This window comes from Copidosoma floridanum, unplaced genomic scaffold, assembly GCF_036245765.1.
Source record: "Copidosoma floridanum isolate Cflo_tuat_1 unplaced genomic scaffold, Cflo_Japanese_pri ptg000009l, whole genome shotgun sequence".
NCBI lineage: Eukaryota > Metazoa > Arthropoda > Insecta > Hymenoptera > Encyrtidae > Copidosoma > Copidosoma floridanum.
In genome coordinates, this window is record NW_028321886.1 from 289861 (window position 1) to 360063 (window position 70203).

General features: G+C 34.8%; 8 protein-coding genes and 1 non-coding gene across 13 annotated transcripts in view; 5 read left to right on the top strand and 4 right to left on the bottom strand.

Annotated features, from left to right (window-relative positions):
- The first annotated feature begins 25683 nt into the window (after positions 1-25683).
- Positions 25684-25765, top strand: TRNAL-AAG (transfer RNA leucine (anticodon AAG)). Its single transcript has one exon. It is a non-coding gene; the product is annotated as a tRNA-Leu (tRNA).
- Positions 25766-27351: 1586 nt separating this feature from the next.
- Positions 27352-31175, top strand: LOC106643330 (epoxide hydrolase 4). 3 transcript variants are annotated; one of them, XM_089589442.1, is made up of 6 exons: positions 27352-27998; positions 29651-29775; positions 29875-30150; positions 30228-30385; positions 30456-30710; positions 30760-31175. In XM_089589442.1, the coding sequence occupies exons 1-6, from the start codon at positions 27753-27755 to the stop codon at positions 30945-30947; spliced, it is 1248 nt and encodes a 415-aa protein (XP_089445568.1). In that variant the 5' UTR covers positions 27352-27752; the 3' UTR covers positions 30948-31175. The 3 variants fall into 3 exon arrangements, with proteins under 3 accessions (XP_089445568.1, XP_089445570.1, XP_089445569.1); XM_089589444.1 differs by having other exon boundaries at positions 30781-31175; XM_089589443.1 differs by having other exon boundaries at positions 30243-30385.
- Positions 31176-31307: 132 nt separating this feature from the next.
- LOC106643329 (organic cation transporter protein-like) lies at positions 31308-39376 on the bottom strand. Its single transcript, XM_014358418.2, has 9 exons — positions 39239-39376; positions 35981-36264; positions 35298-35401; positions 35049-35203; positions 34761-34929; positions 33033-33361; positions 32379-32683; positions 32136-32272; positions 31308-32060 (listed from the first exon to the last, which is right to left on the bottom strand). Exons 1-9 carry the CDS (start codon positions 39291-39293, stop codon positions 32033-32035), a joined length of 1566 nt encoding a protein of 521 aa, XP_014213904.1. The 5' UTR covers positions 39294-39376; the 3' UTR covers positions 31308-32032.
- Positions 39377-40188: 812 nt separating this feature from the next.
- On the bottom strand, positions 40189-44674 carry LOC106643343 (Chromosome transmission fidelity 4). 2 transcript variants are annotated; one of them, XM_014358437.2, is made up of 13 exons: positions 44252-44674; positions 44062-44176; positions 43821-43972; positions 43641-43749; positions 43314-43556; positions 43027-43242; positions 42662-42952; positions 42364-42580; positions 42036-42260; positions 41693-41913; positions 41364-41606; positions 40737-41085; positions 40189-40665 (listed from the first exon to the last, which is right to left on the bottom strand). In XM_014358437.2, exons 1-13 carry the CDS (start codon positions 44326-44328, stop codon positions 40304-40306), a joined length of 2820 nt encoding a protein of 939 aa, XP_014213923.2. In that variant the 5' UTR covers positions 44329-44674; the 3' UTR covers positions 40189-40303. The 2 variants fall into 2 exon arrangements, with proteins under 2 accessions (XP_014213923.2, XP_089445487.1); XM_089589361.1 differs by having other exon boundaries at positions 42662-42948; positions 43023-43242.
- A 651-nt stretch (positions 44675-45325) lies between these two features.
- On the top strand, positions 45326-52889 carry CPSF1 (cleavage and polyadenylation specificity factor subunit 1). The gene is made up of 19 exons (XM_014358422.2): positions 45326-45589; positions 45720-45934; positions 46341-46642; positions 46726-46976; positions 47061-47242; positions 47332-47613; positions 47695-47868; positions 47937-48074; positions 48149-48304; positions 48388-48549; positions 48644-48870; positions 48932-49142; positions 49203-49369; positions 49439-49682; positions 49754-49939; positions 50007-50408; positions 50479-50655; positions 50738-51011; positions 51095-52889. The coding sequence occupies exons 1-19, from the start codon at positions 45421-45423 to the stop codon at positions 51409-51411; spliced, it is 4236 nt and encodes a 1411-aa protein (XP_014213908.2). The 5' UTR covers positions 45326-45420; the 3' UTR covers positions 51412-52889.
- A 7569-nt stretch (positions 52890-60458) lies between these two features.
- LOC111643312 (dynein regulatory complex protein 8) lies at positions 60459-62603 on the top strand. Its single transcript, XM_089589710.1, has 4 exons — positions 60459-60513; positions 61899-62009; positions 62082-62202; positions 62273-62603. The coding sequence occupies exons 1-4, from the start codon at positions 60459-60461 to the stop codon at positions 62601-62603; spliced, it is 618 nt and encodes a 205-aa protein (XP_089445836.1).
- A 97-nt stretch (positions 62604-62700) lies between these two features.
- LOC106643340 (delta(3,5)-Delta(2,4)-dienoyl-CoA isomerase, mitochondrial) lies at positions 62701-64515 on the bottom strand. Its single transcript, XM_089589353.1, has 7 exons — positions 64273-64515; positions 63944-64112; positions 63780-63868; positions 63595-63722; positions 63223-63503; positions 63009-63135; positions 62701-62896 (listed from the first exon to the last, which is right to left on the bottom strand). Exons 1-7 carry the CDS (start codon positions 64313-64315, stop codon positions 62798-62800), a joined length of 936 nt encoding a protein of 311 aa, XP_089445479.1. The 5' UTR covers positions 64316-64515; the 3' UTR covers positions 62701-62797.
- Positions 64516-67534: 3019 nt separating this feature from the next.
- Positions 67535-70203, top strand: part of LOC106643325 (retinol dehydrogenase 11) — a 2670-nt gene continuing 1 nt past the window's right edge. The window contains exons 1-8 of one of the 2 annotated variants that reach the window (XM_014358413.2): positions 67535-67629; positions 67707-67882; positions 67953-68039; positions 68174-68454; positions 68554-68783; positions 68860-69157; positions 69239-69434; positions 69526-70203. The exon at positions 69526-70203 is cut by the window's right edge and continues 1 nt beyond it. In XM_014358413.2, the coding sequence (XP_014213899.2) occupies positions 68182-68454; positions 68554-68783; positions 68860-69157; positions 69239-69409 (972 nt within the window). In that variant the 5' untranslated portion in view covers positions 67535-67629; positions 67707-67882; positions 67953-68039; positions 68174-68181 and the 3' untranslated portion in view covers positions 69410-69434; positions 69526-70203. Of the gene's footprint in view, positions 67883-67952; positions 68040-68173; positions 68455-68553; positions 68784-68859; positions 69158-69238; positions 69435-69525 lie in introns of both variants that reach the window. The other variant, XM_089589797.1, reaches the window with a different exon arrangement.
- The window catches only part of Uvrag (UV-resistance associated gene), a 4469-nt gene continuing 4341 nt past the window's right edge, over positions 70076-70203 (bottom strand). The window contains exon 9 of the transcript XR_001339094.2: positions 70076-70203. This exon is cut by the window's right edge and continues 257 nt beyond it. The gene's annotated coding sequence lies outside the window, so the exon portion shown is untranslated.

Here is a 70203-nt window from a genome sequence, read left to right on the forward strand (position 1 = left end):
AATGTATGTGTGCTTGTTCGGTACTCATATAGTTGCAGTACGCATGTAGGGAGGAAAACGTGATGTCTCGTGGAATGGAGCGTCGGGTGCGTCTGGTTGGACTACGTACGTGACGATATTCACGCGATGGTCGCTGATTGTATGAATGCTAGGTGCCTATGCACATCTGTATTAATATTTGTCACTATTGGTCCTTTAGATTATAAGTATAGGAAGGTAGGCTTTATTTTTCGTTGAAATTGAGCAATTTTATTTAATTTCATTTAATACTTGTTAATGGTTTTAAAAAATGTGTTATTAATACTGTGTATTCCCATATAAATATACGGAACTCACGGTCACACACAATAACTGGTAATTAAATTTTTATTCAATACTCATCGATTCAAGACATAATGGAGATATGTAAACAAATTCTTTTTGAGAATAAATTTTTTAGTCGTAAATTCAGGAAAGCTGTAGAAAGCAATTACATATGTTCGTGAGGATAAAACGTTAGTATTAACATGAAGTTTTCAGAAAATATTCGTGTTCCGTTCATAAATCAAATATTTATAGTAAATTAAAAATACTGATTTTAAAATATTCTTTAGCAAATGCTTGCGATTAGTAATTTTCTTCTAATGTCTAGCAATTAAAAAAAGTTTTATGTATTAAAAATACAATAAACACCCAATCACAGAATACAAAATAAGTACAACTTTTAGGTATATCAGATAATTGTATTCTACATTATCTTTAACACTTTTCTAAATTGGGACTAATGCTGTTTTTGAGCTTAGAGAGAGATGTGCTTTGTATGATTCTTATTTACAATAAATATTTGATACATTCATCTAGTATGGCTGGAGTATGTCTTTTACTAGATAATCCATCACTTACAATTAGTAATTCTTTTAAATTTCGTACTCAAACACGTTTCATCAGTCGTGTCGACAAAATTTCAACATCCCCGTAGTATACGATGAAAGGTCATCAATTAAATTCTGTACAGATATATCATGAGTTCGTTATATTACGTCTATTCGCTATGAAACAAGGATACACTTTACGCATCAAGAGACAACCCAGCGTGTATAATATATGCGTGTGACGTCCACTAAAAGAAGGACCGTGACGACAATAACAACGCTGGTATATTAAGCAACCGCAGGACGTGACGGGACAATATTTTATTTCATTCGTCTCGTTCGGAATAGGGAAAAAGGTGTATGCCCACCGAAAAAGAGTGCTGACGACTCGAAGAGCCCTACATAGGTAGAAGACACTTGCTTGATCGCAGCACACTTCACTCCCGATGGCTCCTGACTCCCATGTACATATAATACAAGTGTATACGTATGCGCCTTCCTACTGCATACCGTAAAACGTATAATATAATATACCATTGAAAACGAGGATGAGGATGACACGGGGCGGCCAATCGACTTTTCGAAAATTACAGGTCCCCGACGAGTGGCACATAAGAAGGGACGGGAATGGAGAGGGACCGATTATCCGTACCAAAAAAAAGGAGCGAGCGAGTATAGTAGCAGATGATAAAACAAACAAACGCAGGCGACGACCGACCACCGTCCTTTCGTTTCTCTTAATTTTCAGCTCTCCTGACGTAGGCACCTACATCATCACTTATTTTCCGAAAGCGGTATAGCTCTACTCCTCTTAATACGCATACATATATATATATATACGAAGGAAGAAAATCAAGTGGACGCGGCGCAACGTCCTTCGTTGTGGTAATTTAACGGCAATTTTCGGAAGAGCTTCTAAGAGACAAGGACCTATGCATGTTATACTATTATAGATGGTACCTGACGATAGACGTCCGCTATGTATACATTAGACGACAGATGAGAGACCCCAGCTGGTAATATAATGCTTAGTCAAGGCCCTGGATTTTCCAACTTCGACGCTAATATGTATATGTGTGCAGACGAGGCCATTATTCAAGGGCTTCCGAGGCCGCAGATCAATTTCGCGATAGCAGGTCTCTGTATAGGGTAAGTGCAGCCCAGGCAGGACTGGTGTCTCTTCTGTCTTTCTTTCTATTTCTTTGTATGGAATTTTCATTATTACAACTTTACAAGAGAATTTTTTGTACTTTCTAGTATGCAGTATTTGTCATAATTTGTTTATTCATTGAACATGCGAAACATGTTAATGACACTTTGAGACTGTAAAAATAATGGATATAAAGAATTTTATTAACTATACGCGTTCGTAATGTAACATTGCGTAATATTGTGTTGAATGTGTATTTATTTGTGTATAATCGTGTATGTCTTTCAAAGACACATAAAAAGTCAAGCTTAACAATTTTAGCACTTTTTTGATACACATATGCCCCACATAGAGACGAAATCCGATTAAATCCCACAAATTCGAGTATCGAAATCAAAGTTAAATTCGATGTCAATCGCGCGACAAACATAATATAATACGTAGAGTAACAGATGAGCACCAAGTGTATATAGCTCCATCGATTGTATGTGTCATCTATTTAATCCAGTCTGCGTCTCGACTACATTTATCAGGTATACCTACATACGTGCTGCTCAGGTCTGCGAGATCCGATCCCCGTCTCTGGGATTACGTTTTGAATATCATTGACAACCAATAAGCTTAAGCAAAATCACTTTTTGTGTAAATTCTATAATCCTTCTCTTACCACGTGTATGTGTATAATGCTACATATACCTACGCAAAAAATATTGATGCTACTATCACAGTCACGCGTCTAAATATGGGTTTATTATTACCTTTGTTGGTTTTAGAAAAGTTTTAGTTTGATTTTCTGTAATTTTTTTAACCAATTGATATAAATATAGTGGAGTTTTTCGCAACCTCTTTTAAAATTTAACGCTTAACATTAACTGTCAATTTTTGTGATAATCTAAGATTGCCATAAAAATGCAGATTAATAATTTTTTTATGTAAAAATCTTCAAAAGAAAATAAGGTTTTTTTGTTAATCGAGAAGAGATGATTCACAGAATTTTGATAATTTAATTTTTACTTGATACAATGGGAGCGAAAACTTAAAAAAAATCTGCAACCATAACAAAAAAATAAAGCCGTCTATCGAAATTGAAAAAATAAAGAAGCAAAAAATTAGATGATTTGTTAAGGTGGCTCCAGCGCCTAGTGCCGTATCAAAATGGGGAGACTAAAAGTTAATCATTATTTTTTTTAAAATATGGTATAAAATTATCGTAGAGACTGTTGTAAGCCACCTGTTGTTTACACGTTACGGGTTATTTATATAAGTGCAGCAGTAGGTTGTATATCGCGTAAGCTTGCATTTCCTATCTAACCCGTCTTAAAACTACGATTTTGTAAGCATGATTTCTTACAATTTTCATCGTCAACCTTAATTTTTTTTATACGAATAGAAAGATAGGAATTCAAAGAATATAATTCAATTTTATTAACCTCGGTTGGGTTATTTATAATTTTAACATTGAGGCCACTGGAGCCACCTTAAAACAGAGAATGACCTACACTGGTATCATTGTAAACTTCAAATTATTCCTCACTTCATTCTACAACACAGGGTGTATCCAATCGCAATAATAAAAGTATCTACATGTGAAACGTATCAAGGACCCATCAGCCATTAAGTCAGTCAGCATCAGCTGCATCCATTCGAATCATTTCGAAATGGAACATCCAGCGCGCAGCTGACACCACTTTACGTTACGCGGTAGGTACATGTATGTACCACTCGTAGTTTCACGCATACATAGACACCTACACGCCCTTATTTACCACTGCTTGAGCTTCATTTGCGTGATCGCAAGCGACACGTTGCAATAAGAGAGATGGAAAATTAATTCGACCTCAATCGTAGCCTCTTCCTTCCCGTCTCGACTCTCGTGTCTACCTTATTATAAATTTATGCACACATTTATTATCTGCTTGACTATAAGATACTTGCGATGCAGTAAATCAATTAACTCTATTATTAATTTTTTTATCCCATGCGAAAATTTTTCAAATAGTGTCCTATATTACGCGTTGCAAGGGGAAAAAAAAACCACGATTAATGAGTTTCCGTCAATTAATAAAATTGAGAAGAATGGCCTACAATTTATGTTGTCTTGAAATGTCAGTTATTTGTAAATGTAAATGTGGAAATCCTTAGCAGAAAATATCAAAATAAAACTTGTTTCATCCTTGATCAAACTCTAAGGATAAAACTGTCTACTGTTCTGATTAAATGTTATAACTTTTTCTGCACATACAAAGTATATGAATGACCGATTTGAACGTAATTATTAATGATGATAAATGATTATACTGTTTCAGATTATTTAGTTAACAAAATCGGACTAGAGCATCATGTAAGAGAAACCGAGGAGAAACAGCCTTTTCCACGCACTGAAATTTCAAACAAACTAAAAAAAGCCAAAAAATTATACATCCATCCAAAAACTCTACTTCACCTTGCAGAAAGAAAAAGCTAAAGTTTTTTTCCCCTAAAAGCTAAACGAGCATACAAAACACAAAGGCCGGCTATTCAGAGAAGCCCTTTTTAAATTCCTTACTCGCGCGGTACTGGCTTCTCGTGCTTTTCTCTTCCCTGCCAGGTAAAAAATAAAAGGAAAAGAAAATTTGCGCGCGTACTGGAAAAGAATGCCCCGGCAAAAAGAGTCCAAAAATTGAGCTCGCGCGCAATTCCCGCCCCGTCCACGTTCACATATTCGGCCCTTTTTTTCTCTCTGTCGCATCCCAGCAGCAACAGCAGCGGCGAGCAAGTGACTTTCTTCCTCGTTATTTTTCATTTTCCAGCGCCATACCGTATTCTCGAGTCCTGCAGCCTCACGAACATACATTTTCACATGTACATATACATACTCTCGTTGGAATGGGGATGCCCTACCGGACGAGTGTGTATATAGCAGAGGTGGGGACAAAGAATTGAAATCGCTCGTTAGACGAGAAAGAGAGAGAGAGAGAGAGAGAGAGCCAGCGAGTGCGTTCTGTACGAGTACATATATATGTAGGTATACGTGGAGGAGGCGGACAAGTAAAGCAAGGGCGTGCTCTATCGCCGGTAGATACACACGTACTGCGAGGGACGTGGCATTAGTTTTATGGGTATATGTAGGTATACATAGATACATATGTTGTATGGAGGGACGCACATAGACGAGGAGCGGGTACAGAGCTCTCTGGCTGGCTCTGTAGAAATCAATTTGATAGAGCTGGGCTCGAAGTGTGGGAGGCGAGAAAGCGTGACGAATTACCTCTACGTGACGTCCGTCTGTTTCGCCATTTTCCCATTATTAAACGGGCGTTAGGGGTGGGTATACATGTTGTATGGAGCAAGCGTACCGGCTACACTGCCACCCCGTACGTACGTGTACGCTAAATGAGGATATGTGCTGTGCCGTATGGGCCAAAAGCGCGTACCACCTCTTGCACTGCATCCGTACATGTACCTACGTAGGTGTACCTTTGTTGGGTGGGTGCGTGGGTTCGCCCTGACTAACGGATGAGTAAAATGGAATGGCGAGAACGACGAAAGACGTTATGTATATCTGATGCCAGGTACACCCATACGTCGGGATCTTTGAAAAATCGAGAGTTGAGTAATTTTAATTTGTGCACTGAAAAAAAAAAATTCGCTAGAAAGACTGCTGGTTCTAAAAGAGCCAAAATTAATATCTCGAACATATTATGATGAATCAGTCTGAAAAAAGTTAAAACATGGCGGGGGGCTACGCACTTATATGCAGTTATATGTAAATGAAAATTTTTAATTCTTTTACAAAAATGTATTTGAAATCATCAAAAGTTGTAACTTGTAAAAGTTGTATGCTTTACAACTGCAAAACATTTCAAACTTTTCAAATGGACTTTCAAAGTTTTTAAAAGTTCATTTTGCTAAGGTTAGATCATTAGACGGCTTCAATAGACTTAAAAGCTTTTTTTTATTACAAATTAACATTCAAGTCTTAAGGTAAGACTTACAGTGACTCTAAAAGAATTTAAAAGTCTCTTTTCACTGCTTTTGAAAATATGTTAAAAATTTAAATAAAAATCTTTTGAAGTCTTTTAAAGATTTAAAGAGACAACGAAAGGCTTTATCAAAAGTTTTTAATATTTCTAGAATACTTCGAGGTCTTTTCAATACATTGTTTTACTTTGAATCACTTCAAAAGACTTTAAAATCTTTGCATGACAACTTGTTGAGTATACAACCATTAAAAATTTACCCATAGCTTTTGTTATTTTTATGTTACTACTTTTTTTCAGTTTAAAAATCTAGGGTAGATGCAGTATAAGAAAGATAAGCAAGATAAGCTAACAAAAATGAGCGCCTTCAGAACGAATATTTATTTATCTAGAGATTGATAATCGTAAATTACATAATTCAAAATTTTTTTCGCACCCAACTCATGATTTTTCGAAGATTCTGGCGTGTGCATGTATACAAATGCATGGATATAAATATACACGTACATGGGATTCATAGCAGAATGAGAGAAAGAGAGATAGGACAGGGGGGAGTTGGCGATGATATCGTTGCGATCCCAGGCACGTAGCAATCGCGAGCGGACAATTTGAAGAGGCTATTCGTCACAATTAAACCCAACGAGAGGACGAGCAAGAGAGCTAGCAGCTACTCGTGTGTCGTGTCCTCTGTTCCTTTCTATCATGTGTGCTGTGGTATACATAGATAGCCGTTAATATGCAACTGTTGAAGCTCTACCATGATATGCCATAAATTAAAAGGTGCATTGGAAAAAATACGTGTGTATGATATGGTATACATATGATACATGATATACCTGTTCTGCGTGCGTTGACAATTGGAAAGAGATTTCGAAATAAGCATGCAATGATGTGTTGTATAAAAAATGGGCTTCTAGATATGTTGTTAAAGGCTAGAAAGGTGCACGATTTATTATACTTGCTATTTAGTTTATTTTTACCTTAAACTCACAATCAGGTACAAGAAGATATCAATTACAAATCAAGTTTATAAAGGTGACAACTAAGAAACGGATGTATGAAATAATTCTAAATTTAACATGTAACAAGTTGTTATTGTATTTAAGACAGATTACCTTGATTGAATCTATTTGAAAAAGATCTACTCCCAAATTGACATCTTCATGAACCAAATTCTGAATTGTCATCTCCTTATGCTAAAAAAGCAATAAAGTAAATACAACATGATGTACGTATTAACTTTCATACACACTTTATAACGGCACAACATGCGATGACGCGTACGATGCATACTGTAAACTAAACTTATACATACATCTCACATACGACGATCTCATCATCGTCGCCCCGATGTACCGTCGATCCGCGTTACCACAATGAGCGACTTCATTAAAAGTTTTCTCGCGCAGCAGCTAAAACTGACATGCGCACACATTTACCTACGAATATACCAACGTATCCAACTCAGCCTCCTATATACGCAAAATTTGTTGGCTACAGTGCTAGGTATATACGGCTGGTAAAACAAAAAAAAACGAAATAGTGCGAGGGAGGCCGCAGGGGTGTGGGTCGAGTCGCGCGATTAATACTTCGCGCTCGATATAATCCTCGACGTAACAAGCCCCCTTAATCCGGACACAAATCCTCAACAAGGCCCAGCGTCCGTATATATATACACCAGGGAGATTACAACTCGTAGGTATGCCACGCCAGCATCAACCAAATTAACCTTTATCCCCGTGCGTGTCACCGAGACACGAAATATTAAATTGTATGTGAGTGTGGGTGCTCGTACACGCGGGGACAGAGACGCGTCGCGTCAGACCAAGTTTAACACGAAAATCCACTTGGACCTGAAACACTGCGAAACTATAATACCCTGCCTGCATAACAAGTATAACAACAGTAACAGCTGACTAGCTCTCGTCCTCGCGTTTAGATCCTTGAGCCTTGAGCTGCTGTCTGTCGATGGTCGATGCACTGCATGTGTATTCATACTAGGGTATATGCGCATTCGGTTGACACATCAGGTGTTTTCAGCTACGCATCGTCGATTTATCATTGAGATGTGTTGCATGGATGAGAGATTTTGTGAATTCCTTAGTAGTTAATGAACTATTAAATCGGGAGATTGATTTTAGACTTTGATTTTATTTATTAAGTAAATAAGACACATTATTTCAGTAGAAAATAATCCACATGATATAAAGAAAAAACATTTAATAATATTGCGTAAGAATACTCAGGTAATATTTGTGACTGAACTTAATCAACCAGATTGTGAAACAGAAAATTTGACCATAATATTTACACAGACAATCTACAGAGCCTCTTCTTTTTATTTTCACAAGGTATAAGTAGCTACAACTCTCTACTCATTCGGTAAACAGAAAATTTTGCCTTCTGTACACTTGGATGTAAAAAGTATGTAACGTAATAAGAGCACGATCACGTGATTTTCATTTTAACGCGCAAGCTGCAAAATACATTTTTCAACAGTCAGTAAACCATAATTTTGACCTCTCGTGCTCACACAGAATGTGACAAGTGTCCAATAATAGCACAGTGTGCAAAATAGTACTTTGTTAACAAGAACATGAATATGTACTCAGAAGTCATCTGATTTGGGCACTTGTGAAATTTATTGTTTGATGACTGATTAACAAAGATTTTAATTACAAACGTTTGTTTTGGCATGGATGTGTAAACTCCGCACACAGAATGTGAGAAAAAATATTTTTCAGATAACTTTAATTAAAATGATGTATTTATTATCTACCAAAATATTAAAACATAAGCACATTAGTATAAAAAGTGACCACTCTCCAGAGTATATCGTCACGGGGGAAAAACCAAACTTGCAAAATCTTCATTGAAAAACATGTTGCAAAGAAATGGAATAAAACGCTAAGCTCACCGTATCATCAAATTTATACGACTGTAAGTACAACTAGCTCGCACGAAGCGTGCGGGCGCCATTTCCACCGTTGGATCCATCTCATCAGCCTATCTCAATGCTAAGAAGAGTAGATGCGATGTAGACACAAAGTATGGATACCGGGTGACACGAAAGTTACCCCTGCATATGTATGTATATATACACCCACCATCTTCCATGCTGGCTCAGATCTCCTTCCTTATACGCATAATACATCGGAGTACGCCCGACGCACACAAAATGGCAGGCGCCTCCCTTTCCTCCATATCCTACCTTCCCTTCATTTATCCATCGAGTGGAGGGTTCGCACGAAAGTCGCATAACCCCCTCCTTCTCCCTATTCCCGACTGAATAACTGCATGCATACCCCCTTTCCCTCTCTTTTCGGTCGCCAGGGCTAGTGTAACATAGGAGCGCGTTATGTAATCGCGACGCTCGTAGCAATCGCCATGGGGCTCAGCAGCAGTGTGCGCTTTGTCGACCAGCCATGTGTCGCTAATGCGACAATCCCGTTGGGGGGTCGTCATCGTCGTCGTTTCTATTCTATTTCTCTTTACAGCGACTGACTCTCCGTGTACTATGTGTATACGTGTCAGCTTTCGGGGATGGAGTAAAGTATACATCGTACAAGGGAGGGGGTAAAAGGGGGAGGAGGCATACACCAGCCCCCATAGCCAAAGGGTCTCAACTCGGGTGTAAACGCGTCATGGAGAGCCCGGCTCGTGTGACGCTTATACATGTATATGTACTCGCGCTCGTTCCCTTGCATCGGGGGCAGATTGACGTAAAATCAATGAACGAAGTCAATGGGTTGCCCCCGCCCCTCTCCCTACCCTCTCGAGTGTTTTATACGCACGAAGCGTTGTTCGAGCTTATACCCTTATATCCCCTCTCTGTGGATGGTAGCATGGCCACTGCGTGACTGTTGCGTATCTGCGTATAGCTGATCCGCTCCTGTAGGGTGGTGTTCTTCTTTCCTCCCTCCGGAAAGAAGAGACCAAAAGAGAGAGAAAGAGAGGGAGTAAGCCAAGTCCTTGACACGAGTACCCACTGTTGGAGATCCCGTGTACTTGTATATTATGTGTGCGAAAGTTTTAGGATAATACGCGACTTTTACTTTGTGTGCATGAGTTTCGAGTTGCTTTTGAGATTTGGACTTTTAGGTATGTGATTTTTCTTTTCAACGAGCCGGAGCTCTCTCGTTGATTGGTTTCGTGGCAACTTATTTTCTGCTACAACAAAGGATGTACCCTCCAACTTGATGGAAGTTGATGTGAGTGTAGTTACTATACGTTTTGGGAACCCACGAACGTAATGTTTCGCAATTGGTGTTAAGCAAGGATGAAGAAACAGCCCTTGAATTCGATCGCCCGAGTAACCATCGCTAGAAAGTGTGGTTTGGATAACTTCTCGCAGCCGAAGTAAAACTTATATCATCGACATCGTAAAACTTCTAAAATTGCACCGTGAGATGAAAAGTTATGTAGTATAAGGCAAGCGCCAGGCACGAGGGACTTGCAAAGCATGCAAGTGCTAAGTCAATTTTTTCTACACAGTAAAAAAAAAAATAAAAATCAAGATAGAACAAAAAATTTCATACGAGTAGCACACGTAAAAAAGAAATTGGTAAAAAGCCATGCGTATCATTATCGTTAAAAACAAATATCTCCACCAGCCATTCAATCGTCGGGAGTAAAAAACAAGATGTATCCCTCATTTGAATACGCAGACGCGGAGGATGAAAATCATCGAGGATGAAGAAAAAAAAAGAAAAAACAAGAACAACACGCATTAATTCAACGATGACGCGATGGAACGATCATTATCAGCTGCTCACGAGGAGGAGAAGAAGCTAATGACGATTCCGGAGCGGCGTCCATTCGGCCTGTAACCGACACTTGGCTACTGTATGGAGCCTCGCTCTCGGAAAAAAAGACCCGAGTCACGCTCGCTAACGAGGCGCATTAGCAGAGCGCTCTGCAATTACGCGGGAGAGGTATTTTTAAGAGCTCGAGACCCTTTTTTTCATGCCTCCGCGATGATTGTATCTCTGTGACGCCGGGCGAGAGTATCTTTTGTCTCGAAGGATTATTATTCGGATTCGCGATGAATTTAATACCACTACCGTGCAATCGAGAAGTCTTACAGAGAGATGAGAGATCTTAATTGAAAAAATTTTGATTATCTCGAGTTGTCGCAATAAATTGCAAAACAACTCATCAGCAAGCCGCATTAATGAGGGTAGGGAGAAAATGGGGGAAAAAATAGAGAGAAGATATATTATATGAACCATAGAAAAAAAATGAAAGAGTACGAGTAAATCCTAAAGCCGCTAACGGTTTAAAAAAAATGAGGGGCGCATTGTTTGACAAGGCAGTGTGCTCTGGGAGGACGAATTCTTTTTTTTTCGCGTGTGGGCGTCACATCACTCCGGAAAAGTCGAACGTCGATAGCGTCTCGGTGCTCTGTTATATCGCCATGGCGACGGGAGAGGATTGGAAGAGAAGAGAAGAGTATGGAGGTATATACTACAGGGTGGAAGAAGCGTACAGCGAGAACGGCGAGCCAGGCAAAAGCGACTCTTTCTCTCATTTGTTTGTCATTTCCTCGGCGAGTCGCACAGGAGCGGGAAACAAAAGAAGCTGGCCCCCCTGCGCTAAACAAAAAGCAATCGCGCAAACCTCGCCACACCACCACCCCCCACCTCCTTGTGTCCTTTGTATATGTATATTCTATCTCGTGTACTATACAGGCATACAGCGGTGTATAAAGGAAAAAAAAGTGGAAAAATAGGAGGGAAGTCGCTTGATGGGATGTCGACGTTCGTTCGGTTGTTGGCTGTTGTTTGCCATTTTGTTGTGTGCAGGTACGTGCATAGCTGTTACTCGCTCGCAAGGAAATCCCAGATGGGCGGGAAAAAAAAAACCATGAAATCCTTCGAATTACCTGTTCGGAAAAAGGTATTCTGTGCTAGCGTGCTTGCCATTTTCCATGTCATTTCCTTCGCGAGACAACGCCGTTGTGCTCCTTGCTGTTTCTCTTATTTTTTTACCTTTTCTTTCTGATGATGGGAAAAAAAAGTAAATCAGAGGAATTGTAGTGGCAAAGTTACAGGAACGACGAATTGGACTGTTTAGTCTTCTCTGGATGATACAAAAAATGCATTTCGTTACATGAAATGAGGGAAAAGACCGATGGCAATTGCACCTGCATTTGTAAATGCTTAGACACAAATAATCATGTTCTCGCGCGTAATTAGTACTTTTAACTATCCTAATAAGTTATTAACATATACCACAAGAATTTTAATACTCAATAAATGCATAAAATAGAAAAAATATTTTTATGATTTAAATCTATGTAGTGAGATTGTACACAAAATAAGTGTGTATGTATACAAACTAATGATCTAAGGGATATTGAAGTATTGTTGTACTATTGGGCGGGTGCAAATGTTGTTTTAGTTTGTATTTTCAGGATGTTATGTGGTTACTGAATAAAACATTGAAAACTGAGTATTTTCGTACAGTAAAACGTACTCTATAGAACCAAACCAGACCACCCCATACTGTTGTACACACTAAATAATTAATTTTTTGCACTAGGAAAAGTATCTTCTACTTGTATGGAGCATTCATGCCTAAATATTAACATTATCATACTACAATTTGATTAGCTACTAATTTGAAGTAACAACGTGGCTAAGAAGCTAGAGTATAAAGTTTTAAAACCTGTGTTATAATTTTAAATTAATCTTTGAAACAAATTTTAAACAGGAAAACTATTAATAAAAGAAATATTCTGAAAATAAACTGAACTTTTATATAAAATTTTACTTAATCATCAAAAAATATTTAATGAAATAAATTATAATATCGTAATGTACGCACGCTCTCTCTTTCTCTCTAGCGTCGTTAGAGAGAAACAAGTCAAAAGCACATTTCCGAACCGAGCAATCTTTTGACGTATGAATTGCAGCTGCTATAATGGATATACGCGTAATAAAGTTACGTGCTCGAGGTGCGTTACGAGAGGCGTTATAAAGAAAGAGAAAGCTCTGGCTGACTGGCTGGTTGGTTGGTTTTAGTATCTATACGAGAACTCAGAAAAGAAAAAGGAGGAAGAGGAGATGACAGCAAGGGTGAGTAACAAGGAGGGGGAGCATAAAGTCCCGACGAGAACGACGAGACCCTAAAGTGCTCACACCTACTTTGCGCACTTTTCGTTGGAATTTTTTATTTACTCTCTGTTAATGTTTGAAATGATAGTATTAGAAAATTTTATTTTTAATGGTTAGTCTTTTCTGCGTAAATAGCATATTATTAAGATTTTTAAAAAATTAGGATACAAAAAATTGTGCCGTATTCATAATTATAGAATGCTTTCATAACTTACATAACATTGACAGTCGTAAATGTTATTTTATACAGTTATATAACTTGGTGTTATGGTAAAGATACTGTGTGGTCAGGAAAATTTTCCGTTCCATGACTTACGAAGCTTACTCTGACAATACGACAGATCGGTGGAATAAAAAATACATCCTGAACAAAGCGGTTCCTCGTTTAGAAGTAGAAACGCCTTGGGTAAATACTAAACTTTTTGTGCGTTATTTTAGGTAGGTAATAAAGTTTTTAGTCTAGATCAATCCATATGTCCCCGATTCGGCCGATCTAGATTCATGGATCCACCCTTTTTTTTTTATGCATTTTAATCTCCTGACCGTAATAAGCAAGGATGGATCTCATGAATCGTTTCCGATTAATTTTTATCAATAAATTTTAATAAAAAAATTTTTTTTTTAAATTATTTTATTCTCGTGTGGGTGGACCCAAATGAATTAATACGCTAGGATTAATAGAGATACATAATAAGTTAAGAATTAACAACTATTATTAATAAAGGGAAAAAAAGAAGAAAAAATAATAAGCTCCCGTAGAGTGTGGAACTAACCTACAAGTATGGAAAAAATTATCTGTTGTACAAGTCACACATCTTGTCAGTCCACAGTTACACACGAAGCTGCCATGGGATTGATAAATATCAATCAATTTAAAATCAATTATTTGTTTATTGCTTGCGAAAAAAAGTAAGAAATTGAACCTCAATAGACCAAATAAAATCAACAGTCTTTGCGTCCAAACTGTCATCAAGGTACTTAGATACTATTACTTGTCAACGCTTTGCTACCCCACCACTTGATAGTACATAATACCTCAACGATGGTAATGGCTTCTAAATCGAGATGTGTGTGTATGTGTGTGTACGCGTATGTATTGAGACTACACTACTTCGTACGAGAAGTGATAACTTTGTTATACAACGTTTCTACGTGACCGAAATTCTCGCTCTTTTTCGTTGCTGAAACGTGAGGCTCGACTCTTCCTCCTTTTTCTTTATATACACCTTATATACCATAAACTCGTGAGATGGGTGGAGAGACGTTTTTCTTCATATTCTTCTACTTCTTTCAACGCGCAAAATCACGTTAGGATTCTTAGGAGAGTTTTGGAGTTTTGTGCGCTCCATCTTAGTCTGCGAAAGGTAATGCGTTTTAAAGTATTTTTTATTGTAAATAACGTAATGAAAGTTGATCAGAAATGAACATTTTTGACTTAATACTAATAATGAATACTTTAAAAATGTCTACTTATAGTTATTTTTAATTTTTTTTTATTATTATTACTCCTAGGAGGTATGACTGAAGTTGTACATAGAAAAGTTTAAGAATTTCTCAATACAGTGATTGGTCGAATCGATCGGTTTTAAACAAAATTTTTGTCATGAAAAGATTTAATTCAACTATGAAATCTTCTAAAGAAGACTTAAAATAACTAATCAACAGATACTCGCAATAAAATGGATCAAACATCACTTGTAAAAAAAAAAAAAAAAAAAAAAAAAAACCTTAAACATAACTTATTTAAAATATGCAAACTTTGTAATCACCGTAAGCACTAACTCAAAAGATTCAAACTGCTATTTCTACGCGCTGGAGCGATAATTCTGTTCCCTTTGAACTTGGCAGCAAAGACCAGAGTAATAGCATCGACCACAAGCAGGGACCATAAAAGCCTCCTCTTATATACTTCGACGCGCATGAGGGTAGGATAGGGGAAGGAGGTTCCTTGCATCCGCGATACGTATCAAATTATCTTCATAATGGAAAATGGCGGCAACATAACACCTCTACCAGGTGTTAGCCTAGAGAGCCTCGTATAACTCGTCGTCGTCGTTGTTGTAGTATGCGTACACACAAGAGTATTGTAGTAGTTGCTACTGCTGTTCTATAACCCAGAGAATACCAACAACAATGAAAAATCATAATGTGTCGTATACGCCTGGTAGAGCCACAACAATGTCACGACAATAGATCTCACCCGTCTGCCCCCCCCCTCTCAAAAGGTGTTGCTTTAATAGGGAGTCCGCTTACATTCTGTACGTGTATTAAACCCATATGCGCGTTTTTCTCGTGATCATAATTTTGTGTTGTTAGCTATGTATAGCAGCATTAGTTTGGGTGTATTTGGGCGTTCAGGCACGCGAGACGAGTATCGGAAACGCTGCTAAAGATTTTCTTGGATGTAGAGCCAGTGGTGAGAACTACCCTGCTCTCGAGGCTTTAGAGATCTAATCTGTAAGCTATACATGCCCGTATATTGTGCGTATTATGTGCGATTCTGAAATATAAGTCCTTTTTTTCTTATTTTTGAATATTTGTTCCTCTCTCGAAAAAAAACGTTTATTCCCTGGGATTGTACAGCAGGTATATATAGTACCTACGTGTCTTTATTTTACATTATACTTCTTTCTTATCATTGTTATGAACGTAGTGAAAAATTAATGTTTTTCATTAATTTCTATAAAAATCGAAAGAACACTTTCACAGAGCTGGAGATTGAGTTTCTTAAAATTATTTCCCAATTTTTTCTAGTTAAAAAAAAAAATTTGTTTTAGCAAGAATTTTTTGTTAGATTTATTATCTACGATCTTTGAAAAAATTAAAGATAAAAACCGTATCATCTATCTACATAATATTACGAATTGGACTTTATGAAAGTTCTACCATCAAGGTTTTAACAGAGTTCAAAGAAAAATTTTTTAAGGAGAATCTTGAAGGTGGTCGTTACGGGTAAGTTTTAATGTTATCAAGAAACAAAAAAAAACCAAGATTAAAATGCGTTATTCAGCCATGTTAAAACATAGTAAAGAGTTAAAATATCTCATGAATAACGATGTACAAGTCGACACTGGACAGCTGACGACGTGTCAAAATTCCATCTTAAACTGGTTCCGATTTTATCTCGAAAACAGACAGTTTATTGTCATGTTTATGTGATTGGTGTACGGCAGAACTTGGGTCAAAGTGTAATACAAAAAGTTGGCCAAGTATATATTTTTCTGAGTGATATAAAAATAACTTGATTAATAAATAATTAAACAAGCGAAAAAAAATTTAACTCATTTCCAAATTCATGTCAGTCAATATTAAACAAGCTAAAAAATTTAAACATCCAAGAAATTTTGACAAATATTTTTTGTACATAAATTACTTTCATTTTAAAAATCTTAGCGATGTTTAAAGCAACAAAAGATGTAAATTTTTTTTTTCAGATTCAAAAAAATATAAGAGAGTCTGTAAAAAATTGTAGAGTTATTTTTTCTTGTTTACTTGACTGCAAAATTTTAGCACGCGCATAACACTCGCATATATACTTTAAGCCAGGTAGGCTGATATAGACGAGCAGCAAGCAAGTGAGCAATGCAGTCGTTTCCGTAAGAGCTCTCGAAAGACTAGAGAGCCCTCGTCGTTACATTCAAGGACCTCGACCCGCTGCTCTCTACGAATCATTCACTAATTGCGTTCGTGACATCGCCTATAACTAACGAATCCCTTACACTTTCTCTCTCTCTCTTTCTCTTTCTCTGCCTTTTATCAAACTGCATTCAAATAATAACGATTCTAGGCCGGTGTTGCTGCAAATTGCTACGTGGTTTCAGCCAAATACTATTAGATTTATAAGGAATGCATACAAAAAAACGCGTCCTCTTGTTCGCGTCATAATGTATTTGTGTAAAATCAATGCAGCAAATACTATTTATGAAAAATACACATGGTCATAACCCTCAAGACTACTGTGCAAATAAACTGCATCTAGAACAGATAAAACAATACTGTAATTAATTAAAATGTAAACTGTGACGATGGAACAAGCCCAATTCGATTGAGCCAATAGTAGATAATTACGAGATTTATCTCGAGGATCTCATTACGGGACCTCGTTGACTTATTGGCCATTTGGCAAACGGTGCCGCGGAAGATTGACAGCTCTGAGAGCACGAATTTTCTTCAAATCTCTTATCTTGAGATTGAAAGTCCCGGTGATTTTTCAGATGGAAAATGGAATTATGATGTTATTTTCCCTTCTTATAGGTATTCTCATTGAATTAAATTACTCAATAACTTGATACGTCTTGTTTGATTTTAAATAAACAATAAATCGTTATCCAAACTTTTACATATTAATATGTAAGTTAAATTGCTTCAAAATTCTTTTACTTAATTTTCACGTACAGTTATTGTTTGACTGCACAAATGTGCTGAAATCAAAAACTTCAGGAAGTATAGTAAAGCAATTCAAAATTTTTATAATAAAAATTGCATAAATATAAAAATGATCCAAGCATTTCAACGTAACTTCTCTACGATCGACATTATCTTGCGAACAATAATAGTCAGCTTACTGTTACATTTGGATATTTAATTAATTATTATGGATTGAATTTTATTTGAAGTTACGAATTTCTTTCAAATAAAAAGTTAAACAAATGTAAGAACGCATTATGTAACGCATTATGTAAAAACATTGATCTTAAAAAAATCCTGTGGACTATCAAAACTTGACAATATAAAATGAACAAATATTTTACCCAAAAATCTTAGGTTCATATGCCAAAAAAAAGCATTATTAGTTAATATTTCCATCTTTATTAATAGAAATTAGCGTTAAAGTTTAATACCAAAGTCCTAAAAAAGTAGAAAAAAAGAGAAAGAAAAAGACCAATAATTAACGCAGCCACAACACGACCAATTGCCTTCTACGCTTGTTCACACTCACTGGTTTCGCTAAAATATCAAAGTTTTAATTAACTTGAAATCCTTCTCGTTTACTGTGGCCAAGTTAAGCTCCACAACGAAGACGGCTTTTCAACGCAGTCCGTCATCTCGTTTTTGCGGTACAGTCTAGAGTGGTAAGGGCTGTCACAAGACACAAGAAAATATTAATCTTGTTTCGTATTATCTTGAAAAATCAGTTCAATATCAAATCAAGATATAAATTAAAGATTCCAGATGGTTTCAATACGGACCTGTCTTCTTACAGAAATTTATTTTACTACGATCTCCTTCTTTTCCATGTAGCAAATACAAAGTTTTTGTTTAAACAGATTAGGTAAAATTGTAAAAAATTCAAAAGGACTGCGATTCTTTTTTAAATGATTAATTGATATGGAACTCAAGTCCTTTTATTTGTTTCGTAATTGATGAAGTATAAACTACTTCGGCTATACAACAAGAATTAAGATATAATAGGTAGGTATGTGATAATTTTAAGGTAACGATAATATTAGTTTTATTAGGGAATGTAAACTTATTCCTAACACATTGTTTGTTTACTTGTATGATCATTAATATAATTTAATTTTGTACTGCAATAATAATATTAAGAATATAAGCAAACCGTAAATAAAAACTTTTAGTAACTTCATTTTAATTAATAACAAATCAAGTTCACTATTGTAAGGATAAAAATCCAATACATGAGATTAAAATGTTAAATTGTTACTCTGAATCATTTAATTAGTTCTAAAATGTATACAAGATTATACTCGGAACAAGACAGGATTCGAAAGGAGCATGAAACAGAAAATGCTGTTAATTAAAAAAAAAGAGTTAATGTCGAATAATTGCGAAACCTTTTTGCATGTTTGAAAAATCGGTATTGATTAGTTACGAAGCAAAAAAAATGAACTATGTACAAAAAATTTAATTTATGAATATTAACTAATAATAAAATTTTATACTTGTTATTGTTACGTGAATATTAATATTATTAGCGTAAGTTGTTATGCTTAATCTTTTATACCCCCCCCCCCTCTTGACACAGTTTAATTGTAACTTATTATAGTGATGATCATTTCAGTACAGTGAATATAGCTATTAGACTCGAAAAAAAAATGTATCAATACAAATGAACTCCGTTAGAATAAAATTGGTCAAGAAAATCGTGGGATTCAATTAGCCATGTAATATGTGCGCATAAAGAAAACATAACCGTAACGTATTGCGTCGATATTCGATACAGTTTGTTACAAAACTTTTTCTAAAAAAAAAATAATGTGTTGTACTTTGAAAACAAGTCTTGGATCAGGATATATTATCGTATATAAAATAAAAATTATCTGCATAAAAAAATTAAAAAAATGCTTTGCTAGCTTTTAAGACATGAAAGTATACATACATATAGGCTACCTATACAGTAACAGAGAGCTGGGACGTCGTCATTCCTTGGTACAATCCCCCGCTGCGAAAACGCGACGTCTCCATGGTTACAACATTGAAACTCTCTTCTCGAGATGGGTGTATATATAGGGGGATAACAAAATGGAGAGGCGTGCGATGCGCGGCTATACATACTGCAACGAGTCGACAGGGAGCATAAAAGAGAGAACCCGAGAATGGATATTCGCATCTATATCTGTATCCGTGAGTACGAATAAATGTATACATATATATACGTCGAAAAGGGTCCTACTTGTTACCAGAGACCAGACAACGTTCTCTCTTGCGTAATGGACAGCTCCCCATAATGAATATCCTGCGTGGGATATGAAGCTGTATTACTTGCATACATGACTATTCTCTTCACATGTAGGTACTTTCTGATTCGTGTGTAAGTTCTATGAAAACTATAAAGAGCGTAAGGAGTAGCTACTATCGCTAAAAACTCTTTTTTCACACGTTTGATCAAACATTCTCCCACTTTTTGGTGCCAGCCTAATGAGGATGATTTTTTTGGGGGACGATTCATATACTGTGAATGCTAAAATTTGTTATTTTAAGTCACTTAAGTCTGTAATTTTCTGTGACATTTTTTACTCACTTTTTCTGCATATTTTTTTAAATTTCAGAGGCTTATCGTGGTACAGCAAATCTCAAAAATGAAAATGACAACAACAAAAATGTACAAAAGAATAAAGCTAGGCTCACTGAAATTTGTAATGGTTTTAATTAAAGTTACCATTCAAGTATTTGTTTCATGTACGGTTGCGTAAAAAATTAACTACGTTTGGAGTTAAAATATAAAATAACTTTTGTAAGCAATTCACAACAACGTCTTTATAAGAGCCTATGAATAACCGACAATGTTTGCAATTAGATTTCTTGAAAACTTGTCAAGCTGAACCTTTTTCGAACTTTGTCACGTTATTTCAAATAATATAAAATGATTGTCATAACTTTTTGAATAATTTCTGTAAGGACGAAATATTACAAACTCCTCCAGTGTGCAATTCACTACTGTTATAGATACTTTAAAAACGTTTATAGTAAACTCATTTTAATTGAGTGAATAACAAATTACACATTTGATTAGGTCAAAAATAAGCGGAAAAGAGCATGTAAAATATTTTACGAAATTAACACACTTAAGCAAATTGAAATAATATTAATATACGCAGCCACACTTTCACGTATCTTTAATATAATCCTGAATTATCTATAATCTACAAGTATCATAAATTATAAGACTAGATGCTTGTTTTAACTATAATGAATATAGATTTAAACATAAGCTATGGTTTTTGTATATTTATTTAGCCCTTATATGTAAATATAATAATTTTAAATCAAGAAAGATGGTAGGTCTCGATAGAAAATGGTCATTTTAAAAGCGTTATTTCCTTCTTACAATTGAATAAATTAATTAAATTTTAGTATCGTTTTGCTTCCTTTGTAAGAAACATTTGAGACGCTGAAACACTTCTGAACACTGAGATCAATAAAAAACGAATTATTAATCAATGAAATGAAGTTAAAAATGGCTTATTACAAGAAAAAAAATTATGTAAGAATCATTAGATTTATTCTGTAAAGAAAAAAAAAATATATTCAAAAGTAATTAAGTCACATCAATTTGCTCTGTCCTTTGACAAAACTTTTCGATCTCAACTTCGTAGAACTAACATTCGTCACCGTCATCAAGCAGCCGAAATAAACAAAAGTCCTCGCTACGCTGGCCCTAACTTAATTCTTACGTACAGGTATTTAGAAACGTATCGTGACACTACCACCAAAATGGCGCCTCCCGTCCCTCCCAAAAAAAAGCTCGTCACCCTCACTCTCTCGCGAATCTACCTCATCCTCCACTGATATAATCTAATCTCTTCCGAATGAAGGCGAGAGATGGAAGACGAACACAGAGAAAGAGAGAAAGAGTGAGTGAAAGAGGGGCGTCGGAGAGAGAGCATCAGCCCTCATACACACTGTATACGAATATATCCTCTATTTGGTAGCAGATAGGGAAGAGCAGGGCAGGATAGGAGCAGCATCACTCGGATTACGTTCTAATAAGCTGCGCGACGTTCATTTGTCTTATCCGCTGTCGCTCTGCTGCTAATGCGACAGCAGCTTGACTGGCAAGCTGCTGAAAATGATTAATTCGGGGCGAGAGGCGGGAGGGGAGAGGATGTTGGAGTGCGAACGCCGGATATATTTGTAAGAGCTGTGGTGTGTTGTTGTTGTGTGTGTATGGGTATGTTCAGTTGCAGCAAGGAAACGAACGCGGATGTCGCGTGGCTGAAAGCTGCGAGTTAAGTGATGGATGTTGTTCATTCCAATTGAAACTGTTTATTTGTGTATGTAGAAGAGTTTCTGGAATCTGGATCGAGCATGACTTATTTGGATTTTTTTTTTGTAATAGAATATAGCAGATGAAGAAAAGATTAAGGTGTATTCAATGGTTAACTTTCTGTACTATTAAATACTCATATTTTGCTGCTGGTGCATATGGATCACCATTGGGAAGAAATTGAATCTTGAATTAAAACTAATTTGTGGTAACTTTAGGCAGGTTTTAGAACAAACAAAAGTGCTGTTATTAATTTTTAAAAAATACAAGAAAAAAGAGATAACGGGAGTCTGTTGAATTTTATACTTCATTTAACATGTTTGTTTTTTTAAACAAAAAAAAAATAATAAGAGGTTCATAACTAAGGAGCTGATATATTTTTTATGAGTAGTATTTATTTATTTATTTATACATCGATGGATTACTTTAAACAATTAAGTTTCAATTCCTTATGTCCACATTCAATACAGGTGTCAAAATGTGATGTAAGAAGAGGGTAATAACTGCTCCGTTGGCTCAGATTTTTGAACGGTTGATTTGCTGGATGATTGGGTTATCTTTTGTTCTTTTCAAAAAATTAGTTTACTTGATAGTTTGTTATTGCACCATTAATAATGCAACAGAATTTCACATTAAAGGAAGAATAAATCAATATTTTAATAATTTATTTTCACGAAAATAAACTAATAACTAATAACGAAGCGAATTGAGCTGGCAAAATAGAGACTATTAACGACGTTTTGGATTCTACCTCTTAACTCGTCCAACTTCGATAATTTAGAGAGTTTCCAAGACGATACTCTTCTGTGAACGAACAGAAGTCGCGGCACTTTGAATTGATTCAATTGCATCACGCGATCACATCAACGAGTTCCCGATAGCCCGTCACTTTTAATTGTCCAATAAACATTCATCTAATTATTTGATAATAAAAAATTCAATTCATAAAAAGTCAATTTTCAAGTTGTATGATGTAAAAGTATTATTATTATATTTACAATCATTGAAATTACATTGTTTCAATCTTCAATTATTAATAAAGATGTGAGAACAATGTACTGATCGTATTAACAGCAGAATTCACCAAATACATCTTCCCAAGTTTGTTCCGCAAACTCCCTCTTCCTAAATTTTTCCAAGTACGCATAACATATATATCATCAAATACCCAATATAATTTATGACGCCTTCTTAACTGCACTTGCGAGAATCCCTCAATGAATTCATCTCCTCGTCGCCTCGTGTCAATGTACAAATATATTCACACTTGTATGCGTTATAATATATCGAAGAAACTGAAGCCATTATAATTATATATGTTGCATAAGTCTATCCATTTTTTTTCGCACAAAAGTATATATATATATACACACAGGCGAGACGTATAGAGTTACCAAGAGCGAGTCACCAGTACAGATAAGAGGGCTGTAAATTCGAATGGAGGCATGGCTGGCTGGCTTTTTGGGTATGGGTTACGTGTGTATTATGGTAAGGAGTCAAGAAAAAATGCGAATTAACCGAGTCAAAGCCGGGTATTAAGGCTCCTCTGGTGCGTATACAAAATGGTCGGGGCTGTACTATATATTGTGGGCTTTGCGAGCAATTCGCGTAAAAATAAGTTTTATACGAACAGAGGAAAGGAGAAGATTTGTGTGTAAAAAAATTACTAATGTAATTGGAAAAGAAGTACGTACATAAATAACTATATTATAGAATTTAATTGATTGCAAATCGTATAAAAAAAATTGTACGAAAAATTCACTACATAAACGGCTGTTTTAAAACATAAAATGTCAAATTTATGGGTAGGAATATTTCAGTGTCATACATATTAACTATTTTGTACCCATATAATAGAATCAAGTAATTCGTAAATACCAATTTAGCGATACCATTTCGCATAAGAATCAACCGTGACTGCTTAATTTCACATGTTTAAAAATAACAAATTTGTTAATATCAGTATCTCATGGTTCCTATAAATTTTTGTCCTCCGTCTATGAATATTCTAAATTCGTGTCATGAAAGCGGCTTTGCACTCTGAAAGAGTCTTAATATTAAATAATTATTTTAAAAAGTTTTCTTAAATAAATGTTAATAACATGAGTAAAAAACATCTACATACTTTTTGTTAAAAATTATATAGATGTATTTTTATCAATTATTTTCTTGGTTTAAAGCCTTTTCAAGATCTCTGTATAAGAGTCCTGTATACCTCTGCATTGCCACGTAAGTATAATTATTTCTTAAGTATAAAAGACAGCCTCAGATTATTAAATACTTATGTGGCAATGAGGGTCTACATTTTACATGGCTGCCACACTATCAGGCCAGATTGAAGTAAGCACATATGAAAGTAATTTCACAGAGGTGCTGAATCTCGTATCCAGCCGGAAATCTGATCAAGTAAACAAAACCTATTGAGTAATAAAGCCCAACGCCTTATTACTTTTTTGGTCTAGATTAAAAGCTTTTTTGGTTAAAAGCTTTCTAAAAAAATTACTTGACAGTATACTAAAAAAGTTGCAATGAATAATAAAAACAAAGAAATACCATACTCTCATGCCGTCTGATGCGCAAGAAATGCACATGAATTTGTATAGTTAAAGTTGAAAAACACATTTATACACGAGTAAAATAAGATTCATGCAACTTTTTTTGATTCGCTCAAGGAAAACGCGTGTGCGTTTTGTAAGCGAAGTGGCCCCGCCCTTTTATACACTTTTGTCTAAAACACCATCCTTATGTAAGGTATACACGCCATGTACATGATGTAGCCTAGCACGGTATATAAAATATACTACGCTCACGACACGACATGTGTTCTGTAAGTGTCCGCAATGTTGGAGTTCTTGCTATTTCCATACGGTAGGATGGACAGATGGTCAGCTATACAAGTAAAATTGAAGAGAATGTCACCATGTTTTATTTATAGACATCGAATTGACTTTTAATCGAGAATACCGTAAAAATGAACTTTCATTCAATTTTATTCTCGATGAATAAGGAAGGTTATTATTAGATTTTTGGAACAGGTATAGGTGTTTTAATTCAAACTCACAGTATCTGTTTTGTTATCTGTGAAATATTGGGGTGAGGGAAATATATATTTAATGATAATAACACTACTGATTTGAAAATGAGAATTTACATGTTTTTCAGTCCTAAGAATGATTATAAAAAAAAAATGTTTCTTGTTGCATAACAGTACTTTTTTGTTAAAATATACATTAATGGAGGTTCTAACCATTATAGTTATTGTATACATCATAATACATGTTATTTCAAAAATTTTTAAATTAAAGATTCTTCAATAATGTGGAACACTACTACTAAGGACTCACAAGATTTAATCATAAACTGTAGTTTACTGTTTCATTCAAAACTGTATAAAATACCACAGAACTAAATAAGGAACACTGAGGAAGGCTTGGTTCAGATTGAATTCTTTGAACTGTTCACATTTCAAACAAAAAATTACCATAAAATTACGCAATATATTTTTATAAAATTAACGGTACAATACTAAAAAATGTTATAAGTAGATTGATGTTGTCGATGACATGTTATAATTAGAAGTGTTTCATTATTACTAAGCATAAATTTGGAGTCTACCCTTACATAAAAAACTATAATTTTTGAATAATATTTACTGGTAGAAGAAAATAGTAAAAATGTAAGTATATATTTTTAATGTAGTTCTACAATATTAAATTTATACTTAAACAGTAACGTGGATAAAAGCAAAACCATCTCACTAATTTTCGTTTCGTCAGAAGGTACCTCTTTTGTAGATATGATAAAAAAATGACATTAAAACCTATTTTTATACGATATCTACATTTAAATCTGTAGATATCGACCCCTTGGAGCACATGGTAGCGTGGCCGAGCGGTCTAAGGCGCTGGTTTAAGGCACCAGTCTCTTCGGAGGCGTGGGTTCGAATCCCACCGCTGCCAAATTTTTGTTAATAAAAGATATTTTCTTTTATAGTTTTTACTTTAATTCATTTAAAAATTCATTAAGTTTTTTTTTTACTTTTGTAGACGAAAGTTTTTTCTAAAATTGGTGTACCAGAAATCTGCGATACCATACGTCAGTAATAAAAGCTATTCATCTCTGGTAGGTATGATGAATAAATCAAATAACTACCCTACCTACAACATCAGGGTTTTAAAAAATATTGCAATTTTATAATACCGACTGAAAAATCAAAATGTGGTGTTATTATATTGACGTAAAATCAATAGTAATATAAAAAATAATATAAATTATAATGAAATAGTAATATAATATATTATATCTACGAGTGTCATGGTTGGAAATAAAAAATTATCTTAGTCTTGGACCAAGTCAAGCTGCTCGATCGCCTATTTCGAAAATGCAGACTTGGTTACTACAATAATTTTTGCTGAAATATATTTTTTCGTTTCACCAACAAAAATACATGTTTATGATTTCAAAACACTGGAATCTTTATGAGTAATTTTATGCGTTAATTATTTGGTAAAGTCCCAACAAAATAAACTCTGTGATTTTTCGAAATAGGAATCAATTAGAATAAACCCTGCATGCTGCATCCATCATCATTTTAAAATATTATTTAAAGTACTACAGAGAAAAATTCATTTTTAAGTAAATTTTCAAGTTTATTATAAACAAATTATTAGTTAAAATTGTTCTGACACTTTAGAATTGTAAAATTCAAATTTTTAAATATTTGGGGTAGCCTAGAGGCTCTCTACCAAGAAAAAATTAACTTCTATAAATTTTTTTCATGTTATAATGCATAAATTATTGTTTACAGAAAAACAAAGTAAAATTATGTTAGGAAGGTGTCAAGAAAAGGAAATATTAAGAGAGATAAATTTGGAGATGATTTTTTTTAAAAATATTTTGAGGTAGAATACCGTCAAGCCATACATTTTTATTCACATAATAATAACAATAGTTTCAGAAAAAGTACCTTTTAGTTAGCCAATAAAAATTTATCTAGTAAAGTTCGTATTTAAATTCTCGTAAAAATTCACTCCAGTTTCGAAACAATCGCAAGACTAATATTTTCCGGAACTATTTCCTTTCTTCAATTTTTGTATTCGATATTTTTCATAGAACATATAGTGATACTATAATTTTAATGATTGTACAACTTATTCCACCATCAGAGCTTACTGACACCTGACCCTTAAAAATTAAAAATTGAATGCGCTCGTTCGTAGATTAAAAAATTTCCCTCTTTCCCTGTACACATAGTAACAGGCGTGTAAATATAAAAACAACACATCAAAAGTAGCAAAATTCACGTTTATCTCTAAATAAGCTCATCTCGCTCCCACAGATAACGCAGTTGAGAATCGGCTGTTCGCCTAAACGTGCCAGAGCCCATACCACCGCGCATCTATACGTACCGTACGAATTATTCGAGCTACAATCTGTTGCACTGTTATCTCTCTTTTTTTCCCTTCCAGAGAGCTGATGATCTTAACTGGGGAAATGTGCGTATTGTTAGTCAGAGCAGCAGAACAACAGCCCCATCGAGCAAGTCTCGTTGTCGACACTTTGCACTGCTCGCTAGATAATATTGACATAAATCGAGAATACGTGCGTGATGTGTAATTTATTGCACGGGATTCTAAAATATACTTTTAAAGTAAATAGTTTTTATTCAAATTAACACTAACTCAAGAAATCGGCGAAAAAACGTTTCGTCTTCAATTACGTAAGCTGTGATCTTTTACTAAAAAATTTCCGAGTTATCATCTAAACGCTTGTGTACAGAACAATCGTCACTTTGCTCGCACGCAAGATAGTATAAGTATACTTTTTACGCGTCCAGAATGACGTTTGCGAGCACAAATCTCAGATAGCAGCTTCTTTTCTCTCGATCAGCAAAATGAGCAATACCGAATAAACAAGAAGAAGAAAACCCAGAGAAGGTCACCGTGAATGCTTTTTTTATCACAATTTGGGAGCAGCAAGTTCAAGGACATCATGGAAATCGTCCACGCGTCCGTGTGGGAGCGCGTAAAACTCTGCTTCCTGGCTGTCGTGTTTGGATGGTACTTGGTGTTACGGAGACTTTTAAAGTGGGCCTGGAATCCCAACCAGTTTTTTGTCCTAAGGCCCAGGGACAAGCCTCCTCCCTGTCTAGTTGACAACACCTTCGGGAAGCACTCGTACATCAAACTAAAGGTATGTGTTTTTTTTGCCTTGTTAAAATATATGCGATTATGTGTTAGCTACCGCAATCAGTGTATACAGTTACTGAGATTGATGAACCAAGCGTGCTTTCGTTTGAATTATAATTTGACGTTTTTGTCGATCCAATCAATATTAAAAATCTTACTATCTGCTTTGGACGATAAGACATGAAAGTCTGTGGGCCAAAGGACAAAAATAATATTATTCACGCGTAAGATAAGTGTCGCGTTATACCTAGGGGTAAATAATATTTATTATTTTAGTAACAAATAATGTAATTACAATTGTTGTTACGTTTGAAAACACTTATTTAAAACGATTCTCAATTATTATTATTATAATTTTTTAACATCTCAGTTTATTCATAATCCTCTGAAGAGTCCTGTACGGTACTGCATTACTGTGTCAGAATGTATTTATTTGTTATCGTCATTGGCTTAAAAAAATTGCCTCCGATTAATATTTTTGAATCAATCATTTACACAGCAATGAGGATCTACATTTTACATGATTTCCAAACTATCAAAACATTTCAGAGGCACTTATTTATTGTATAATAGTAGAGTAGTTGAGTGATAAAATATGTAATTTGTCCACCCTTGGTGGCACCGACGATAAAAATTACACAATTTTTCGTCACAAATAATCATAGAAAAAGATTGATAAGTGCATTTTGGGTAAGGAAAATTTGATTTCAGCGCAAAGTACTCAGATAGATACTCAGTTTGACCTTCGATAAAGAACATGCTAAAACCAATGTATGCAAAATTCACAAGCTTTATCGAACATCGAACGATGGCTTATTTTTTTTTAATGTGATTGTCGGAGAGATTGATGAGTCGAAAGCAATGCATTGGGTCGTGACTGAATCACGCTTGTAAAGTTCAAGGCGGAAGAAATGAAATTGTCAAAGCAGTGATAATTATAAGTTAAAACGAAAAAATTATGATAACATTAGACTTTAATTCTTTAATATTTGATTAATTATGTACTATACGATAAAAAGAGATATTTATCTTTTTAGAAGAAAGTGATAAACCAAAAAACGAATAGACGCATTGAAACAATTTCGTATAGTAGACATGTAAAAAAAATTATGAATATTAAACTTTTGATTTTTTTGAGATTGTTTAACAAACGTACATAATTAAAATATGAAAATATTATGGTTTGTACGACTTCGATATCGATGATGCAGTGTATCCATTGACATTTGTAGAATACCATCTTAAAACTGTGAGATAGATTCTAATTAACACCGAAGCATTACATTTAAAACAATTTTTGGTAATAAAAATTATAAGTTAAACAATTAAGAATTTAAATAATATTTTTAAACGTGCAAGTAAACCCACCTAAAAATTCAATAAATTGTATCATTTTTGAACTAATAGTTTTCAGACTGTCCTATAAACGACGCCAAATACGTCGACGTTATGATTTAACGCGTCTTTTGAAGTGATAAATTAGGTAATAAACAAACATATATCGGACGAAAAGGGCACATGCAAAAACCAATTTGGAAAATTTTTACATTCCTTATTGCTCAAGCGTAAAAATATCTAATACTAATTGTCTATTGTACGCAATACTAAACTACCTACATAAGAATTATAATTTATTTGTCAATACTTTTGTTGCAGGGCATAAAATTCCATTACGTCGAAGCCGGGAACAAAGAAAAACCTCTCATACTATTGTTGCATGGGTTTCCAGACTGTTGGCTATCTTGGAGGGAACAAATTCCTATTCTTTCCGAATACTATAGGTGACATATCATCCGGACACGTTAATATAAAAGATACAATGACTTGCGGAATAAACGTTATTCTCTTTCATGTACTAAAAATTTCTGAACTTCGCGTAGAGTTGTAGCCTTGGATTTGAAAGGTTTCGGTGACAGCGACAAGCCACTGAACAAAAGTTCGTACAGAATCGAAACACTGATAGACGAACTGAAACAGTTTATTTTGTCACTGGGAGAAAAGAGTTGCAGCATCATTGGACACGACTTGGGCGGCCTGCTCGGGTGGTATATGGCTGCAATTCACCAGGACGTAGTTTGTAAACTCATTTGTATCTCTAGTCCGCATCCAAATTTTTACTGGAACACCATATCCGGCGAGACAATATTTAGTCGAAAGTACGTTTTTTTTTTTGTATATTATTTACAGTTCAGTAACCAATATTAATCTAATTGTATTGCTTCGTAACATTCAGATGGGTGTATTTCAGTACGCTGCCATTTTTACCAGAAATCGACGTCTTGAAGGAAGATCTTGCTGTCATTAATGATACTTACAAGCATTTAAAATTGACGGAACAAAAGAGCAATAAAGACTACGTCGAAGCGTATAAATACGCTTTTAGTCGAAAAGGTGGTGAAATACTTCTGAAACAAAAGGAAAAAAAAAATTATTTTTAGCACTAATTCGCAATATTTTTCAGAGGATTGGACTGGTCCAATAAACTATTACAGAAATTTACCGTACACTAGACTCGGTCGGGATGGTAATCAGCAAATAACAACGAAAACTCTTCTGATTGTTGGAAACGCCGATCCATACGTGTCCCTGGAAAACATTATCCAGAGTACCGAGTACGTGGAAAAATGCAATCTCAAAGTCGTTTCGGGAGCTGGGCACTTTCCACACCAAGAAAAGCCACAGTTCGTCAACGAGTCAATAATTAAGTTCCTTGTTGGTGAGGCATACTAATAACCCTAGCAAACATAAAATATGGTTAACAATAGTTATAAATTTGATTTCTCTAGGTCAACTAGTGGAAAAAACTGCGCCAACCAAAAGTATTGTCTCTTCGTGGCTAGGATCGTTGAGTACCACTGTGAAGTACGGAAATCAAGTGTTTGACGCTGTGCACAAAAGAACGAATGGAGTAGTCCCGTTGTCGCGTAAAGTTCCGGAACAAACGACTACATAAACGTAAATAGACTTTTATTGTGAAGCAGTGCTAAACTTTTTGTCGCTTTACTTGTGATACTTGTGAGATTTTAATCGTAAGACTCGGTTTTTCAAGTGACGTGAAGCTTTAGATGATATTTGTGTAAATTAGGGATTGTGTCAATGTTAAACATACACACTGACAACTGATACAGTTGAAAATATTACTATTTTACATATTTTCTGTGTAATATACATATAACGTGATATTAATAAGCTATTCTATGCTTAGTTGGGAAAAGCCACGTTTTTCCATCAGATTTAAGCTTCGTAATAACTTCATTGAAATGCATTATAATTGTACAGTAATACATAATTTCTTCGTAGATCTTTTCAATTTTATTCTTTAGACATACACCCTCTTAAATTTTTCAATTTTAGCTTAAAAGCATTTTTAACCATCAAATTCGAATAAAAGTTAAATTAACACGTGCCTTTAGATGCATTTGGATTTTTCATTTAAATAACATAAATTTGTGAATGATTTTTAATTCACTAGAACGAATTTAAAAAACTATTTCTTAAAATTATTCAAAATCCTTTATGTTATTTAAATGATCGATCCAAATGGATCTGTCAGCACGAGTTAATTCAATTTTCATTCAAGTTTTTATAATTAAGGTTTTTCATTTTAATCTATTAAGAGAATACAGTGGGTATATAAGTAAAAAATAAAATTTGAAGAGTAACGCACACCCATACATAGGAATAACAATATTAGATATTTCAAAACTTAAGGCTTTTTATGCAATACAAAAATAAACTATAATAACTCTCAATAGTTTAACACAAGACCACAGAGTATGGAAAGATTCAAAAGACAGTGTAAGTATAAATTCAAAGTAATATCAAACTTTTCAATGTTACCCTAGAAAATGTCACGAAGAGTTGATCGATGAAAATGATGTACATAAATCAGTCTTTGCCATCTCTGATGTAACTTTCCAAAATGGATACCTGCATAAGTGCAAAAGTATACGTAATCATCCACAAATGCGCAAAGAAAAAACGAAACCATCATGATCTCAAATGCGTTTGTTTTGCTCCCTCGATGTCGTTAAGTCTCTAAGCTTGACTCTTCTTCGAGGTTTTTCTGCAACAAAACACGCAATTATTCCAAGCGATGAACTATAGAACCAAAAATGACGATCTTTCAACTCCGACTCACTTTCCGAAATTCTCCGCCTCCTCTATCGTTTCCGGGAGCTCGCAATCCATGGTCTCCGGCAGCAGCAAACAGAGAGCCGCCCCAATGATCGGCCCGATGCCGAATACGAGAGGTGGCAGCCATTCATACTTGTGACCCTGCGTGAACACCCAAACACAGATATGTTACAAATTTAATTGGATCGCTACCAATTTGTTGAAAAAAAAAAAAAAAAAAAAAAAAAAAAAAAGCCACGTTACTCACAATGGTGGCAACGAAAGGAGCGATCATGCTTGCGATCCTCGCGCAAATACTGCCGGCACCAATGCCAATGTTCCTTACGACGGTCGGGAAAACTTCGCTGCTGTACAAGTAAACCGTGGGAAAGGAGAGCGACATGCCAGCTATACCGATAGTCGCCAGAATCACGTGTATCGTTTTGTTATCGAAGAATATGATCAGCAGCAGCGTCACCCCCGAGACAAAGCTACCACCCATGAGTATACGCAGCCGCGAGACCCTTGAGATCAGGAAGAGCACGATAAGGGTGCCGGGCAGCTCCACCGCCGCTGAAAAGTTAAGATGTGAAGAAAGAGGTCTTTTGATTGTTTTAAACTCTATAATAGGGTGACTGAATCTCATTTTTATGACTACTTGCGATTTTTAATCAATATCTCGGTAGAGCGAAAGTTGTTCGAGGACGAGATCAGAATAAGAAAGTGGTGATATATTATACTTTCACCGGTTACAAAATACACCGCATCATTTTTTGAACGATTTACCATGAATTATTATACAATAATCAAAGCCTTGGAACAAATTAAAAGAAGAAAAGGCCCTTTGTCGCACAGCAGCCCCAATAAAATTCGTCAAAAGTTGTCAACTCGAAGTTCGACTCGAAGTTAAAATTGTCAATACCCGAGATGGCCGAGTTGACGAACACATTGCCCTTTATCTGGCCGATGTACTGGGCCAGTCCGAAGAAGCACATGCCGCAGACGAACCAATTGACGCAGACGCAGATCGTCTTGAGGCATAGATTCGGGGTGCGGAACAAGTGCGTCACGTTGTACTTTTTCTCCTGATCGGATTTCTTTGACTGGGTGTAGCTGGTGCTGTAGGCCTCGATAGCCGCCGACACGTGACTCAAGGGGACATTGTTCTTCTCCGCAGCCTTCGTCAGTATCACCTCAGCCTCGCGCGTTCGTCCCACCGCCAGCAACCACCTCGGTGACTCGGGGATTATCCTTCAAAGTAATGAGTCGTATTTTTTGTATCTATAGTTTTGTGAATTTGGTTTTTTATTATTATTATTATTATTATTATTATTATTATTATTATTATTATTATTATTATTATTATTATTATTATTAGTAGTAGTAGTAGTAGTAGTAGTAGTAGTAGTAGTAGTAGTAGTATTTGTTTTAAATTAAACTAAACACAATGGTCATCATGCGATCATCTCGCGTCATGAAAATCCTTGGCGTTTTGCGTTCTCGCGTTGCACTCTGGTTGGCAGGTATATTTTACGCAATCTTTGTTAATGACACCATTTTGCGCCACCGCAATGTTAACATGTATACTCATAAACCACATCTATCAAGTACATCTCGTCCAAAGAACATATCTGGGTGTTATAAAATAGCAAAAGTATAAACATGTATAGTCAGCAAAAGGCACACAAATATTATTTAATTGCTCGACACAGATCACAATGTGCATTCCCAACTGTCCCGCGGCTGAATCAAAAAGTGCCGCTAGCTAATGCCCCAAGAGAGAATGAACCATAAAAGATATGAGTATACCCTCCTCGCCCCTCCGAACTCCCATCATATTGTTTTATTTGCAGTAGTCGGTGTGTCTCTAATCGAATAATCGTTTCCTCCGGGCAACTTTTCATTTTCGCCGCCCGACGACAAATTAATGTCTCCAATGAAACCATTGCGAAATCGAGAATACTGTGGACTCGCCTGCGTGCATGCGCATCCGCTTCCTTTGTCGATTGAAAGAATGCTTTATTGGTAAGTTTAATAAATATCGTAAAAAACGATTTTGAAAATGGACCTCGTATTGTCGTTTTATTTTATTTTTGTCAAGTTTTTCACACGCCATTTTTAAAAACTGCAACTCAAGATAAAATTTAATGGAGCTGTTTTATCGTAAAATATTTTTTGATTGTAATAAAAACTGATGCAATGAGAAGAATAGAAAATATGCTGGAATAGTGTTTCGTCATCTTGAAAATCACGGAAAGAAGATATAGCAACTGAATTTTTTTCCTTTTTTCCTTTTTTTATGTACCGGAAATTTGCGTGACATAAAGTCTATTATTTCGACCACGACATGCATCGTTTGCTCCAATTATATATATACTATACGTACGGGAAGCTACTAAAACCATCTCAAAATTGCATAAATAAATTTTTTGATGATTGCTGAGCTTCATCGTTTTACTATCTTTTCCTACTTAGTTAAGGGGGCGCCAAGTTATTTTTAAACTTTGAACCATCAAAGATTACTTGGTGGCATCCACACTTGTAATGATAAAATATGATAGATAGAAGGCATTACTAGCATTAGAGTGAAAATAGAGTTCGACAAGTGAGAAGCAAAGTCCGATAAGCCAGACGCGAGCATAATACTTACCAATAATAGGAGAGCAGGAAAATCGGTGGTATAGACACTGCCAGTTGAAATCCGTACCACGTGCGGGTTAAATAAGAGATCAGCGGATTCAACAGGAAGCCTATTAAAAATGGCACATGGAACAATACGGACAGTGGTGAGCGCCATTTGGGCCCCACAATTTCCATCACTGTGAACATCGTAAGTATATGCGTTAATGCATTTGGAAAAAATGTTGTATAAAAAAAAAAAAGTATGACAATTTTCTTTCTTATAGATTATTTTTCCCTAAACAAAGCAAAGACTCACGTAAAACGAAACTAATGAGCATGGAGCCGCCGGTGGCCACAGCAGCTATGAACTTGAACGTTAAGAACATCTCGTACCACGGCGAGTACACGGTCATTAGTCCGGCTAGAGTTTGCAGTAGTATCGCGATCATCAGGGGAATTTTTCGGCCAATTCTGAAATTTAATATTAACATGACAATTATAGAGGCTTTTGTCATGACATGAACATGAATAAGGAGTAGAGTACTAATGAGGGATTTATATTTACCTATCGGACATGGCACTGAAAATCATGTTACCAACGAGTATGCCGAACATAGTGCATGATTGAGCCAAGTTGGACAATTGTTCTCTATCGCAAACCAAATCCCACTGAAATCAACGTTCAATTTTTTTTTGGCTAATTTTTTAATGAAATTTATTCTATCTTGGTCTTGTATTGTATGCAAAACTTTAGCGCTATCATGTACATTTATATTCGTATGCACTGTGAAATCAATAAAATAGCTCATGAAGTGAATAAATAATAGAGATTTGTATAGAGTAAATAAAAAAGTTCAAAAAAATCACTCCAGCTAGGAATTCTTAACCGAACATCAATGTAAACTGTCACCTTTTACATATATCTCTAGAAAAATGAAAAAAAATTCGTAAATGCAAAGAAAAATGTCACATTTTTTATGCCTTTTTCTTAATGTTTAATGAATATTAAACCTATTCTTAATAATAATTTTTTTACATACATCAGATCACAATAAGAGAATTTTCTTTTATAATTTTTTCGTAAGTCCAGTGGTGGTTGAGTTAAAAATTATATTATAGCGATAAATTCAATATCCATAAGATCACTTATTTCATTAAAGCGTGTTTAATAACTATAAGCAGTTATAACTAATTTTTTTAAACGCCCAAGGCAAAAAAAGAGAAAGCAAAAGAAAAATGGAATCCAACCTGCGTGATGATCGTCTCCTTGAATTCTTTGCGATCGTAATGGAACTTGGTGCAACTTTGCATCGTGCCGTTACCAACATTGACCTCGCATTCATTGATCATCGTTTTATTATCGGTGGGTAGGGGTGAGACGCAAACAAAATCAATACGCGGCGCCAAAAAGACAATGGACAATTGGTTCCAGGCTACCGGGAATTTTACCAGAGACAGGGCGATTGCGATCATAATGTGCCAGGGTCCAAGCGAGCCCATCGCCTCCTGCACCAGGTCCACAGGGCCCTTTCCTGCAAAAGGGCGCGTTGATTTTTTTTTTTTTTTTTTTTTTTTTTAAGTACATCTTGATTAATGTTAAGAAAGACAATTGCGAGGGGGGAGGGTAATGTTGTGGAAGTTGGTTCGCAGGCAGAGTGGTGATACATTATGAATCAGGAGGGTGAAGTAAAATACAGTTTCAGAGCAATAGAGTTGATTAAATTAGATAAGCAATACGCGTGTGGTAGTTATCGTTCAGCCAAGAGATGCGTTTACTTTTTTTTACGATTACAATCATTAGAGTGGTTTACAAAAAATTTCAAGATTATGCATTGCCAAAGTAATGAAAAAAACATTTTTCGAATGTCATACATATTTCTCTAATATATACTATCGTTCTGCAAATAGTTACAATCTTTATAAAGTGCTCACGTATGCATAAAATGCACAAAAAGATTCAATACACGAAAATCAAAAAAAAAAGTCATACCCAGGATAGTTACAATGTACTCATTAAATTTATTCTGAATCTCAAACGGGCAGTCTTGTGCTGTGGTTTTATCCTCACATAGTTGTTTTCTCAACCACATAAGCATGTATACGCAAGCGACTGCTAAACCTAAGCGTGTCCCCGAGCAATTTTCTGAAACACGAGAGGATACGTTTGTGCGGACCGCAGCATTTTGCGATTTTGCAATTGTGATGTAAAAATACCATAAAGAAATAAAAAAAAAAAAAAAAGTTGCTCAATCGAGAAAACGAAAACAATCAAAACGCGCACGACTTTCTCCAACAAAATGGGTATAGCATATATTATAACCATACTCAAAACGCGCAAGATTGTCTTTAAGCTATTCATTGATGTTCATTATTCATCTTACGTGCGCAAATATTTACCATCAAACACGATTCACCGACAAAACAAGCGCTCCCAAAATATTTTAAAAAACTACTTCGCACATAAAGGTGGGCATAATTACTTTTTCAAATTTTTTTTAAACACAACACAATGTCACTGATATCGAGAAACTTTTTTTGCGTTATTACTAGCAAAAATCATATTTTCCGAAGGAAAAAAAAATAGTGTTTAAAAGTTCTACTTATATTTGTTAAAATATTTTTTAAGTAACTAAAAACATATGGAAATTTTTTGCTAAAATTTTTTTTTTATGTCGAGTACTTCATGCTAATTGTAAGAAGTAATCAAAAAAATCTCTACAATAAAAAGAGCATCGATTTTCGGCAATTTTTTTTTCAAAGATAAAAACCGCACTCCCACCTCTTTCAAACAACAAAACATCACCTCTGAACCACACCTGCGGTAGTTGCAAGACAGCAGAAGTCAACAGATAGCTTTCAGACGCAAGAAGTATGGGTGTAAAATAATATGCGATCACTTTATATACAAAATAGCAATCCACAAAGTAATGTATACCTGAAGTAGCTCCAGCGAACAAGCTGTACAGCTCGCATATGCATCATAGACACAACGATTTATCAAGCGGCCTGGCGAGGCCACTAAGTACGCGAGAGAATTTCATACGGCTGCGATTTCTCGCCTTGCTAACATTATGCATGCGCTATGCACGTCCACGTGTATATTTGTTATGTACAAGTACAAAGTACCTACAAAACTTAGCAGACTCGAGAGAAGAGAAAGACCAGCTCGGGCGCACATGCCTAAACTTAACGGGTCTTTTTCGTGGCCTCTCTCTCCCTTTCTTTCAAATATATGCCATCACCGCGAACTCGCGCCTTTTAATTTTTACAAGCTATGGCTACATAGTTTGAAGAAAAATAAACAAGTTTTTTTTATGCTCGTTTATTTGTTTATTTATTTTTTTATGATTAATAAATCAGCGATGTTCCACGGTACCGAGCACGAAAATCATTTATCTGTAAGTATATATGTTAAGTGTGCCTGTATAAGTACCTGTTTATAACGTACTTTATGACGTATGTTAATGATACTGCTGCGCAAACTATTTTTTATTTCCTTTTTTTTGATATCGTCCCCCCTGGCAACAAATTGCATTTCATGCCTGTGAAATATGTTTTATTTTATTTAAAAGTTAATTAAATTTGTCAAATTGAGGTATAATAATTATAATAATTATCATTAAAATTTAAATCACACAACGTTTTTCAGCTCTTTTAATAAAAGTAAAACATTTTTAAAGTACTATAAAATTACAACTCAATTGGTATTGTCTTTGCCCCATAATGTTTTTGTATTTACTAATGTTTGAGTGTACTTATTTTAGAGTAAGCGTATTACGTCATGTACCTAAAAAGTTTATAGACAGTATCCAGGAATAATCGCATTTGTTTGATAGATTTTTTTTGAGTTATTTCAATGATTAAATTAAATTTAAAATTTCCAAAATGCATTTAATTAATATATTTCATATCTGATCAAAAATTTAAAACATGTTACCTAATTTTCGAAAAAAATTAAATTATTTTTTAAATGTATATAGCTGTTAAAAACCACAAAAATTACGATGGACTGTAATTTCTTTGATTAACCTTATAGATTCTGGGCAATTCTGATTTTCAGATAGTGGGTAGAGCTCAGAAGAGCCTTATTTCAAAATAAATAATTATATAAATTTTTTCGAAGCCTTACATATAAACAGATAGATGCAATACAGTAAGATTTGTCTCGGATATAGACAGATATAGAGAGATAGGCAGAAAATTGAGTTAAGTAGAAGCTTATAAAGCTTGACGAAAATGAAAAAACAAAGTTAAAAAATTTTTTTTTGATTTGTCAATTCGTCCGAACAATACCAACAAAGTCTATCACAGAAGCATCAAAGAATCGAGGGAGCGATGATGCAATTGCCAAGAAACCGGAGAGGCATGCTGCCGGCTTAAAATTAGACCGAACGCTCCTCTGCTCCTTCTCCCGTGCACTTTTCCATAAAAAAAAGATCTCGCATGAGGTTGCTCCAAAATTAAAATGACAATAAATTTTCTGAAAAATCGGTAAGAAAATGTCACCTTTTTTCGATCTGCTCTGCATCTTCACCTCCTCCGTATCACCGGGATTCTGCATGATGAGACACACCGGCTCGGCTCTTTAATCGCGATACGCGCTTAGGTATGTGAGATGAGAGAGAGATGAGGACGACCGTAACAGTCGAAGGTGTTGGAGTCGACTGAGCCAAAGCTCTCTCAGAGCTCTCGATTCGCCGCTCTCCTACTCTCCTTTACAAGTACGTTTTCTTGGTACACGTACGTAACAAAACACACTCATACAAAATCTATCGAGACATTGGATTAGAAGGATTATTTTATACCGATCTCCGGCTCGATATGTATTAAGTGAGCTGGAGAAATTTGAGCGGCTCCTTCTTTGCCTTGATACAAGATAAAAGCCTTTTTTCATCCTTTGAATCGGATGGGACTAGAGATACTTTATTATCTCTACTTGGGAAGAAACAAATCGAAATCTAAGCGAGTTCGTTCTGAGCTCGTGACTTTCTTAATCGGTGCCATTTGCTAATGCTGCGGCTGAAAGTAAATTTTATGCAGGAATGCGACGCTGAGTAAATTTACGCATGATTTACTATCGTTTTCGTTTAATGGTGGTTTTATACGGCAGAAATTTTCATTCGAATTGCATGATTAAAGTAAAGCCATTCCTCGTGATAATTTATGCGCATAGAAAGGCTTTATCTAACAGAATTAAACTGGTGTGCGTTTTTCTCACGCCGTTCCTAAACAAACACATCCACGGCTTGTCCCCGTTACTTTCACAAAGTGCTGTCCACAGAGTAAGGTGTCACTTGTTCACACGTGGTGAAATAACTTTCGGTAGAGTTTTGTAGTGTTACACGAGCGTTTCAATCGATAAAACGATGATTAACTTTCACTCAAGTCCCATCAAAATGAAATAATACAATTTTTTATATTAAAAAGCTTTTATTATAAAAATATTACTTGCACTAAATATTTACATCTCACTATCATAATACTACGATTTAACTTATTTTTTGTGCCCTTAAAAGAAATTTGGACAGTATAATCGCACTTGAAATGTTAATGTAAAAATAAAAAGCTGTTCTAATTGTCACGAGCAAAAGCTGATAATTTGCTAATCACCGATCGCTTCGGTTCGTTGCTTTCGCTGCTCTCAACTTCGTCGATTTTCCTTTTTCTTTTAGCCTCTGCATCATCTGCTTCCAACTCGGAATTGTTTTCTGCATCTTTCGATATGTTATTATACATAGCAAAAGCTTTTTTTGTAAGCTCGGTCGCAGATAGGTCCGGCATCTTTTTTTCCAGGTTTGCCTTGTTATTGGAAAACCAATAGACAAACGATTCTTTGGCAGGAGTTTTAGGTTTCGTTGGTTTCGATTTTGGGGTAATTATTGGTGAAGGAGCAATTTTTGGTGGTTCTTTGATTTCATCCAGACCCAGAAGACCTGCAATGATCGATGAGAAAAACGTTAAATAAAAAAAAAATGAATAAAAAAATATCAAGTCACGTTACTACCTTTGGGTTCAAGTGTATTGTTTTTCTTTAAAAACGGATTACTTCTTCTACCAAACCTCGGACTTGGAGTCAAGGGCTTAATTTCAACATCAGGTGTTTTAAAGGACGGAGTTAGCAGTACAGGCTCTTCCTCTTCTGGCTCGACGCAATCTTTAAACATATCCTCTTGAGTTGATGATTTATTATCTTCTTCAAAATCTTTGTTGTCAGCAATAGTTTCGAATTTCCTGGCCAAGGGCACTTTGTTCATGTGTCTTGCGTACTTTATTGCCAGCTCTATAACTTTTTGCGAGGCTATTTGCTGGACCAAGTCGACTGCACGGAACTCGGCATTGTTACGCATAGCGGCCTGAAGAATAATAAATACAAATAATAATATTGCTCATTGTGCGGTTGCGTGTGTATTCATAATGGTGGTTTTCGATATTATGTCTCGAATACTTCCAGTACAATGATGAATTAGTAGACTTGATTAGCTAGTAGATTTTCAAAATCGAAAATAAATTAAAATTATGCACGAAAAATATTGATATTTCAAAGATATGTACAAGTATGGTACTTGTAAAAAAGAGAAAAAATTTAGTTAAAAATAAATAAGAATATTTGTAACGAAAAGCAAATACTCACAGCAATCAAGGCGAGCACAGCTTCTTTCTCGTCAGTCGGATTACTTCCAAGCTGCCAAACGACAGATTCCTTTTCTGTCTTTTCGCTTCCAGGCTCACAAAGTGGGATTGTCAACGGGATTTCTCCAACTATTGGACGCGGCGCCGTAGGTGGGTAATGACTACCTTTGCATAAAATACAACGTGCACTTCGATCGGACTCGCTGATGCCGATTATAAAGTAGTTGTCGAATTTTCCTTTGCTCTGATGTGAAATTTTTCAAGTGATTATTTTAAAAATGCAACGATATTTTGTCAACATATTCTTTAAAATTGAAAACATTAACTTGCCATTCTATTTGTATTAGCGGCAATTCTCCATAACGATGATTTTCTGTCAAAAATATTAATAATACCATCGGCATCCATAACAATGGGTGATCCGAGATCAGAAAATCCAAGCCACATTAAATTAGCAGCTGGCGAAAGTGGTACAGGCAACGTATTATTTTTCAAGTATGTACCACTTACACGAATCCATAGCAAACTCATAATCTGATCACCAGAAGTTCCTGTAATAATTATTGAACAATTATAACTGATTTATATTTATTTAGTTTAATATCATTCCAGAGTTGGACGACATTTTATCAAACAATCAAACTATTATTTCGAAACTTTACAGAGTTATTACCTATACTAGAATGATAAGCAACTGCCAGATTATTCCCATAGCCATTCATAGCAACAACTGGACCAGGCAAAGCTATAACTTCTCTCTGAGTACCACCAGTCATGAATATCCTCAAAGTTCTCAAGCTGGTTGCAACAGCAACAAAGTTACTTCCAGCAGCAACTGCCAATGCAGCTTCTCCATCAGGAAGATCCATGGTCCATTCTTTAGTTCCAGACCCCCAGCCTAATAATTTAAATGTTTTTCTTAAGAGAGTCCTCAAAGTTATAAAATTTAAAAACATTTCCTGATATATAATAGTTGCTGGCTTAATAAAATCTCGTCTTGCCTTGTAATGCTATCACAACAATTTTGCTTGGAGTATCATGAGATGGTGGTCCAGCCAGCACTAGAGCTTCAGAGGATAGTGCTGCCATTGTGTGCTGCAAGTGATTAATCATGTGCATGGAATGATGTACATTAAAATCGTGAAAATTGACTTCTATATTACTGTCTTCCCTGTCTTCTGACGTAAAACACATGACTATTCCTACATCATTCCAGACCTGTTTTTTACAACTTTAAGTTATTACTGAAACTATATTTTAGTACAACTAATATTTAAAATGAAAGTAATGTTGTCTTACCATATATCGAGATAAAAGATGAGATGGAGAAGAACCTGGCTGAAAGGGTTCTTGCAAATTAATTTCTGGCATGTAGTTTTTCTCATCATCTTTCTTTTCCGTTGCTACATCAGATACAGTTTTCTGATCCTCATCTAGAGCTACAGATGCTTTAATTTTGCTCAACGATATTACATTGTCATCATCCTCATCATCTGTATCATTAAAATCAAGGTTGCTGTCAGCTGTGTCTCCATTAATTATAGGATCTGCTGCCAGATCACTGAGGGTCCTGTCTTCTTTTGCCACTTGCTAAACAAAGCATTCAAGTGAAATATATACACTTTTTAATACAAATATTAATTTTGTTTGGAATTTTTACTTACAACTTCAATACAGCTGAGCTGACCTAGAGCATCGCAAAACGCAATTTCTTTGGGTTCATCTGGATGCCATGCAAGAGAAGTGATTTTAGCATTTTGTTGATGTTCAACATATCCAACCAGCTCTTTACTTTCGACGTTCCAAACAATTACTTCACCATAACTAGAACTTGCTGCCAACATGGTTCCACAATCAGAAAATTTACAAATACTTAATTCCTAAAAAATTTAGTCACAATATTAGAAAAATTTAATTTAGTAACAGAAAAATATCCCAAATAAGTACAGACGTTTTTTATTTCTACAGCTCGTAATTTAAAGACTTCTTTCCAAGAAGATCTTTCCACAACAATTACTTCTCTGCCCTGTGGGTAAGCGAGATATTCTCCATTCTTACAACTGAAGGATGGAACACCATAAACTTTAGCTGTGAAAAAGGAATTGCATTTTGGAACAACATTGTTCCAAGTATGAACTGATCTCTTGTCCTTAATACTCCATACTCTGACTGTGCCATCACCACTTGAAGATGTCTAGAACATTTTAAAGGTAGAAACGTAAAATTATAAAAAAAAATAAAAACTCAAGTTACTCCTTAGCTATTACATAAAACATACAATAAATTCTTCTTGTGGGTCAAGTGACAAGCCGAATACTGGAGCTTCATGACCACTTAATTCAAAATTGTATTTTGTACTAATATTTGAAACTTGAATTTTCATATCACTAGAAAAAAATAAAAACTTAAAGTAAAAAAAAAAATATCAAGAGAAAAATGAAAATTCATGTTATTTTACCAGGATCCAGAAACAATCAAGTTGCTGTTTTTGGCAGTAGCTAGTGCACATACAGTAGCAGAAAACCTAGTGACAATCCCTTCTTTTTCGAGTTCTGGGTGATTGAGGATTTGCACTGTATTATTATCAGTCCCAACATAAAGTTTGCCATTCTAAAAAACAAGTACAAGATTTAACAATAATAATAATCATATAAAAGCAGAAGCACAGAAGCAGAAAATTTGCCAGTTAAACAAATTACTTTGGACACTACAATTGTAGCTTGCTCAGAAACACAACTGGCTGATGGATCATCATCCATTAAATTAACCCATGACCTAACGTCTCCATCTGTACCACAAGTGATAAGCCGGCCTCTGGAAAAACAAGGTGTATAACATATTAGAGGAATTCTTGAATAACTTGAAGAAAAAAATAATCTAAGTACTTACTCATCTTCAGTAAAATAACAAACGTCAGTATGCCCCTCAGGATGGGCATAACGCATTGGTTTTCTGATGAGCGGCATTTTCAACAAATCTCCTTCGAACAATATTTCCTTAAAATCCTGTATTTATTGGTCGAAAAGATGGTAATGTTTAATTACAAAAAAGTAAAAAATACACATGAACTTTGGAGAACTATTCGATCATCTTCACGTGCGGCATCGCATAACCACACCAAAAACATCAGCTGGTTCGTATGTCAACACCAAAAAATTAGCTTGACCGTATTGAAATGACCGGAAACAATCAATTTTACTTGGTTATTGTAGCTAAATTATTGAATGTCAAGATCTTGTAACAACCACAAGTCTAAAATTTTTCTTAGCTTGGTCAAAAGAGTAATGTGTCGCATACTTAGTTTGCCGCCCGATTTCCTCTTCTCAGAGTGCTCTCTGCCATTGGCGGATTGGCGCACAACCGCGCATGGGTAATACAAAATTTAAAAAAAAAAGATATATTTATTTTTTTTTTATAATTTTGTGATATAAAATTCAATGTCTGTAGGTGTTTAAAATATGTGACCCTCTCTCTACGTCCCATAACTACCCTCGAACAATTTATAGTAAAAATATTATAGGTTTTTCGCTCAAGTGAAGGTTAATTACTTGGGCTTCAAGTAAATTATTACATAAATGGGAAAATATTTTATTTATTCTAATTTTTTTCTCTTTTTGTTATATCAACACAAAAGAGAGAATAAAGATAAAGAATTTACCCTGACCTTTTAAAACTGTACCTAACACCCAATTTTGAAGAAAAAATAACAATCAACAAATGTATTGGTCAATTATTTACTACTATTGTATTTTTTTCAAGAACCCACCCTTCTTTAATTTAGTACACTGTAGTATATAATATATATAGTATTAAATCAACTTATTTTTATTTTAAATTAACAATACTGAAATAATAAACTATGTTTTCATGCTAACGGAGTTTTTTCGTGGAATTTTCATATAGACATCAGTGGTGTTTGGTGTATTTTTTAGGAGAACTTCACTTCACGTGGACATACTTCATTTGAAAAAGTAGCATTTTTCTTTAAAATTCCTAACCTTATATCCACGTAATTACGTGGATTTGGTGCGAATAGACACAGCGCAAACAAAAACACCATGTACTCGATCATCAAGACAACGCATCCAGCGACCGGAGTCGAGCACGCAATCACTTGCAACTTCTTTAATCGCGCTGAAAAATGCCTCGTCGTCGCGGGTGCGAACATCATTCGCGTCTTTCGTCTCATCCCCAATGTTGATCCGGCTAAGAAGGAAAAATTCACCGGTACGTTGACATTTACAAGCATAAACGATGGACCCTCTATTTCTTGATCTATTAAAGGATAACTTGTATTATTTTCGTCTAGCCTTTTTCTTTTCCATTACATTTGGTTGTTTGTTTGTTTGATGCACAGAGTCAAGGCCACCAAAAATGAGGCTGGAGTGTCTAGCTCAGTATACTCTGCACGGCAATGTCATGTCAATGCAGGCTGTCCACCTGATTAATTCTCCCCGGGATTCTTTGCTGCTTAGCTTTCGAGAGGCTAAACTTTCGGTCGTAGAGTACGACCCAGAAAGTCATAGCCTCAGGACGGTTTCGTTGCATTACTTTGAAGAGGAAGAGATCAAGGTTTGTGAACTTGCAAGCTTATAATCTCTGTGGAAATAGTCAGCTGCATCATCTGCAATAAAAGCCAGTTTATGAAGCTTATCAAATAATACGGTCTAATTCAGCCACTTTTACTTCAACATCAATACAACTGGCATTAGGTTTATAAAGCTTGAAGATTATGTGGCTACATTGCCTGCAATTATTCATATTTATTGTACAGTGTTGCACCTCTATTGAACTTGTCATCAATAGCCTTATGATATTTTATATAAATGACTTCTCTTCCTTATTTTTGACTAAAGAAACATTTAATAACTGCACTATCAAGAATTATGAAACATGATAACTTTCACTTAAAATTATTACCTCCTAAAAAAATTGTACATCTATTAAAAGTAGACACTACTGAAATTTTATATAATAGGATGGCTGGACAAATCACCATCACATACCAATCGTCAGGGTGGACCCTGAAGGGAGATGCGCTGTAATGTTAATCTATGGCAGAAAGTTAGTGGTCTTGCCTTTTCGTAGAGATCCAATTTTAGATGAAGGAGATTTACTGGATAATCCAAAGTCTAGTAAAACGCCTATTTTATCCTCCTACATGATTGTTTTGAAAACATTAGAAGAAAAAATGGATAACATAATAGACTTGCAATTTTTGCATGGTTATTACGAACCTACATTATTAATTCTCTACGAGCCAGTAAGAACTTTTCCTGGGTAAGTTTTGTTTTAGTTTGAAGAATTAATTAACTAAAATGTAAACCATAAAAATGATTCTTACAAATTGTTTATTTTCACAGTCGAATAGCTGTAAGACAAGATACTTGTGCTATGGTAGCAATATCATTAAATATTCAGCAGAAAGTGCATCCAATCATTTGGTCTGTTTCAAATTTACCTTTTGATTGTTACCAAGCAGTACCTGTCAAAAAACCTCTCGGTGGCACATTGATTATGGCAATCAATTCTTTAATTTATTTGAACCAAAGTATTCCACCCTATGGAGTATCTTTAAATAGTTTATCTGATAACTGTACAAACTTTCCTCTCAGTATGTATCCAGCAAGTTTATATACAATTTAATTGAATTAGTATGTATTTCTGGCCACATAAATATATTACTTTTATTTTTCAGAACCCCAAGAAGGCGTCAAAATAAGCTTAGAAGGTTCTCAAGTCGCATTTATTTCACCAGATCGTCTGGTGATATCATTAAAGTCAGGAGAACTGTACGTGTTATCTCTTTTTGCTGACAGTATGAGATCTGTTCGTGGATTTCACTTTGACAAGGCAGCTGCTAGTGTTTTAACTTCCTGTGTAAGTATGATTACAACTTCACTCATAATTAAACTATGAGATAAGTTTCAGTAATTTTAATTTTACTACAATAATAATCATCATTTCAGGTATGTGTATGTGAAGATAATCATTTGTTTCTTGGGTCTCGACTAGGAAATTCCCTGTTATTAAGTTTTACAGAAAAGGAAACTGAACGGATCAATGACATAATGATACTAAAAAATTCTCTTAATAGCAACATGGACGAGCCAGCTAGTAAAAAATCAAAACAAGACTTTTTAGAAGACTGGATGGCATCTGACGTCAAAGATATTGAAGATCCTGAAGAATTAGAAGTGTATGGCAGTGAAACGCAAACATCTATTCAAATCGCTTCTTATATTTTTGAAGTGTGTAATTATTTTCTATTTTTAAGATTAAAAAAAAAACTTATTTATTATATTTTGTATTATTTAAAATTTTGCGCTTAGGTACGTGACACTTTATTAAATATTGGACCATGTGGAAACATATCCATGGGAGAACCCGCATTTTTATGCAAAGAATTTGCAACCGGTCAAGAACCTGATATTGAATTGGTAACGACTTCAGGTTATGGTAAAAATGGAGCCCTTTGTATTCTTCAGCGATCTATTCGCCCAAAGGTAAAAAACGTTAAATCATAGATAAATAATCCAAATGAATCAATCATTACCTATACTTTTTTTTGTAGATATTAACGACTTTTGATTTACACGGTTATGAAAACATCTGGACTGTAGTTGATTCAACTATTAATGAAAATCGTGGACGAACAGAAAATGAAACCAGTCACGGATTTTTAATTTTAACTCAAGACGACTCTACGATGGTAACTTAATTTTTTAGTGATTAACGACCTCAAAAAAAACTTGGATGATGACAAAAAAAATAATTTTCCAATAGGTACTTCAGACAGGACAAGAAATTAACGAGGTGGTCGATAAGCTCTCTGGCTTTAGTACTCAAAGCACAACAATATTTGCTGGTAATCTTGGATCTAATCGATATATTATTCAAGTGACGCAAATGGGTGTACGGTTATTGCAGGGCTTAAAACAAGTTTGTATAAAAAATATAACACTAACAAAATTAATACCAATAATATTAGACAATTCAAATAACGCTCAAACTAATTATTTAAGATTCAATACAAGCAAATGGATATGGGATGTCCTATTGTTCACGTGAGCTGTGCTGATCCGTATGTAATCTTACTTTTTGAAGATGGACAAGTTCATCTTGTAACACTCAAAGAGAGTAGGGGCACAGCGTGGCTACAAGTGCAAACAATCAATTTGATGTTCGTAAGTATATTTGCTGACTTGAGAAATGTAGTTTTTTTTTCAAACATTTTTATCTATCTATTTGAAAAAATTCTCTATTCTTTATCAACTTCAGCGGCCACAAATAGAGGCATTGTGTGCATACCGAGATGTAAGTGGCTTGTTCACCACTGTATTACCAGAAGAAGTGCTAGATGACCTGGAAAATGATAATTCAGATGAACCAGAAATTATTGAAAGTGTAGACAATGAAGAGGAGTTGTTGTATGGTGATAACTCTGCATTCCAAATGCCAGCACCACCAAATCCAAAACAACCAGAAGCGACGAAAAAAACTCCTTGGTAAGATGTTAAAAAATTTACTCACAATTACGTTTTTTAAATTTTCCTTTGTTATTTTTAGGTGGCAGCAGTATTTGCAAGAAATAAGGCCTACGTACTGGCTTTTTATTTACAGAGATAGCGGAACATTAGAGGTTTACTCGTTACCGGACATACGTTTGTCTTATTTGGTAAAAAACTTTGGTTTTGGTCAAAACGTACTCCATGACAGTATGGAGTTTACGACTGTACAAAGTACACCGACCACTGAACCCGTTAATCCTGAGTGGCAGGTAAATGGAAAAATATTTGTAAATTATTCAGAATATATTATAAATTTTAAAAATGTGCAGGTACGTGAAATGCTAATGGTCGCTTTGGGACACCATGGTAACAGACCTATGCTTCTAGTGCGTCTTAACAACGAAGTACAAATTTATCAAGTGTATAGATATCCAAAAGGCTATTTAAAACTACGATTCAAGAGGATAGAGCACAATTTCATTGTTGGATTTGCGAGGTAATAAAATAAACTTATAACGATATTATTAAAATGTACCTGTACTCATCTAATTCATTTCATCTACAGAATTGAACCAAAGGATGAAGACATGCACAGAATGGACAACACAAAATTGTGTATGATAAGGTACTTTGGCAACATAGCTGGTTATAACGGAGTCTTCATTTGTGGTGATTATCCTCACTGGCTCTTCTTAACTGGTTGCGGAGAATTACGAGCCCATCCCATGAGCATTGATGGGCCTGTAAAAGCATTCGCACCTTTTAACAATATTAACTGTCCCCAAGGCTTTTTATATTTAAATAGAAAGGTATAATTTATATTGGATTCCAGATTTCAATTCATACATTTATTTCTATCGATTTTTTTTTTTTTTTTCAGGACGAATTAAGAATTTGTTGTTTGCTGACGCATTTATCCTATGATGCTCCATGGCCTGTGAGAAAAGTGCCTTTACGTTGTACGCCTCACTTTGTAACGTATCATCTTGAAAGTAAAACTTATTGTGTGGTAACAAGTATAAGCGAGCCTCTAAAAAGTTACTATAGGTTTAATGGAGAAGACAAGGTATACATTACACTAGACGTATGATAAATCAGAAAAAAATATATCTACAGCAATAATTCATTCATAGGAATTTACGGAAGAAGAAAGGAATGATAGATTTATATATCCAAACCAAGAACAGTTTAGCATAGTATTATTTTCGCCAGCCAAATGGGAACCCATTCCAAATACAAAGTTTGATTTGGAACAGTGGGAGCATGTGACGTGTTTAAAAAACGTTTCTCTGGCTTATGAAGGAACACGATCTGGTTTAAAGGGATACATTGTCATTGGAACAAATTACAATTATGGAGAAGACATTACTAGTAGAGGTCGGATACTTATATTCGATATTATTGAAGTCGTTCCTGAACCAGGTCAGCCTTTAACTAAAAATAAGTTTAAGCAAATATATGCCAAGGAACAAAAGGGACCTGTCACTGCTATTACTCAGGTTTCCGGCTTCTTAGTGTCAGCTATTGGCCAAAAGGTTTTTACATTTCATCTCTTAATTCAATTTTTTTTCTAAAGTTGTATACTAATCAGTCAAATTTTTACAGATTTACATATGGCAACTCAAAGATAATGATTTAGTCGGAGTTGCATTTATTGATACTCAAATTTACGTGTGCCAGATGCTTAGCATTAAGAGTTTGATTCTTGTGGCCGATATATATAAATCTGTGAGCTTGTTAAGGTTTCAACAAGAATACAAAACCTTGTCTTTAGTTAGTCGTGTAAGTAGTACAAAAAATTCGTAATATTATCAGTTATACTACAAGTGGTTGACATGTATGATATTTTGTATAACTTTTTCAGGATTTTAGAACCACAGAAATTTATGCAATAGAATATTTAATACAAAATAATGAATTAGGATTTATTGTGGCTGATGGTGAGAGCAACATTGCAATTTTTTCGTATCAGCCTGAATCCTCTCAAAGTCTTGGAGGCCAAAAATTAATTAGAAGAGCAGACATACACTTAGGACAAAAGATCAACACATTTTTCAGAATAAAATGTAGATCAACAGATTCAGCAAACCCAAATAAACAATTTTCTGGGGCTGACAAAAGACACATAACGATGTATGGTAAGTAGTCAGAAGATAAACAGTAAATTTCTAGATGAGTGTTTATTTTGATCATACCATACATTGAATTTAAATAATTGCAGCAACATTGGACGGTAGCCTTGGTTACATTCTCCCAGTCCCCGAAAAAACTTATCGACGTTTGCTCATGTTGCAAAACTTATTGGTTAGTCACTTATATCACACGGCAGGATTAAATCCAAAGGCTTATAGAACATTTAAAAGTTCCTTAAGAATGCAAGGTAATCCTGCCAGAGGAATCATTGATGGTGATCTTGTAATGAAATACTTGGACTTGTCAATCAATGATAAATCTGAAATTGCGAAAAAAATTGGTACAGGAACACACGAAATCATTGAGGATATGCATGAAATATACAAGCAAACGTCTCATTTTTAAATAAAGCCCTTTAGGGTTTTCATCAACTTTGTATATAATTTATTGTACATTGAATAGTTCTAAGTAAATAGGCGATTTTTAATTGAAAAATGTTTTTTCGTATGTATTTTGCCATCACTTTCTCTAAAGTCAGCGTTTTAAAAAGGTGTCATTAAGCTGTTATTATTTCTATCATTGATTATTTTTAATTGTATTTATAGACTTCCATAACTCTTATCGTTCAAAAAATCAATATGGGAAAAAAAAAACAAAAACAAAAAAAATAGTAAGACAATTTCGACAATTAAACTGCACCACCGAGTAACATTATAAACTATACAACGTACATTAATTTAAAATGGGAAAGGAATTCCACGACCAAATAAAGAGTTACATCGGAAATTCTCGCTTGCGCAGCTTTAACAGTTTTGTTTAAAATGCATATAAACAACATTATACAAATAAAAAATGTTTAGAAAGCATCCCGGCTCTAATATACATCAACACCTATAATATAAATCAATAACCACGGAGTCTATGATGTCATGGACAGTCATACATCCATATGTTGTATAATTAAAAATTCTATGGTTTTCGCATTATGGGGTTTAATACTGTAGGATTTGTTAGATATGTGGTTAAAGGATCTGGAATAACAGGGCCATTAGGTGAAAGTACCTACATTTTGTAATTTTCTGGGGGCCTGGAGAGCAGCTAGAGTATATACATATCTCTGCTTCTCCCCACTATCCTTATACCCCACCCTCTGATTTAATTTATAAATTTCATAATGTGTATTTAACAAACACAAAACATTCCTTTGAAGCTTAAAAGTACTAGGACTGAAAGTACAACTGAAATAAATATTGGGAAATCAATGGAAAAGAACGAGATTAAATATTTCGATAAGACTTGAAAAAATACAAGATTTTGTTGTTCTTTGCAAATTTTTATTTCCCTTTTTATTACATTAAAAGGAAAAATATATAATATAACTCAAGGTAGTTAAATAATCGGTTTTATCAGAAAATATGATAAATGTGAAAGTTTCTAAATTCTATTTTTCCACGCCGCCCAGGAGGCAAATAGATCTACTTAATACTTGTAAAATATCTAACAAAACCAAGTTTGAAATACATTTTATGGTATATTTTACAAGTACAAAGTAATTGGCGCGTTGACCTTTTTTTGTCAGTATTATTTTAATAATAATGTAAGATTTTTCAATGGATGCATGTTCTTATATGAGATGGTATAATTGCATGTAACCATTTAAACTTTACATTAAAATTAAATAATAAAAACCGTGGTGGTCTTCGCCAGTAGCCCTACGCATCCACGAAAAAACAGAACTCCCTACCTAACACAACTTGAAGAAAAAATAATAACAACCAATTGATGAATTCATTGAATTTTTAATTTTCAGAGAAACTATAGTTAGGGTACACATGAAATGTACAAACAACATGTACACGCTGTCTCTGATGAAATTTGTGTAAATCGACTGTAAAATAAAGAGTTGTAAATAAATATGCAACTTAGAAATAAAAAATTTTTGTTAACATACTACTTTTTAATTAGCATTTAAACTATTTTCTTTATAGATTAATAATACTTACTACGAACCTTATTTTTCTACCATCATCCCTTTTTATTTTTATTAAATCGATTCTGTAATCTTGATCGTTCAAAACACCACTTTAAAAATTAACTTATAGAAAATTTATAGAATTTAAAAAATTTCCACTATTGAAAGTTAGAAAACGCAAACGCAACCCTAAACGCATATCAAATCGGGATTCCTGAGTTAAAAATTGTATTAATAAAAACGCAATTACGAAATCGTTTACGTTGGATAAATACTTATAGTTACAAATTAGGAAAGCGATCTGTCGCTTTGTCGCAACATTGCGTTTACTACGATTTGGGCTTTAGTTTTAAACATTGTATGCATACACTGAACGTGCGCATTTTAATATATTGCTGATATCAAAATAATATATCATTGGAGAAATTATGCATCAATAAAATAAAATATATGTTATAAATTATGAGAATTATGTTATAAATATACATGTATAAATTTTGATGTAGAAAAATGCACTTACATTCAAATTAGAAATAACATAGGATATTTTCATAATTCATTAATAAAATATAATAAAAATGTGATAAATAAAATTGACTCTTTCTTTAGGTAAGAAGACTATTGTTTCACATAGCTTTTAGTTACCATTTTAGATAACCATCAGCAGTTAACGTAAAAAATGTGTACATATACTCGAAACACTTTATACTTGTCGGAACAATTTGTTAACATACGTTCAATATCGTAAATAACCTATAATTGACTATAATTATAATATAAAAACTTGCTCTTGCTGTCACTCACTAGGTACGTTATATTTAGAAATGCTCCGACAGATATTAAATGCTACGGGTGTACAATTGTCAATAAAATATATATTTCATATAACATATATGAAGGGCGAGGGAACTAATAGACGTTTTAAATTTGATAGGAAATAAAAAAACAGCAAAGTAACTGTTAACCCGACAAATTAAAAAAAAAAAAAAAAATAATAAAATTAATTTACTTTAATCAATGATATGTCAAACAAAAAAGACAGCAAATAAATACTTTGAGCTAAAGTTATAATAAATTGTTTATTTATAAATGAATAGAAAAAAGTAAAAACGTTAATTCTATATTACTAAACGTTACGTAAAAAATCATACGAAACTTTACGATTTAAAAAAAGTTCAACATTGAAATCTCAAAAAGTATGACATGAACATTTTCGAATGGGGGGAAAAAAGGGAGGAGACAAATTGTTAAGTAGATAAATATGATATACTTACGATGTCATTAAATATACATGAGAAGGTGGCTTCATCGTTACGACCGTACCAAGAGAGAGGCTCTAGGTATATATCTAGCAAAGATTGAAAGTCTATGTTTCAGGCTTACATAATTAAATCAATTGACTACCCATTTCAATAATAATTAGATGACTTTATATAAGTAATCTCTGTAATAAAAAAAATCTGGAGTTTTTGAAAAAAAAATTTTTTTCATTTCAGTACTTTACTTTCAAGTATGAATCATTCAAATTACATGTTTCAGACAGCACGTATAAATAAACATTTTCAGGCGCCAATTTCTCAAAAACAAGGTCATGATTATCAATCATGCCATTTTATGGCATTGAATAGGATGAATTAAATCACACTTCACTAATTTCCGTATCACTGCGAAACTCAGATAGTAAACGATAAAACCACCTTAAATATTTATTAAAAATTAACATTTTTTTATAAGAGGAAAAGAGGAGGAGACACATAAATATGTTATACTTACTACTTCTCGGTCTCTATTGAGATCCAAGACCATTAGAGTCAGTACTTGTACTACTTAGTACCAGTACCATCGGGCCAAGCGGAGCATAGCCCGGCGCCTGTCGGTATGAGCTATTGTTTCCTGTGGAAAGGGGGACGGATTTAAATTCGATTCTAAGAAAAATAGTTTAAAAAATTCCTTTACAGTGTACAAAAAAAAAAAAAAAAAAAAAAAATGCATAAAAGAAAAGTTTTAAAACTCAAACTAAAAGTCAAAACGATAATACAGTTGAAAATTTATTGAAATTAAAACACAAGCATTAATCCCGGAACTCTATAAGGGTTTTGAAAAGTTAACATAAGGTTGAAGAAAAAAACTAATATTTAAGGGCAAAAAAAGAGGGTCACTACTAATTTAGTAGCAGGCAGAGCTGATCTCAGGCAGCCCACCACCTGCCATAGTGGGCCCATGTCAAATAGCATGAGCTGGTGTTCCTGAAAAAATAGGGGCAGTAGGGGCCTACTTGATTCCTCAATCGCACGATCAACCGATTCAAAAACTTTTCAAAATGAAAATAGCGTAAATTCCGAACTTCAAAAGTACCGTATCTAGAAAGTTAACGTAATGTAAAAAAAAAAAAAAAAAAAAAAAAAAAAAAAAAAAATTACTGGGGCAAGGGGTGGAGATTTTTCGCTTTTGGGGCAGGCAGAGCTGATCTCAGGCAGCCCACCACCTGCCATCGTGGGCCCATGGCAAATAGCATGAGCAGGTGTTCCTGAAAAAAAATAGGGGCAGTAGGGGCCTACTTGATTCCTTAATCGCTTGATCAACCGATTCAAAAACTTTTTACAACAAAAATTAATAGTGTTAACTCCCGATCTGTAGGCGTACCATATCTAAAAAGCTAACGTAATTAAAAAAAAAAAAAAAAATTTTACTGGGGCAAGGGGTGGAGTTTTTTCGCTTTTGGGGCAGGCAGAGCTGATCTCAGGCAGCCCACCACCTGCCATAGTGGGCCCATGTCAAATAGCATGAGCTGGTGTTCCTGAAAAAATAGGGGCAGTAGGGGCCTACTTGATTCCTCAATCGCACGATCAACCGATTCAAAAACTTTTCAAAATGAAAATAGCGTAAATTCCGAACTTCAAAAGTACCGTATCTAGAAAGTTAACGTAATGTAAAAAAAAAAAAAAAAAAAAAAAAAAAATTACTGGGGCAAGGGGTGGAGATTTTTCGCTTTTGGGACAGGCAGAGCTGATCTCAGGCAGCCCACCACCTGCCATAGTGGGCCCATGGCAAATAGCATGAGCAGGTGTTCCTGAAAAAAAATAGGGGCAGTAGGGGCCTACTTGATTCCTTAATCGCTTGATCAACCGATTCAAAAACTTTTTACAACAAAAATTAATAGTGTTAACTCCCGATCTGTAGGCGTACCATATCTAAAAAGCTAACGTAATTAAAAAAAAAAAAAAAATTTTACTGGGGCAAGGGGTGGAGTTTTTTCGCTTTTGGGGCAGGCAGAGCTGATCTCAGGCAGCCCACCACCTGCCATAGTGGGCCCATGGCAAATAGCATGAGCTGGTGTTCCTGAAAAAAAGGGGCAGTAGGGGCCTACTTGATTCCTCAATCGCACGATCAACCGATTCAAAAACTTTTCAAAATAAAAATAGCGTAAATTCCGAACTTCAAAAGTACCGTATCTAGAAAGTTAACGTAATGTAAAAAAATAAAAAAATAAAAAAAAAATTACTGGGGCAAGGGGTGGAGTTTTTTCGCTTTTGGGGCAGGCAGAGCTGATCTCAGGCAGCCCACCACCTGCCATAGTGGGCCCATGGCAAATAGCATGAGCTGGTGTTCCTGAAAAAAAATAGGGGCAGTAGGGGCCTACTTAAAGCCGTAATCACGCGATTTACTGATTCGAAAACTTATGTCAATTCAAATTAATAGCGTTAATTCATGAACTTTATGATTGTATCCAAAATGCTTACGTTATTTAAAAATTACATCTATAAATTTTATGGGGACATGAGGGTGGGTTATTTTTCGCTCTTGTAGAAGGCGGAGCCAAGCCCAGCGCCTGTGAGCGATACGATAGTATATTGAACATTTATACATTGTGTATACATACGTCAAAGTGAAACAATAGACTTCATTGAAACAAATAAATATGTAAGAACAATAAAAAATAGAAAATATTTTTTGTTTGTACGAAACTGTGGTATACATTAGAATAATTTTACTTATTACATACATAAGTACCTAGAAAAAGAGTCAATACATAAAACTCATAAGCCGACTCACCGGTGCTGATTTATCCTAACTCAACTGTGGGACGTTGTCAGCTTGCCTGGTCTCTATCGTCCACGTCCCGCAAAAAAGATGCAGCATTCCTGATGTCAATAATAATAGTGCGGAAATTTTTACTGGAAATCCGTTTTTTGCAAATCTGTAAAGACAAACATAAAAGTATTTAGACTAATGTATCGCACATCATGATACAAAAATCAATTTTAAATAATGAGAGTCAAAATGATATTATCGATTGACAAAAAGTCCTGTATTTTATTTATCTTTTTCTTTTTCAACAAATCTCTTATCCCTGTTCTCGACAAAATGCCTTTTTATCACTACTAAACATGGAGGCATCTAAATATTCTAAATTCACTGAAAGATTTTCTCGTGCAGTTGTTCCAGTGATATTTGATTAAAATGTATAACCATTTATTTTTTAGATGGAGTGTAAGAACACATTTGATTTGTCATTAGCTTAACTAATTTTTTCATTTGTATTAATCTATACTTAGGCGACTTTCGAATTTTTTTACTATTGCACCTATTACAGGAAATTGAAACGGGAATTTTTATTCACATTTCTGTATTTACTGTAGGTTCAATGTTTATACATATAATAATATAAACTCGAACTAAACTTATCTGAGAACACTGTACTTCTTAATTTTCAGCTCGGTGAAGTTCATACTTCATAACACCGTCATGCCTATTTCCGCAATGCACCTATTACCGAGAATATTCTCTATGTGACAACGTTCTCAAGTTCTCATCGGAACGAGCCATCACAGTATCACACCTCCAAATCACGTAAACAGACTCTTCAATGCTATACGCGTGAAAAGAGCACGGAAGGAAGGGCCCTCACACATCTCGTTTTTACAGTTTTTACAGTTCTGAAAGCACTTAAAACTTCAGATCGATACCTAGTTTCTAAATTTTCTCTCGTGAGTCGTGAGTCATGATGCATGTAATGTGTGCAATCTGTGCATACTTGCATAGTACAACTTGTAAGTTGTGAGCATCAAGTTTGAATTTGAAGTTTAAAGTTGAACATATAAATGTATAACCTACACAAGTATCCCTGACGTACACGGGAAACGCGGTTCTGGTTTGGAGGTACAATAGTAACCTCAAAAAATGTCAACATTATCCGGGGACCGGACTCCGCTGCTGATTACTAGTAAAGAACTGTAGTAAACAACTTGCTGCACCTCTTTAATATCGTTTCAGTACCTGAGCAAATTACCAAGTTCTTGAATCAGTCAAGAAGAAGAAACGTCAATATTTCAGGATAAAAATAGTCTCCCTCATGTACGTATTGGACAATCAAGTACTTATTGGACTGCAAGGGCAGTAGCAATCATTAAAATTCTTTGGTATTTGAAAAATAGTGTTGGGCATGTTAAATTTGCAACTTTTAATCTAAGTTTGTGTCAAATAATTAAATTTTCTTAAGAGCAACATTCATTTTCAGTATGGTGGTGTGAAGTCAGTAAAAAAAGTGCTTATATACTGTACGTCTTAGTTTCTATAACGTACCATCTTAAAAGCTTATAGTTAATATGATAAGTACGTGTAAGCCTTTAAAAAATTCATATTCAATAAAGAGAACAAGGTGGGTACATTACACTGATCGGACGAAGACAAAACATTGAATCTACTGCAACAATTTATTCAGAAAAATTCATGAAAGAATAAAGAAATGATAGATATATGTGTCTAAGCCAAGAATAGTTTAGTACCTATAGAAGTATTTTTGCCTGCCAAATGGGAACCCATTCCAAATACAAGCTGTGATTTGGATCAGCCAGAGCATGTGAAATTTGAAAACCCAGTAACAAATCTCCTTAAGCAACAAGTAGCGTTACGATAAAACTTTTGGCTGGGCAGCTCTACTTCATTCCTCCATAATAATTTTTTTTTGAAACGTATTTTCTGAGATGCTATGTCACTTTTGTTTTAAGTTGGATTGAACTGCAACCTCTGGACTACAATAATTATGGTGGAAACTAAGCACAAAAGCAACTTTACATTTTCTACAATTTATTCTACAAATTGCTTTCGTGCATTCTTAAAAATAAGATACAAATCTTTTTACGTACACAAAAACGTGGAGTAATTTTCAATTTTAAAATAGTACCCAACCAACAAGGGATAAAAACTTACAAATTTGTAATGAAAATAATGATTTTTATATTAATTTGGGGCTAAAAAGGATGTATATATGTTGCATTTATGTTAAAAACAGGATACATCATCGATTGGCAACAGGTATAACTAAACTTGACGCTTGTGAGACTATCATTATGTTAAGTAATATAAATATGTGTATTTCAAAAGTGAAACAAATAGCAGGTTTGTGAACTGAGAGGTTAGAACACCAGCCCCACTAACAAGGGTGTATATCTATGCATTAACCATTTCAACTCTTATATTTTTTCGCTACCAAACCAAAAGTTCTCTGTGACTTAGTAAAAACCGTTTCGACTCCCGAGACGAAGATTAGCACGATTCGTTTCGACTCCCGAGACGAAGATTAGCACGATTCGTTTCGACTCCCGAGACGAAGATTAGCACGATTCGTTTCGACTCCCGAGACGAAGATTAGCACGATTCAAATTTTTGCCGGTGCGGATCGTTGCAGGTTGCAGCTGGGGAAGTCGAACGTCGAAGGAGTCGTTAGCGCAACTCAAAACGCACCGAATTATGACCCGTAGGTACTACTTAGTCCGTTTCACCTTTTGCAATTTTTGCACGGCTACATTGGCAAAAAAAACTCGAGCCGGAGCCAACCCCAACGGATGCGTGTATATGGTATATACCTATATATACAATTTGCCGTATTCCAATGAATTACAGCTTCCGCACGTATAATTCGCAAAGTTTTCGGGTCCAACTCTATCATGCATGCACATATATAGGTATATATTGCGAGTAGGAAGCCGCACAGTAGCTACGCGCACCACCCCCACGAACACACTAGGTGTATATCTATATATGGCAGCCGCGCGCGAATTCAAAGGTTGGCTTTTTTCACCAACTCACACTAATGAAGGAGGTTAAGGAACATACATGCAAGTGTGACTAACCTCACTATCTCACGTCCGAAGAGCCGTTGGACTTTGCACCGCCTCTGCTTCCTCAGGAACACGATGCCCTTGACCCGATGGATCCGCGAAAAAAGTCGAAAAAAGGGGGACAAAATGGCGACCGAAAAACTACCTGCGATTAAACGGATCACTGTACTTTTACTTAAGAGGCGATTCACTCACCCCGTAAGAATATGCCGACAAGAAAACGCGAAACTTTCACTAAATTACGATATTCACTAACTACGCGTATTTGTTAATTAAGTAACGCGGATAAAAGTTGACTAGTACTTGCGAACGGGTGGGCGCTTCCTCTCCGAATGAATCCTCCGAAGCTTCCGAGCCGAATGCATTTGAAAATCTGGCTGCCGGAAGTCGCTCTCGGAAGTTGGAGCTCGGAAGGTACGGAGTTGAATCGAATGCATATAGCTATACACACTGATGCTTCGTTTGAATCCAACGACGGGATTTTGGAGCGTCGAGAGAGAGACAGAGAGAGTATATATAGCTACTTGTGTATATAGCTATACACTCACTCTATTTGAATCCAACGACGGGATTTTGGAGCGTCGAGAGAGAGACAGAGAGAGTATATATAGCTACTTGTGTATATAGCTATACACTCGCTCTATTTGAATCCAACGACGGGATTTTGGAGCGTCGAGAGAGAGAAAGAGAGAAGTCTAATATTGGGTACTTGGTTAGTCCAAGAAAATAACGCACGAAAATACTAGCCAGTATCGTTACATATTTCATGTTAGAAATTTTCACTTTTCAGGGTATTTCTATAAAATGTTAATATATTGTATGAGATACATTATATATGTGTGCATGCAGCTATATACATTGATTTACTTGACTCATTTTAATTTGACAATGAGATTTGGGAAATTGCGCGACATTCGAGAGAACGAGAGAAATCTAATGGTACTTGGATAGTCCAAGAAAATAACGCACGTAAAGACACTAGCAGACAGTCCAAGAAAATAACGCACGAAAAACATAGTACTGTGTTTAGCATTTTTTAACAAAATTTTTGGAGCAGCGTAGACACATAAGTACTGTTACTTAGTGGTATACTTAAATAGGTACACACGGTTTATTCAGTTTTTTCTAATCATCCTAGTGACGTACATATACAGGCAGTATAATTATATGCTTTAATTGAATCGCTGGCTGAGTATAGTATGGTACGTATGCAGTCCTTACTGTATCAGTTTATCACCAATTCGAAAACTACTTATAAATTTTGCATATGATTGAATTAAACAATTAAAAGTCAAAAGATAATTTTCAAAAATAATTGTTCTCTTATTTTTACTTCTTTTCATGACACTTTTTTTTATTGTCAGGGGTTCCAATTCTGTTTTTATTTAGTGTTGTAATACTATCAGCTATAGTTTTTCTAATATCAATTGTTTTTATTTTTACTAAACGAATTCGTTATAACCTTCGTTATTCAAGAAAGCAATTGTGAAAAAAAATCAAGTTGGCAATTTCGATAGTTAAAAAAAAATCATGGATCCTATTAATAGTAGACAATAAGATTCTAGTACCAAAAGTAAGGCAAAATTTGTACCTAAATTTCTTTAATAATTATTAGACCGCATTCTCTATTTCAAATAACTTGTGAGTCAATAATTACTAAAAACCTAGAGATATTGATCAAATAAGTTACAGACGCGTCAATTGTATACATAGGTTAAAACTTATGTTATTTAGACAGTAAGAATTATTTTATTCATTATTATTTTTTTAAATACTTTTTATTTTAATCGTTGCTTTAGTGGAGCTTTCACAGATACAAAAAAAACTTATAGAAGCTTTTGACATTTTTGATAATGCAAAAAGTCATCAAGTTGATGTCAGAGAATTGGGAACTATCATCAGATCCATAGGTAATCTCGTAAATTTTTAATACTTTCAAGGACACGAATTTTTGATCTGTAAAAAAATTATATTTGTTGCAGGCTGCATTATTACTGAAGCAGAATTGCAAGAAATTCAGGTTGAAGTAGAAGATGTCGAAAATAACTGCGTCCCACGTGATCGTTTTATAGAATTCATGTGCAAAGCAAATAGTGAACAAAAGTACTTGTATTTTTAAGTGTTTAACGTTAAGGAATGATTGATAACCATTTTAAAAAATTAATTAATGAAGGTATAAGCCGGCTGACCCAGAAGATCTTTTGAAAGCATTTCAAGTATTGGATCCGGAAAACCGCGGTTACGTCATGAGGGATGATTTAGAAAAATCTCTTACAGAAATGGGTGAGCCGTTTACCAAGGAGGAAATCAATGAAATGATGTCTGTTGCTTGCGACCCACAAACCAGTAAAATTCACTATGAACATTACATTAATATGCTAATTGTGAGTATTTGTACAAAAAGTTTTGAGTCCTTTAAGAAATTTATTAATATTCAATTTCAATCTTTAACAGCTAAAATAACTACACATAAAAATGTTAATAACATTTATGAAAAGGAATAAGCTTATTTTCTAATGAGTGATACAATGTGGTGTAAGAGTTTAGAAGTTTGATTCAGAGAAAAATTTATTTTATAAATTAGGAGTAAAAACTAAGAAATTATTGACAACAGAGTAAAAATATTTATTCCGAAACATTATTATAAAAAATAGATATATCAAAGTTATTTATAAAACTTATTATCCCTTAGTAGTTATTACAATTTTGAAAAAACTGGTGGATCTCCTTTTGTAGCCAGTGCTACAGCTGCGTCAACGAAATCTTGACTTTGCAACATTACTTGATTCCTCATTAGCTGAAAAAGTTATTGATTGAAATTTCTCTTTTTTTATCATGGTTTGCTGCGATATTGTTTAATTTATATTTTTAGGTGAACTAAATGACTGCTCCTTGTCTGCAATACTTACAATATGGTTTAATCCCTCATCAACAGTGTGATCTCGTGAATAATTCAAGCTAAGTTTAGTTCCTTGAACAGCAACTGGACTCTTGCTTGCTATTTGTTTTGCTAGATCCAGAGCTTTCTCCAGCAACCTTGAATATATAAGTTAATAATTAAACAATTTTTCCATACATGTATCAATGAATAATGTTTTTGTTATCCATATAAAATTTACATACTCCTTCTGGTCATCAAAGACTTGACTAACAAAACCAAGCATTAAAGCTTCTGGAGCTGCCATTTTTCTAGCAGTATAGGCAAGTTCTCTGACCACACTTTGAGATCCAATTATTTTTGGCAACCTTTGTAATGTTCCAACATCAGCAGCCATTCCTAGATCAACTTCTTTAATCTGAAACCATGAATCTGCTGAACAGTACCTAATGTCTGTGGAACAAATCATGTCTACGCCGCCTCCTACACAAGCTCCGTGTACAGCTACAATGACTGGTTTAGAGCACTACAATGGAAATTGATTATGTCAGAATGAAAATAAAAAAAGATATTTTGGCAATAATTGATGATTGGTTATTATAAGGATTGATTGTTACCTTTTCAATAGAAGTAAAGGAATCTTGATATTCTTTTATTTTTTTCTCCAATATCTTACACTTCCTAGCAACATCAAGATCATCACCAAATTTTTGAAAAAGCGTCATTGCATCTTTCAAATCAAGTCCTAAAGTAAAATGGAGAAATAATTTTATGTAATTAAAACATAAAGCTTAATGATTACCTGCGCAAAATGATTTGCCAGCTCCTGACAAAACGATAACTCTGCAGTCTGACTTGTTATCAAGTTCATTGAAACATTGACCAATTTCTCTAAAAAGAAGTTGAAGTAGAATTTTGTATTTATTGAAATAATACAGTTTTCTAACTAATAAAAAAACAACGTACTTCCACATAACATCATTTATGGCATTAAACTTATCTGGCCTATTAAGCTGAACATGATAAACAAAACTGCATGGCTCTGTTACAGCCAAGGTATTGTAATTATCGCATGTATTTTTCATTACTGACATCATTTTAGAAACAAATTTTTGCGATACTGCCAAGCCTGAAACTATAAATTCCAAAATTAGTTGTGTACTCCTGAGGGCATATGTCACACTCAGCAGTACTACACTGTTGCGCACACAGCATCACAAGACTGGAATGACTTGTAACTTTTAAATAAATATGTTTTAAAAAGAATAAGTATACTTATGAAAGTGCAATCTTACATCCACAGCTCAGAGGTTTCAACTTCAAAAACAAACTGCTCATGGTACCAAAAACACAGGTCAAATGGCAAAAATAATTACAACTTGACAATTACACTTTGCAAACATAACAAGTAGAGCTTAATGATTATAGTTATTATAAGTGGCATACATTTATTGTACACATAATGCTTATATTTGCAACAACACACAGAGCCACGTAAACAGCATCCAGAGTGCAGGGCTGCAGCCAGTGATTCGGCTTTTCATCCATGTATATAATATAAGTATAGTGAACACAAAGCGGGAGAAAAGAAGCACTTTAAATCCCGATTCTCATGAATGTCACAATTCGATTAATGGGGTAGAAAAGAGAGCGCTTGGGATGAGAAATATTGACAAGTTTGAATTTTCTAAAGAACCATTTGTCATAAAATATTGATTTGGGTATATACATATTCAACTTTACTAAATTGATAATAAATGTACTCAATATTGATATAAAAAAAGTCTGACACTGTGCCAGATATAGTATTAATTTCTATTTAATGTTTTTCAAATAGTCAGTATAGAACGGGATATAGGGATGTTAGCTTAAGAATATAAGTTTTGGACATAAAAATTTTATACATGTAAATTTAAGTAAAAAACAGTACGTGGAAAAATTTGATTCGCTATTTACCATAGAAATAATTGAAGGATTAATATTAATAATATAAATGTGTGTACGTACGTGCATTCCAAGTTGTAAATGAACAAATGATATTTTTTCAATAAAATACTAAGATATATTAAAAAAATACAAGATATTGACTCTTTTTCCAAAAAAAAAATCTGTTACATTTTTTTTCCAGTTTTAGAACAGATAAAATCAATATAAAAAAGAGTCAATGGATATAAATTAAAATCTTGACTCACCGATGACCTGTTTCACTCTCAAACAGTAGCAGCATTATATATTCTGTCCATGTGTCTACATGTTACAAACAGAGGTAGGACATACAGTGGGACACCATAAACGGCAAATCTGTTCTCTGCAGTTCTACAAAAACGAAAACAGAAGGTCTTGAGTACTGCTGAAGTAATGTAAATATGTCATGAACTGCTACCAAAAACTTACATTGCAGCTCCGAAATGCAAGCACAGGCCGAAAAGTGCAGTTCTCTGAGATCGCAAAGTTACTTTTTGCTATCTCCCTCATCTCTAGCATTAGAAGCTGAAAAAAAGACATTAACCATTTTAAATCTTTTTTCGCTACCAAACCAAAAGTTCTCTGTGACTTAGTAAAAACCGTTTCGACTCCCGAGACGAAGATTAGCACGATTCGTTTCGACTCCCGAGACGAAGATTAGCACGATTCGTTTCGACTCCCGAGACGAAGATTAGCACGATTCGTTTCGACTCCCGAGACGAAGATTAGCACGATTCGTTTCGACTCCCGAGACGAAGATTAGCACGATTCAAATTTTTGCCGGTGCGGATCGTTGCAGGTTGCAGCTGGGGAAGTCGAACGTCGAAGGAGTCGTTAGCGCAACTCAAAACGCACCGAATTATGACCCGTAGGTACTACTTAGTCCGTTTCACCTTTTGCAATTTTTGCACGGCTACATTGGCAAAAAAAACTCGAGCCGGAGCCAACCCCAACGGATGCGTGTATATGGTATATACCTATATATACAATATGCCGTATTCCAATGAATTACAGCTTCCGCAGGTATAATTCGCAAAGTTTTCGGGTCCAACTCTATCATGCATGCACATATATAGGTATATATTGCGAGTAGGAAGCCGCACAGTAGCTACGCGCACCACCCCCACGAACACACTAGGTGTATATCTATATATGGCAGCCGCGCGCGAATTCAAAGGTTGGCTTTTTTCACCAACTCACACTAATGAAGGAGGTTAAGGAACATACATGCAAGTGTGACTAACCTCACTATCTCACGTCCGAAGAGCCGTTGGACTTTGCACCGCCTCTGCTTCCTCAGGAACACGATGCCCTTAACCCGATGGATCCGCGAAAAAAGTCGAAAAAAGGGGGACAAAATGGCGACCGAAAAACTACCTGCGATTAAACGGATCACTGTACTTTTACTTAAGAGGCGATTCACTCACCCCGTAAGAATATGCCGACAAGAAAACGCGAAACTTTCACTAAATTACGATATTCACTAACTACGCGTATTTGTTAATTAAGTAACGCGGATAAAAGTTGACTAGTACTTGCGAATGGGTGGGCGCTTCCTCTCCGAATGAATCCTCCGAAGCTTCCGAGCCGAATGCATTTGAAAATCTGGCTGCCGGAAGTCGCTCTCGGAAGTAAATGTTGGAGCTCGGAAGGTACGGAGTTGAATCGAATGCATATAGCTATACACACTGATGCTTCGTTTGAATCCAACGACGGGATTTTGGAGCGTCGAGAGAGAGAAAGAGAGAGTATATATAGCTACTTGTGTATATAGCTATACACTCACTCTATTTGAATCCAACGACGGGATTTTGGAGCGTCGAGAGAGAGACAGAGAGAGTATATATAGCTACTTGTGTATATAGCTATACACTCACTCTATTTGAATCCAACGACGGGATTTTGGAGCGTCGAGAGAGAAAGAAAGAGAGAAGTCTAATATTGGGTACTTGGATAGTCCAAGAAAATAACGCACGAAAATACTAACGACTACGGTAATGGTAGTATCTCTTGTCATTAATTTTCGCTTTTGAGGAGAGATATTATATACAAACATTTTTGCAATTCGAGCGTATAATTTAAATTTCCGAGCAATTTAATTTTTGACTCCTTGCGCAATTTTTTTTACTTTTTTACTCAAAGCTTTAAATACATGCTTGTAGAAACGCATGTCAAATTAATGTTTTTGTTACCAGGCAGTAACATATTATTTATGCTGTCGCGCGTCTTGTTGTCTAGTGTAATTTTTAATACGCCATTACCTACACGTATTCTAAAATTTTTTAATGAAATAGATGTATTAGATTTGTGTATGTATTTACATTGCAATTGCTTAAAAGTTTTACACCCTTTAGCTGAGATACTTAAGTTATTTGGAAAAAGTACGAATTACTGATAACTGGAAAGAGAAAAATCAATATGAATAATAATGTCACTAGTTATCTCTAGCGCTTTTTTCCGTTGCGGGTGTGTGTAGGATATGTGTTTACGTATACGTATACGTATACGTATACGTATTACGTACAATACGTACCTATACATTTACATACCTATATTTCATTTTCTATACAAGCAAACTCATGTACAAAAAAGTATTGCCTTACAGAGTGTGTGCGCAATACTGCAATGTGCAATTGTGCATCAGCGGTGAATTTTCAATACTTACTTACTTTTCATCAAATTATCATGTGAGGACGTGAGGAGTGTGAGGACTACTTAATTGACTGAGCAACTGAGTGAATGTAAATACTATCTTTTTTTTCAGAATTCAGACACCGGCGGCACCATCCGGACTCCAGTCCGACACTTGCGCGTGTTTGTATTTACTGGCAAGAACTTGTGTAGCTTTTTGGATTTGTTAACGAAATACTGTTTTGTAACAAACTAATCTGTAATGTAGCGTGATGTACTTTAACAATTTCTGACAGTTGAAAAACATAGGTATGTTTATCCATAAATAATACGTGATTTTAATATGCTCCACTTTGTTCTCATATTTTTATTTATCCAGCTTTAGCAGGCTCACAGATGAAAATTGATGATTAACATGATTACAGTTTGATTCATAATCAAACCTGAACGTTACCTCTTTAATCTGGTACCTATACCATACCTACATATGCATTTACAAGTTTATGAATATGTATACGTTATCAACTTAGATTTTGTCTAGTTATTACTTATCACCATGACAGACTATGAATACTCAAAGTAAAATCATTGTCATTTCAGAAGGAAAAATGGTTTCCATCTTGTGTTACATTCTCCTGCCAGTAGTATTGATTGCTGGATTGTTGAGGAAATGTAGAGAATACTCGTGGGGAAGATGCAAGAGCAAAAGTAATTTGGAAGGCCGCGTCTTCATAGTGACTGGCAGTAATTCTGGTATTGGAAAAGAAGTGGCCAAAGAACTTGCTAAAAGAAAAGCTACCGTTATATTAGCATGTAGAAATTTACAAGCTGCTAAGGCTACAGCTATCGAGATACGTCTCAAAGCACCAGATGCACAGCTTGTAAGAATTTTTGTTGAAAAAATCAAGACACGTCTAAGCAATCCTTAAATGAAATAAGACATTTTTTCCTGTAATGGTTACTCTATTTTCAATTTTTAGATTTCCATGGAACTTGATCTTGCTTCAATGACATCGATAAGACACTTTGCTGCAGAAGTATTGAAAAATTTTCGGGAAATCCATGTGCTTATCAATAACGCAGGTGTGTACGCAACAGACACAGCCTTAACCAAAGATGGATTTGAACTTCATTTTGGTGTTAATCATTTGGGACACTTTTTATTGACAAATTTATTACTGGACCGGTTAAAGCAATCCGCACCAAGCAGGTGGATTAATTACAAATTATTATTAAAATTTTACTTACTCAAGCATAACTTAAAATGCAACACAACTTTTCTGTAGAGTGGTTGTAGTGACCTCAAAATTATTAGAATCTGGTGTGATTGATTTTAACAATCTGAATGGGGAAAAATGTTTACCAGTCAAGGGTCGTATGAATCCTGGGTATTGCAACTCCAAATTAGCAAATGCTTACTTTGCTACCGAACTTGCCAGTAGAACTGAAGGCAGTGGTGTTAGCATTTATATAGTTTGTCCAGGGTTTGTTTACACTGGGCTTTTTAGACATGTTAAAAGAAGTTGGCTACACTACATATTATTTTCTCCTGTGGCATTGCTGTTTTTAAGAACACCAAATCAGGTAAACCTTAATACTCATTATTCATAATTGGTGATCTTATGATATTGGAAAAAATTTAATCTGAATTTGAAACCCTTTTAGGGCGCACAGACTTTGTTATATTGCGCTACTGACCCAGATTTAGCTGATGAAAGTGGTAAACTATATCGCGATTGTAAAGTTTACAATTCGAAAAAAAAACTGGAACCTGAAGTAGCTCACAGACTTTGGGAAGTAAGCAAACAATTGACTGGCCTTGAGGAAACCTCATAATTTTATAACTCAGCAATATATTGTCGTAAGTGCTGATAATTTAGAACGATTACAGATAATTTAAAAATACGAAGGAACTTCCTAATGTATACTTTTTGTTTTGTTCTGTGACCAAGGATCCAAATTTATACCAGATGATGTGTTGCTTAGTTATTACACTTAAGAGAACTTTAACAGTGGCCAATAGTATTTTAAAAACAAATGTTACAATTCATACGATACTAAGAGTAAAAAAATTCCTGTCTCTTTCATCACAAAAATGAAACGATGGAGCAGCTGCTAAAAAAATAGACGACGATCTCCTCTAAACTATAGGCAATTACGTTTGATCTGAAGACAAAAGTATAGAAACAATAGCTGAGAAAGAAAAAAAAAATAGTAAATAGTTTTTTCACGTTAGTTGTACCATTTTATGTTAAAGTAAATAAAGTTACCATACAGTGCCAAATATTTTTATATAGTGCCATCAGTATGTAATTAGATATATTAGTTTTTTTTTTGCTAGTAATAATGTTAGACTTTTCTACAATACTGACGTGACATTTATTTTCAATTGTAAGCAACTGCATTTCATTTCATGGGATTATACAGGTAGATAAATCACTAAAATTTTTGTTGAAACATATTTATTAAATAAAACTTGGAATTTCATATTTTACAGAAATACAACTGCGATATTTTTTTGTGAATGTAGATGTCAATTAATTTAAAAGAGACTTGCAAACGTTTAAGTTTTTAACGCAATATGTACAATATCAAATTGAAAAAAAAAATTAATTTTTTTTGTTCTATGA

Coding starts and splice junctions, on each gene's coding strand:
- LOC106643343 (XM_014358437.2), bottom strand. CDS start 44,328: ATGCCGCTCATCAGAAAACCAATGCGTTATGCCCATCCTGAGGGGCAT. Junction 43,557..43,640: donor ACCCACAAGAAGAATTTATT/GTATGTTTTATG, acceptor AAAATGTTCTAG/ACATCTTCAAGTGGTGATGG. Junction 40,666..40,736: donor CAATACACTTGAACCCAAAG/GTAGTAACGTGA, acceptor CGATCATTGCAG/GTCTTCTGGGTCTGGATGAA.
- LOC106643330 (XM_089589442.1), top strand. CDS start 27,753: ATGCTTTTTTTATCACAATTTGGGAGCAGCAAGTTCAAGGACATCATG. Junction 29,776..29,874: donor ATTCTTTCCGAATACTATAG/GTGACATATCAT, acceptor AACTTCGCGTAG/AGTTGTAGCCTTGGATTTGA. Junction 30,386..30,455: donor ATACGCTTTTAGTCGAAAAG/GTGGTGAAATAC, acceptor AATATTTTTCAG/AGGATTGGACTGGTCCAATA.
- CPSF1 (XM_014358422.2), top strand. CDS start 45,421: ATGTACTCGATCATCAAGACAACGCATCCAGCGACCGGAGTCGAGCAC. Junction 47,614..47,694: donor TCGCTTCTTATATTTTTGAA/GTGTGTAATTAT, acceptor TTTTGCGCTTAG/GTACGTGACACTTTATTAAA. Junction 49,143..49,202: donor CCGTTAATCCTGAGTGGCAG/GTAAATGGAAAA, acceptor AAAAATGTGCAG/GTACGTGAAATGCTAATGGT.
- LOC111643312 (XM_089589710.1), top strand. CDS start 60,459: ATGCATTTGAAAATCTGGCTGCCGGAAGTCGCTCTCGGAAGTTGGAGC. Junction 62,010..62,081: donor AACTATCATCAGATCCATAG/GTAATCTCGTAA, acceptor TATTTGTTGCAG/GCTGCATTATTACTGAAGCA. Junction 62,203..62,272: donor AAAGCAAATAGTGAACAAAA/GTACTTGTATTT, acceptor TAATTAATGAAG/GTATAAGCCGGCTGACCCAG.
- LOC106643329 (XM_014358418.2), bottom strand. CDS start 39,293: ATGCAGAATCCCGGTGATACGGAGGAGGTGAAGATGCAGAGCAGATCG. Junction 35,204..35,297: donor TTCAGTGCCATGTCCGATAG/GTAAATATAAAT, acceptor ATTAAATTTCAG/AATTGGCCGAAAAATTCCCC. Junction 32,061..32,135: donor GAGGCGGAGAATTTCGGAAA/GTGAGTCGGAGT, acceptor GTTTTGTTGCAG/AAAAACCTCGAAGAAGAGTC.
- LOC106643340 (XM_089589353.1), bottom strand. CDS start 64,315: ATGAGCAGTTTGTTTTTGAAGTTGAAACCTCTGAGCTGTGGAT. Junction 63,723..63,779: donor TGGCAAATCATTTTGCGCAG/GTAATCATTAAG, acceptor ATTTTACTTTAG/GACTTGATTTGAAAGATGCA. Junction 62,897..63,008: donor ATGAGGGATTAAACCATATT/GTAAGTATTGCA, acceptor TAACTTTTTCAG/CTAATGAGGAATCAAGTAAT.